At 50.9% G+C, this 60,948-nt stretch overlaps 2 protein-coding genes across 2 annotated transcripts in view; one reads left to right on the top strand and one right to left on the bottom strand.

The window, feature by feature from the left end:
• The first annotated feature begins 4,340 nt into the window (after positions 1–4,340).
• stard5 (StAR-related lipid transfer (START) domain containing 5) lies at positions 4,341–40,313 on the top strand. Its single transcript, XM_041175379.1, has 6 exons — positions 4,341–4,472; positions 21,740–21,789; positions 23,793–23,925; positions 27,076–27,193; positions 27,495–27,588; positions 38,580–40,313. Exons 1-6 carry the CDS (start codon positions 4,383–4,385, stop codon positions 38,725–38,727), a joined length of 633 nt encoding a protein of 210 aa, XP_041031313.1. The 5' UTR covers positions 4,341–4,382; the 3' UTR covers positions 38,728–40,313.
• Positions 40,314–44,075: 3,762 nt separating this feature from the next.
• il16 (interleukin 16) overlaps positions 44,076–60,948 on the bottom strand; it is a 117,147-nt gene continuing 100,274 nt past the window's right edge. The window contains exons 17-21 of the mRNA XM_041174638.1: positions 55,855–56,041; positions 52,933–53,034; positions 49,228–49,468; positions 48,107–48,238; positions 44,076–46,369 (exon numbers count right to left, since the gene is read on the bottom strand). Of these exons, the coding sequence (XP_041030572.1) occupies positions 46,164–46,369; positions 48,107–48,238; positions 49,228–49,468; positions 52,933–53,034; positions 55,855–56,041 (868 nt within the window). The 3' untranslated portion in view covers positions 44,076–46,163. The remainder of the gene's footprint in view (positions 46,370–48,106; positions 48,239–49,227; positions 49,469–52,932; positions 53,035–55,854; positions 56,042–60,948) is intronic.

Raw genomic sequence — 60,948 nt, 5'->3', positions numbered from 1 at the left:
ATAAGGCACTCAGATCTCAGCTGGAGTACTGTGTAGTTATGGGTAACACATTATAAGAAGGAGGTGAACACATTGGATAGAGTGCAGAAGAGGTTTACAAGCGTGGTTCCAGGAGTGAGAAACTTCAGTTAACAAGATAGATTGGAGACGTTGGGACTGTTCTCCTTGGAGAGAAGAGGAAATTTGATAGAGATGTTCAAAAGCATGAAGGGGCTGGACAGAGTAGATTGAGAGAATCTGTTCCCGCTCGTAAAATGATCAAGAATGAGAGGGTGATTTAAAGTGATTTGCAAAAGAAGCAAATGTGACATGAGAATAAACTTTTTCACACAAGTAGTTCGGGTCTGGAATGCACCTGGAGGCAGGTTCAATCATGGCATTCAAGAGGGCATTAGATGATTATTTGAATAGAAACAATGTGCAGGGGTACGGGGAAAAGGCAGGGCATTGGCACTTGGTCATGATGCTCATTTGGAGAGCCGGTGCAGACACAAAGGGCTGAATGGCCTCCTTCTGTGCCATTAAAATTCTGTGATTCTGTGAAAGGGACCTCAACAGAGGTCAGAATGTCTGCAACCAATGAGAAGGCTGACAGAAAACCAATGATGGCAGGAAGACAGAGGAAGATTCTTGTTCATCCCCCCAACCCTCCTTTCCCCTTTCCTAGTTCTCTGACTCTTTCTTCGAGGCAGTGAAGGCCAGAAAAGTCTTGTTTCCTGTAGACTGGGGGAAGAACGTCCTGAACCAAGTATATGTGGCTTGAGATAACAGAGATAGTGAGCAGGAGGTGAGTGGCCCCCTTCAGCTGCATTCAGTGCCGCAAGAGGTTTAATGGCGAATAGTGAATGGAAGAGTGAATGGTGTAACACTTCCTGGTGCCAAGTGTACATTCTGACTTCCCTAGCATTGTCCACACAGCATTCTTCCAAATAACACACCTTGCAGCTCCTCTATCTCGAGGCATCTCCTCACATCCCTCATCTCAGGAACAATTCACACTGCCCATTATTTTGTCATTTCAATCTCTTCACACATTCCACTTCTCACACTCAAAGCACTCATTTCAGGAGATAGTGCAGAACTTCCAGGGAAAGACAGGAGACAGAGGGTCGACTTGCAGTGATAGCCACATTGACCGCTGCAGGGGGCCAGGTATTAAAGATTAGCAGATTGCCACAGTCCATGGGCTTAGGTGGTGGAGAGATTGGGACTCTCACAGACCTGGTAACAGTATTAGATATCACAATGCCACTTGGCACATAGCACTCACTTGTGCTGAATTGATGTCACTACTAACTGAACTGTCATGATCAGCACAACGCAAAGTTTGAAACTTTTCCCTGTGTCAGCAAGAACTCATATCTTTCAACTGCCATAAATCCTTCAAGGGTGATGGAGGAGTTGGAACAAGAGGAGGCTGAGCACTCTGAGGATGCATTGTCACATGACTTGTGTACCTTTCACCAGTGCAGATACACACACTTTGGCAGATATTGCAGTAGAGGTAGCTAGCTTGCTATACAGTGAGCAGGATTGGAGACAGGGACAGAATTGGAGAGTTTCTGCCAGATGGTGCAGGATCCAAGTTTTGCTGGATGTAAATGCTGAGTCTCAGGGTATCTATGGAAATAGCACTTCTGGAGTAGCAGTGGAAAATGTGAGTGCTTCTGCTGTGTTGGTTGGCTGCTCCTGTTGTTCCTCACCAGAGGTCTAATGCTGTAGCTACATAGATTGCTCACATGCTACATGCTACTGTGAAGGCTGACAGCAGGGAAGCTCAGATCAAGGTGAGTAAAGCACAAGGCAGGTGAAATGACCTCCAGAATTAGACATGACCTGTGAAGCAACAAAATCAGTCAGTTAGAAGATGTGATGTGAACACAAGCCTTTCCCATCGGCAGGGCAGCAGGTATGCAGTTACACTATTTAAAGGCTTCCCAACCTGTCAGTTTCATTGATCAATGACTGCCTGCTGTGCTCTCATCTTGTTGACCTTGGTGAGTTCTACACAGTTCAAGAAACCCATGTGTTGACTATGAAGGTTAGAATCTGCCCACAATTTAAGTGATTGTTAAAATATTTAAATCACTGATCCGACAGGCTCCATAGAGATTTCTCCCTCACCTCAGAATGCACCCTGGTAAAAACTGGAAGTGGGCAGGATCATGTCAGATTGTCTGGCACTTTTTGGGCATTAACTCTGTCACCTGCACCTGAATCTGTCCTCTTCTTGGCAATCAAAATTCTGCCCAATGAAACACTCTGCAAATTGAGGAAATCAACCCTTTAAAGTTTAAGGCCAGTTTCCTGTGTCCTTGAGTAGAGTTGGGTGCCAGAGGTGCGCAGGCATTCCTTGAGGCCGACTGTGCCAGGCACAACTGGTGGGAAAATATCATGACATGTTCCCTCATTTGCAGAATATCACAACACATCTGCCTGTCTGTGGGTGGGCCGTAAGACAAATCCACAGAAACTTCTGATGGGGGCAAAAGGGGCAGGGGCATGCTGTCACTGGGTGCCATGCCAATTTTCACCTTTACTGCCCGCACCACCCCCCCAACCTCCCCAGGTAAATGGCACTGAGTCCAAACACTGAATGTCCACATTAAACAAATACGTAGGAGGTTGAACAAGGAACAGGAAGCTTACCAATGTTCTGTGAAGTTTTATTTGGTTAACTTGCAGCAATGCATCCATCAGCAACGCTGGGATCCCTAGATCTTGGCTTATGCCAACCTGCACTTTAACTCTCTGGATGTGAATGAGTATGATGTGTCGCTACAGGCAGGGAAAGGAAAGGACTTATGTACATATTACATAGAATTGCAGTGCAGAGAAAGGCTCAACTGGTCTACATCAGTGTTTACATTGTCGTCACTCTAAGAGGAAAGTTTCTCCTGAACTCCTTATTCAATTTATTACTGATTATCGTACAATTATGGCCAATAGTTTTGGTCTCCCCTACAAGTGCAATCATTTTCTCTGCATCTAACTTGTCAAATGCCTTCCTAGTATCAAATAACCATCAGATCACCTCTGTCTTTTTCTGGAGAAAAGCCCCTGTCTGTTCAGTCTTCTGTGATAGTTGTACACTCTCCGTGCTGCAACCATCTTTATAAATCTTTTTTGCACATGCCTCAGTGCTTCTACATCATTTTTGTAATATGGAGACTTCAATTTATATAATGTGATTTACAACCTCAGGTCCTATATGCATGACAGCCAATTTTTGAAATGTCTCTATTTCCTTGAGGAAAACACAGCAGCCAGTTTGTATCAGCAAGTTCCCACAAACAGCAATGAGAGAAATTACTAAATAATCCTTTCTTCAATTCTTTGAATAGTTCCGTGGGATTTTTAACATCCATTTGATTATGGCAAAGAAGAAATAAGATTAATGCCTTGTGTGGAAAACGAACACCTCAGAGATTGCAGTGCTCCCTCAGTACTGCACTGGGAGCATCAGGTTGGATTATGAGCTCAAGTTTATATAGTGGGATTTGCACCTAATAACCTGACTCAGAGATTAGTGTTCATAATTAAGCAAATCTATACATTCCTTAGCAGCCCAGTTTGAAAATCCTTAAGCCTGTGCCTGGTATCTGCCTATAATAAGCATCTGATTTAAGAAAAAGCATATAAACTCAGCCAGTGTATTGTTGATGAGGTGCCTTTTTTTTTGCAGAATGCTGTTCTCACCGACCAAAGCTGCTGGAGATAACCTCTGCCTGACTGAACAATACTATTTTTATTTTAAATGATGACAATCCTGAGAGTGCTGACAGTTTCCTTAATGAGAGGTGGAGCAGTAAGCTGACTGGCTGAAGACAAGTGGCACCATCAGTGCTGCCACTGGGATGTAACAATGAGTAAGCATTGATGCATTAAGTAGCTAGCGCTTTTGCAAGTGTGGAAACTGAAAGCTCTTGAATGAGATAAGTGTTTTTTTAGGAGAAGGGAGTGGCCCTGCATCAAGCCTGCCCTGTGCCTGTGTCTGCAATGCAAACATCCTGCAGCAAAAGGCTCAGGACGCGGGGTACCACTGATTGGCTGCCTCAGCTGTCCATCATAGCCGGCCGGTGTTCTGCCGCGCGGGCTAACGGGAGCTGTAGTCCACAAGGGCTTTAGCTCTGGCAGGGAAGAAGTAAGGCGGGGCGGGCGAGTGGACTACAACTCCCAGCCTGCAGCGGGGCGATGCCTCAGCCGGGATGGGAGAGAGAGCGGCGGGCGCGCAGCCTGCAGCCCGGTAGCCGGGCGGGGCGGGGAGGGGAGGCAGGCAGACCGGCTGACCTGTGAGTGCTCGAGGAGGGGCGGGGGAGGCGGGGGTTGGTCTTGTTGCCGGCTTCCGGGAACTGGCCGTCCCGGGGGGCGGGGGGGGCGGCATGAATTACAGAGCGGTGGCGGACGCGGTGGCGGAGAAACTGCTGAGTTACAGCAAGGATGAGAGCGGCTGGAGAGTCTGCAAGAAATCGGTGAGGGGGAGAGGGGGGGATGGAGGGGGAAGAGGGGGAAGAGGGGGGGTGTGTGGAGGGGGAAGAGGGGGGTGTGTGGAGGGGGAAGGGGGGAAGAGGGGGGGTATGTGGAGGGGGAAGAGGGGGGTATGTGGAGGGGGAAGAGGGGGGGTGTGGAGGGGGAAGGGGGGAAGAGGGGGGTGTGTGGAGGGGGAAGAGGGGGAAGAGGGGGGGTGTGGAGGGGGAAGGGGGGAAGAGGGGGGGTGTGTGTGGAGAGGGAAGGGGGGAAGAGGGGGGTGTGTGGAGAGGGAAGGGGGGAAGAGGGGGGGGGATGGAGGGGGAAGGGGGGAAGAGGGGGGGGGATGGAGGGGGAAGGGGGGAAGAGGGGGGGTGTGTGTGGAGAGGGAAGGGGGGAAGAGGGGGGTGTGTGGAGAGGGAAGGGGGGAAGAGGGGGGGTGTGTGGAGGGGGAAGAGGGTGGGTGTGTGGAGCGGGAAGGGGAGAAGAGGGGGGTGTGAGGAGAGGGAAAGGGGGGGAAGAGGGGGGTGTGTGGAGGGGAAGGGGGGAAGAGGGGGGGTGTGTGGAGGGGAAAGGGGGGAAGAGGGGGGGTGTGTGGAGGGGGGATGTGTGGAGGGGGGGTGTGTGAGGGGGGTGTGTGTGGAGGGGGGTGTGTGGAGGGGGGGTGTGTGTGGAGGGGGAAGAGGGGGGGTGTGTGTGGAGGGGGAAAGAGGGGGGGGTGTGTGGAGGGGGGTGTGTGGAGGGGGAAGAGGGGGGTGTGGAGGGGGAAGGGGGGGTGTGTGTGGAGGGGGAAGAGGGGGGGTGTGGAGGGGAAGGGGGAAGAGGGGGGGTGTGTGGAGGGGGAAGAGGGGGAAGAGGGGGGGTGTGGAGGGGGAAGAGGGGGAAGAGGGGGAGTGTGGAGGGGGAAGGGGGGAAGAGGGGGGGGGATGGAGGGGGAAGGGGGGAAGAGGGGGGGTGTGTGTGGAGAGGGAAGGGGGGAAGAGGGGGGTGTGTGGAGAGGGAAGGGGGGAAGAGGGGGGGTGTGTGGAGGGGGAAGAGGGGGGGTGTGTGGAGAGGGAAGGGGAGAAGAGGGGGGTGTGTGGAGAGGGAAGGGGGGAAGAGGGGGGTGTGTGGAGGGGAAAGGGGGGAAGAGGGGGGGGTGTGTGGAGGGGAAAGGGGGGAAGAGGGGGGGTGTGTGGAGGGGGGTGTGTGGAGGGGGGTGTGTGGAGGGGGGTGTGTGGAGGGGGGTGTGTGGAGGGGGGTGTGTGTGGAGGGGGGTGTGTGGAGGGGGGTGTGTGTGGAGGGGGAAGAGGGGGGGTGTGTGTGGAGGGGGAAGAGGGGGGGTGTGTGGAGGGGGTGTGTGGAGGGGGAAGAGGGGGGGTGTGGAGGGGGAAGGGGGGGGTGTGTGTGGAGGGGGAAGAGGGGGGGTGTGGAGGGGGAAGGGGGGAAAGAGGGGGGTGTGTGGAGGGGGAAGAGGGGGAAGAGGGGGGGTGTGGAGGGGGAAGAGGGGGAAGAGGGGGAGTGTGGAGGGGGAAGGGGGGAAGAGGGGGAGTGTGGAGGGGGAAGGGGGGAAGAGGGGGGGGGGATGGAGGGGGAAGGGGGGAAGAGGGGGGGTGTGTGTGGAGAGGGAAGGGGGGAAGAGGGGGGTGTGTGGAGAGGGAAGGGGGGAAGAGGGGGGGTGTGTGGAGGGGGAAGAGGGGGGTGTGTGGAGAGGGAAGGGGAGAAGAGGGGGGTGTGTGGAGAGGGAAGGGGGGAAGAGGGGGGGTGTGTGGAGGGGAAAGGGGGGAAGAGGGGGGGTGTGTGGAGGGGAAAGGGGGGGAAGAGGGGGGGTGTGTGGAGGGGGGTGTGTGGAGGGGGGTGTGTGGAGGGGGGTGTGTGGAGGGGGGTGTGTGGAGGGGGGTGTGTGTGGAGGGGGGTGTGTGTGGAGGGGGGTGTGTGTGGAGGGGGGTGTGTGTGGAGGGGGAAGAGGGGGGGTGTGTGTGGAGGGGGAAGAGGGGGGGTGTGTGGAGGGGGTGTGTGGAGGGGGAAGAGGGGGGGTGTGGAGGGGGAAGGGGGGGGGTGTGTGTGGAGGGGGAAGAGGGGGGGTGTGGAGGGGGGGAAGGGGGGAAGAGGGGGGTGTGTGGAGGGGGAAAGAGGGGGAAGAGGGGGGGTGTGGAGGGGGAAGAGGGGGAAGAGGGGGAGTGTGGAGGGGGAAGGGGGGAAGAGGGGGGGGGATGGAGGGGGAAGGGGGGAGAGGGGGGGTGTGTGTGGGAGGGAAGGGGGGAAGAGGGGGGTGTGTGGAGAGGGAAGGGGGGGAAGAGGGGGGGTGTGTGGAGGGGGAAGAGGGGGGGTGTGTGGAGAGGGAAGGGGAGAAGAGGGGGGTGTGTGGAGAGGGAAGGGGGGAAGAGGGGGGGTGTGTGGAGGGAAAGGGGGGAAGAGGGGGGGTGTGTGGAGGGAAAGGGGGGAAGAGGGGGGGTGTGTGGAGGGGGGTGTGTGGAGGGGGGTGTGTGGAGGGGGGTGTGTGGAGGGGGGTGTGTGGAGGGGGGTGTGTGTGGAGGGGGGTGTGTGGAGGGGGGTGTGTGTGGAGGGGGAAGAGGGGGGGTGTGTGTGGAGGGGGAAGAGGGGGGGTGTGTGGAGGGGGGTGTGTGGAGGGGGAAGAGGGGGGGTGTGGAGGGGGAAGGGGGGGGTGTGTGTGGAGGGGGAAGAGGGGGGGTGTGGAGGGGGAAGGGGGGAAGAGGGGGGTGTGTGGAGGGGGAAGAGGGGGAAGAGGGGGGTGTGGAGGGGGAAGAGGGGGAAGAGGGGAGTGTGGAGGGGGAAGGGGGAAGAGGGGGGGGGATGGAGGGGAAGGGGGGAAGAGGGGGGGTGTGTGTGTGGAGAGGGAAGGGGGAAGAGGGGGGTGTGTGGAGAGGGAAGGGGGGAAGAGGGGGGGTGTGTGGAGGGGAAGAGGGGGGGTGTGTGGAGAGGGAGGGAGAAGAGGGGGGTGTGTGGAGAGGGAAGGGGGGAAGAGGGGGGGTGTGTGGAGGGGAAAGGGGGGAAGAGGGGGGGTGTGTGGAGGGGAAAGGGGGGAAGAGGGGGGGTGTGTGGAGGGGGGTGTGTGGAGGGGGGTGTGTGGAGGGGGGTGTGTGGAGGGGGGTGTGTGGAGGGGGGTGTGTGTGGAGGGGGGTGTGTGGAGGGGGGTGTGTGTGGAGGGGGAAGAGGGGGGGTGTGTGTGGAGGGGGAAGAGGGGGGGTGTGTGGAGGGGGGTGTGTGGAGGGGGAAGAGGGGGGGTGTGGAGGGGGAAGGGGGGGGTGTGTGTGGAGGGGGAAGAGGGGGGGTGTGTGTGGAGGGGGAAGAGGGGGGGTGTGTGGAGGGGGAAGAGGGGGGGTGTGTGGAGGGGGAAGAGGGGGGTGTGTGGAGGGGGGTGTGTGGAGGCGGAAGAGGGGGGTGTGTGGAGGGGGGTGTGTGGAGGGGGGTGTGTGGAGGGGGAAGAGGGGGGGGTGTGGAGGGGGAAGAGGGGGGGGGGTGTGGAGGGGGAAGAGGGGGGGGGTGTGGAGGGGGAAGAGGGGGGGGGTGTGGAGGGGGAAGAGGGGGGGAGTGGAGGGGGAAGAGGGGGGGGTGTGGAGGGGGAAGAGGGGGGGTGTGGAGGGGGAAGAGGGGGGGGTGTGGAGGGGGAAGAGGGGGGGGTGTGGAGGGGGAAGAGGGGGGGCTGTGGAGGGGAAGAGGGGGGGCTGTGGAGGGGGAAGAGGGGGGGCTGTGGAGGGGGAAGAGGGGGGGCTGTGGAGGGGGAAGAGGGGGGGGTGTGGAGGGGGAAGAGGGGGGGTGTGGAGGGGGAAGAGGGGAAGAGGGGGGGTGTGTGTGGAGGGGGAAGAGGGGGGGTGTGTGTGGAGGGGGAAGAGGGGGGGGTGTGTGTGGAGGGGGAAGAGGGGGGGGTGTGGAGGGGGAAGGGGGGGGGGGTGTGGAGGGGGAAGGGGGGGGGTGTGGAGGGGGAAGAGGGGGGGTGTGGAGGGGGAAGAGGGGGGGTGTGGAGGGGGAAGAGGGGGGGTGTGGAGGGGGAAGAGGGGGGGGTGTGGAGGGGGAAGAGGGGGGGGTGTGGAGGGGGAAGAGGGGGGGGTGTGGAGGGGGAAGAGGGGGGGGTGTGGAGGGGGAAGAGGGGGGGTGTGGAGGGGGAAGAGGGGAAGAGGGGGGGTGTGTGGAGGGGGAAGGAGGGGAAAAGGGGGGGGTGTGTGTGGAGGGGGAAGAGGGGGGGTGTGTGTGGAGGGGGAAGAGGGGTGTGTGGAGGGGGAAGAGGGGGGGTGTGTGTGGAGGGGGAAGAGGGGGGGGTGTGTGTGGAGGGGAAGAGGGGGGGTGTGTGTGGAGGGGGAAGAGGGGGGGTGTGTGTGGAGGGGGAAGAGGGGGGGTGTGTGTGGAGGGGGAAGAGGGGGGGTGTGTGTGGAGGGGGAAGAGGGGGGGTGTGTGTGGAGGGGGAAGAGGGGGGGTGTGTGTGGAGGGGGAAGAGGGGGGGTGTGTGTGGAGGGGGAAGAGGGGGGGTGTGTGTGGAGGGGGAAGAGGGGGGGTGTGTGTGGAGGAGGAAGAGGGGGGGTGTGTGTGGAGGGGAAGAGGGGGGGGTGTGTGTGGAGGGGGGAAGAGGGGGGGTGTGTGTGGAGGGGGAAGAGGGGGGGTGTGTGTGGAGGGGGAAGAGGGGGGGTGTGTGTGGAGGGGGAAGAGGGGGGGTGTGTGTGGAGGGGGAAGAGGGGGGGTGTGTGTGGAGGGGGAAGAGGGGGGGTGTGTGTGGAGGGGGAAGAGGGGGGGTGTGTGTGGAGGAGGAAGAGGGGGGGTGTGTGTGGAGGGGGAAGAGGGGTGTGTGGAGGGGGAAGAGGGGGGGTGAGTGTGGAGGAGGAAGAGGGGGGGTGTGTGTGGAGGGGAAGAGGGGGGGTGTGGAGGGGGAAGGGGGGAAGAGGGGGTGTGTGTGGAGGGGGAAGAGGGGGGGTGTGTGTGGAGGAGGAAGAGGGGGGGTGTGTGTGGAGGGGGAAGAGGGGTGTGTGGAGGGGGAAGAGGGGGGGTGTGTGTGGAGGGGGAAGAGGGGGGGGTGTGTGTGGAGGGGGAAGAGGGGGGGTGTGTGTGGAGGGGGAAGAGGGGGGGTGTGTGTGGAGGAGGAAGAGGGGGGGTGTGTGTGGAGGGGGAAGAGGGGGGGTGTGTGTGGAGGAGGAAGAGGGGGGGTGTGTGTGGAGGGGGAAGAGGGGGGGTGTGTGTGGAGGAGGAAGAGGGGGGGTGTGTGTGGAGGGGGAAGAGGGGGGGTGTGTGTGGAGGGGGAAGAGGGGGGGGTGTGTGGAGGGGGAAGAGGGGGGGTGTGTGTGGAGGGGGAAGAGGGGGGGTGTGTGTGGAGGGGGAAGAGGGGGGGTGTGTGTGGAGGGGGAAGAGGGGGGGTGTGTGTGGAGGAGGAAGAGGGGGGGTGTGTGTGGAGGAGGAAGAGGGGGGGGTGTGTGGAGGGGGAAGAGGGGGGGTGTGTGTGGAGGGGGAAGGGGGGGGGTGTGTGTGGAGGGGGAAAGAGGGGGGGTGTGTGTGGAGGGGGAAGGGGGGGGTGTGTGTGGAGGGGGAAGGGGGGAAGAGGGGGGGTGTGTGGAGGGGGAAGAGGGGGGGTGTGGAGGGGGAAGGGGGGAAGAGGGGGGGTGTGTGGAGGGGGAAGAGGGGGGGTGTGGAGGGGGAAGGGGGGAAGAGGGGGGGTGTGTGGAGGGGGAAGAGGGGGGGTGTGTGGAGGGGGAAGAGGGGGGGGTGTGGAGGGGGAAGAGGGGAAGGGGGGGGTGAATGGAGGGGGAAGGGGGGAAGGGGGGGTGAATGGAGGGGGAAGGGGGGAAGAGGGGGGTGTGTGGAGGGGGAAGGGGGGAAGAGGGGGGTGTGTGGAGGGGGAAGGGGGGAAGAGGGGGGGTGTGTGGAGGGGGAAGGGGGGAAGAGGGGGGGTGTGTGGAGGGGGAAGGGGGGAAGAGGGGGGGTGTGTGGAGGGGGAAGGGGGGAAGAGGAGGGGTGTGGAGGTGGAAGAGGGGGGGTGTGTGGAGGTGGAAGAGGGGGGGTGTGTGTGGAGGGGGAAGAGGGGGGGTGTGTGTGGAGGGGGAAGAGGGGGGGTGTGTGTGGTGGGGGAAGAGGGGGGGTGTGTGAGGAGGGGGAAGAGGGGGGGTGTGTGTGGAGGGGGAAGAGGGGGGGGTGTGTGTGGAGGGGGAAGAGGGGGGGTGTGTGTGGAGGGGGAAGGGGGGGGGTGTGTGTGGAGGGGGAAGGGGGGAAGAGGGGTGTGTGTGGAGGGGGAAGAGGGGGGGGTGTGGAGGGGGAAGGGGGGGAAGAGGGGGGGTGTGGAGGGGGAAGGGGGGAAGAGGGGGGTGTGTGGAGGGGGAAGGGGGGAAGAGGGGGGGTGTGGAGGTGGAAGAGGGGAAGAGGGGGGGTGTGGAGGTGGAAGAGGGGAAGAGGGGGGGTGTGGAGGTGGAAGAGGGGAAGAGGGGGGGTGTGGAGGTGGAAGAGGGGAAGAGGGGGGGTGTGTGGAGGGGGAAGGGGGGAAGAGGGGGGGTGTGGAGGGGGAAGGGGGGAAGAGGGGGGGGGTGTGGAGGGGGAAGGGGGGAAGAGGGGGGGTGTGTGGAGGGGGGAAGGGGGGAAGAGGGGGGGTGTGTGGAGGGGGAAGGGGGGAAGAGGGGGGGTGTGGAGGTGGAAGAGGGGGGTGTGTGTGGAGGGGGAAGGGGGGAAGAGGGGGGGGTGTGGAGGTGGAAGAGGGGGGGTGTGTGGAGGGGGAAGGGGGGAAGAGGGGTGTGTGTGGAGGGGGAAGAGGGGGGGTGTGTGGAGGGGGAAGAGGGGGGGGTGTGGAGGGGGAAAGAGGGGGTGTGTGGAGGGGGAAGGGGGGAAGAGGGGGGGTGTGTGGAGGGGGAAGGGGGGAAGAGGGGGGGTGTGTGGAGGGGGAAGGGGGGAAGAGGGGGGGTGTGTGTGGAGGGGGAAGGGGGAAGAGGGGGGGTGTGTGGAGGGGGAAGGGGGGAAGAGGGGGGTGTGTGGAGGGGGAAGGGGGGAAGAGGGGGGTGTGTGGAGGGGGAAGGGGGAAGAGGGGGTGTGTGTGGAGGGGGAAGGGGGGAAGAGGGGGGTGTGTGGAGGGGGGAAGAGGGGGAAGAGCGGGGTGTGTGGAGGGGGGAAGAGGGGGAAGAGGGGGGCGTGTGGAGGGGGAAGAGGGGGGGGTGTGGAGGGGGAAGAGGGGGGGGGTGTGGAGGGGGAAGAGGGGGGGGTGTGTGGAGGGGGAAGAGGGGGGGTGTGTGGAGGGGGAAGAGGGGGGGTGTGTGGAGGGGGAAGAGGGGGGGTGTGTGGAGGGGGAAAGGGGGGGTGTGTGGAGGGGGAAAAGGGGGGTGTGTGGAGGGGGAAGGGGGGAAGAGGGGGAAGAGGGGGGTGTGTGGAGGGGGAAGAGGGGGGTGTGTGTGGAGGGGGAAGAGGGGGGGGTGTGGAGGGGGAAGAGGGGGGGGTGTGGAGGGGGAAGAGGGGGGGGGTGTGGAGGGGGAAGAGGGGGGGTGTGTGGAGGGGGAAGAGGGGGGGTGTGTGGAGGGGGAAGAGGGGGGGTGTGTGGATGGGGAAGAGGGGGGGTGTGTGGAGGGGGAAGAGGGGGGGGGTGTGTGGAGGGGGGTGTGTGGAGGGGGAAGAGGGGGGGTGTGGAGGGGGAAGAGGGGGGGGTGTGGAGGGGGAAGAGGGGGGGGTGTGGAGGGGGAAGGGGGGGGTGTGGAGGGGGAAGGGGGGGGGTGTGGAGGGGGAAGGGGGGGGTGTGGAGGGGGAAGAGGGGGGGGGTGTGGAGGGGGAAGAGGGGGGGGTGTGGAGGGTAAAAGGGGGGGTGTGGAGGGGGAAGAGGGGAAGAGGGGGGGTGTGTGGAGGGGGAAGGGGGGAAGAGGGGGGGGGGTGTGGAGGGGGAAGAGGGGGGGTGTGTGTGGAGGGGGAAGAGGGGGGGTGTGTGTGGAGGGGGAAGAGGGGGGGTGTGTGTGGAGGGGGAAGAGGGGGGGTGTGTGTGGAGGGGGAAGAGGGGGGGTGTGTGTGGAGGGGGAAGAGGGGGGGTGTGTGTGGAGGGGGAAGAGGGGGGGTGTGTGTGGAGGGGGAAGAGGGGGGGTGTGTGTGGAGGGGGAAGAGGGGGGGTGTGTGTGGAGGGGGAAGAGGGGGGGGTGTGTGTGGAGGGGGAAGAGGGGGGTGTGTGTGGAGGGGGAAGAGGGGGGGTGTGTGTGGAGGGGGAAGAGGGGGGGTGTGTGTGGAGGGGGAAGAGGGGGGGTGTGTGTGGAGGGGGAAGAGGGGGGGTGTGTGTGGAGGGGGAAGAGGGGGGGTGTGTGTGGAGGGGGAAGAGGGGGGGTGTGTGTGGAGGGGGAAGAGGGGGGTGAGTGTGGAGGGGAAGAGGGGGGGTGTGTGTGGAGGGGAAGAGGGGGGGTGTGTGTGGAGGAGGAAGAGGGGGGGGTGTGTGTGGAGGGGGAAGAGGGGGGGTGTGTGTGGAGGGGGAAGGGGGGGGGTGTGTGTGTGGAGGGGGAAGAGGGGGGGTGTGTGTGGAGGGGGAAGAGGGGGGGTGTGTGTGGAGGGGGAAGAGGGGGGGTGTGTGTGGAGGGGGAAGGGGGGGGGTGTGTGTGGAGGGGGAAGAGGGGGGGTGTGTGTGGAGGGGGAAGAGGGGGGGTGTGTGTGGAGGGGGAAGAGGGGGGGTGTGTGTGGAGGGGGAAGAGGGGGGGTGTGTGTGGAGGGGGAAGAGGGGGGGTGTGTGTGGAGGGGGAAGGGGGGGGGTGTGTGTGGAGGGGGAAGAGGGGGGGTGTGTGTGGAGGGGGAAGAGGGGGGGTGTGTGTGGAGGGGGAAGAGGGGGGGTGTGTGTGGAGGGGAAGAGGGGGGGTGTGTGTGGAGGGGGAAGAGGGGGGGTGTGTGTGGAGGGGGAAGAGGGGGGGTGTGTGTGGAGGGGGAAGAGGGGGGGTGTGTGGAGGGGGGTGTGTGGAGGGGGGGGTGTGGAGGGGGAAGAGGGGGGGGTGTGGAGGGGGAAGGGGGGGGTGTGGAGGGGGAAGAGGGGGGGGTTTGTGGAGGGGGAAGAGGGGGGGTGTGTGGAGGGGGGGTGTGTGGAGGGGGGGGTGGGGAGGGGGAAGAGGGGGGGGTGTGGAGGGGGAAGAGGGGGGGGTGTGGAGGGGGAAGAGGGGGGGGTGTGGAGGGGGAAGAGGGGGGGGTGTGTGGAGGGGGAAGGGGGGAAGAGGGGGGGGTGTGTGGAGGGGGAAGAGGGGGGGTGTGTGTGGAGGGGGAAGAGGGGGGGTGTGTGTGGAGGGGGAAGAGGGGGGGTGTGTGTGGAGGGGGAAGAGGGGGGGTGTGTGTGGAGGGGGAAGAGGGGGGGTGTGTGTGGAGGGGGAAGAGGGGGGGTGTGTGTGGAGGGGGAAGAGGGGGGGTGTGTGTGGAGGGGGAAGAGGGGGGGTGTGTGTGGAGGGGGAAGAGGGGGGGTGTGTGTGGAGGGGGAAGAGGGGGGGTGTGTGTGGAGGGGGAAGAGGGGGGGTGTGTGTGGAGGGGAAGAGGGGGGGTGTGTGTGGAGGGGAAGAGGGGGGGTGTGTGTGGAGGGGGAAGAGGGGGGGTGTGTGTGGAGGGGGAAGAGGGGGGGTGTGTGTGGAGGGGGAAGAGGGGGGGTGTGTGTGGAGGGGGAAGAGGGGGGGTGTGTGTGGAGGGGGAAGAGGGGGGGTGTGTGTGGAGGGGGAAGAGGGGGGGTGTGTGTGGAGGGGGAAGAGGGGGGGTGTGTGTGGAGGGGGAAGGGGGGGGGTGTGTGTGGAGGGGGAAGAGGGGGGGTGTGTGTGGAGGGGGAAGAGGGGGGGTGTGTGTGGAGGGGGAAGGGGGGGGGTGTGTGTGGAGGGGGAAGGGGGGGGGTGTGTGTGGAGGGGGAAGAGGGGGGGTGTGTGTGGAGGGGGAAGGGGGGGGGTGTGTGTGGAGGGGGAAGAGGGGGGGTGTGTGTGGAGGGGGAAGGGGGGGGTGTGTGTGGAGGGGGAAGGGGGGGGGTGTGTGTGGAGGGGGAAGAGGGGAATGGGGGTGAATAGAGGGGGAGACGGGATGGAGGGGGTGAATGAAGGGGGAATGGAGGTGTGAATGGATGGGGGTGGATGGAGGGGGAGGGGGGAGAGGGGAGGGATGGAATGGGGGGTGAAGCGGTGACGGAGGGGGCAGAAGGGGGGGGTGTGACGGAGGGGGCAGAAGGGGGGGGGGTGTGACGGAGGGGGCAGAAGGGGGGGGGGTGTGACGGAGGGGGCAGAAGGGGGGGGTGTGACGGAGGGGGCAGAAGGGGGGGGTGTGACGGAGGGGGCAGAAGGGGGGGGTGTGACGGAGGGGGCAGAAGGGGGGGGTGTGACGGAGGGGGCAGAAGGGGGGGGTGTGACGGAGGGGGCAGAAGGGGGGGGTTGTGACGGAGGGGGCAGAAGGGGGGGGTTGTGACGGAGGGGGCAGAAGGGGGGGGGTGTGACGGAGGGGGCAGAAGGGGGGGGGTGTGACGGAGGGGGCAGAAGGGGGGGGTGTGACGGAGGGGGCAGAAGGGGGGGGGGGGTGTGACGGAGGGGGCAGAAGGGGGGGGGGTTGTGACGGAGGGGGCAGAAGGGGGGGGGTTGTGAGGAGGGGGCAGAAGGGGGGGGCTGTGACGGAGGGGGCAGAAGGGGGGGGGGGCTGTGACGGAGGGGGCAGAAGGGGGGGGTGTGACGGAGGGGGCAGAAGGGGGGGGTGTGACGGAGGGGGCAGAAGGGGGGGGTGTGACGGAGGGTGAGAGGAGTGGGGAATTGAGGGGGGAATGGAGGGTGGGGGTGTGATGGAGGGATGGGGGGAATGGAGGGGCGAGGTGGAATGGAGGTGGGAATTGAGGGGGGGTTGGAGGCGGGAATGGTGGCGAGGAGTGATGGGGAGATGGAGGGGGCGGGGGGGGATGGAGGTGGGAATGGAGTGGGGAGAGGGGGAATGGGGGTGGATTGAGGGGTGAATGGAAGGGGGATGGGGGTGACCGGAGGTGGGGGGGAGGGGGTGACCGCAGGGGGAGAGGGGGGATTGAGGGGTGAATTGAGGGGGAGGGCGGGAATGGTGGGGGAGGGGGGAAATGGAGGGGTGGATGGAGGGGGAATGGGGAGGATGGATGCGGAGGGGGTAGTTGGTGGGGTGGAATGGAGGGGGAGGGGGGAATGGAGGGGGAGGGGCTGGGATGGAGGGGGAGGGGGTAGTTGGTGGGGTGGAATGGAGGGGGAGGGGGGAATGGAGGGGGAGGGGGGAATGGAGGGGGAGGGGTGTGGGATGGAGGGGGCGGGGGTAGTTGGTGGGGGTGAATGGGGGGGAGGGGGGAATGGAGGGGGAGGGGGGAATGGAGGGGGAGGGGTGTGGGATGGAGGGGGCGGGGGTAGTTGGTGGGGGGAATGGGGGGGAGGGCGGGAATGGTGGGGGGTGGTGAATAGAGGAAGAGGACAGGAATGGGGGGGATGAATGGAGGGGGTGAATGGAAGGAGAGGGTGGGAATGGAGGGAGTGAGTGGAGGGGGAGGGTGGGAATGGGGGGGTGAATGGAAGGAGAGGGCAGGAATGGAGGGAGTGAGTGGAGGGGGAGGAGGGGGGGAGTGGGAAGGGAGGGGAAGAAAGGGGGAAAGGAAGGGGGGGAGAAAGGGGGCAGGGAGGGGAGGGGGAGAAAGGGGTAAGGGAGGGGGGAGGAAGGGAAGGGAACGGAAGGTGGGGGTATGTAGCTGGGGGAGAAAGGGGGAAGTGAACGGGAGGGGGGCGGGAGGAAGGTGGGGGGGAAGAAAGGGGGGAATGGAGGGGGAGATGGAGAGGGGGGGAATGGAGGGGGGGTGATGGTGGGCAATGAAGGGGGGGAGTGGAGGGGTGTGAGAGGGGGGAGTGGAGGGGTGTGAGAGGGGGGAGTGTGATGGAGGGGGGTGACCAGGAATGGTGGGGATGGAGGGGGAATGGGGGGCTGAATGGAGGGGGAGGGGGGTAATGGGGGGTGAGTGGAGGGGGAGGGGGGGATGGAGGGGGAGGGGGGGAATGGGGGGTGAGTGGAGGGGGAGGGGGGGATGGAGGGGGAGGGGGGGAACGGGGGGGTGAATGGAGGGGGAGGGGGGAATGGGGGGATGAATGGAGGGGGAGGGGGGAATGGGGGGATGAATGGAGGGGGAGGGGGGAATGGGGGGATGAATGGAGGGGGAGGGGGGAATGGGGGGGTGAATGGAGGGGGAGGGGGAATGGACGGGGAGGGTGTGAATGGAGGGAGGGGAATGGGGGGTGTGAATGGAGGGGGAGGGGGGTAATGGGCGGTGTGAAGGGAGGGGGGAAATGGGGGGTGAATGGAGGGGGAGGGGGGAAATGGGGGGTGAATGGAGGGGGAGGGGGGAATGGGGGGGTTGAATGGAGGGGGAGGGGGAGAATGGGGGGGTGAATGGAGGGGGAGGGGGGAATGGGGGGGTTGAATGGAGGGGGAGGGGGAGAATGGGGGGGTGAATGGAGGGGGAGGGGGGGAATGGGGGGGTGAATGGAGGGGGAGGGGGGGAATGGGGGGGTTGAATGGAGGGGGAGGGGGAGAATGGGGGGGTGAATGGAGGGGGAGGGGGGGAATGGGGGGTGTGAATGGAGGGGGAGGGGGGGAATGGGGGGGGTTGAATGGAGGGGGAGGGGGGGAATGGGGGGGTTGAATGGAGGGGGAGGGGGAGAATGGGGGGGTGAATGGAGGGGGAGGGGGGGAATGGGGGGTTGAGTGGAGGGGGAGGGGGGGAATGGGGGGTGAGTGGAGGGGGAGGGGGGGATGGAGGGGGAGGGGGGGATGGAGGGGGAGGGGGAATGGGGGGGTGAATGGAGGGGGAGGGGGAATGGGGGGGTGAATGGAGGGGGAGGGGGAATGGGGGGGTGAATGGAGGGGGAGGGGGAATGGAGGGGGAGGGGGAATGGACGGGGAGGGTGTGAATGGAGGGAGGGGAATGGGGGGTGTGAATGGAGGGGGAGGGGGGTAATGGGCGGTGTGAAGGGAGGGGGGAAATGGGGGGTGAATGGAGGGGGAGGGGGGAATGGGGGGGTGAATGGACGGGGAGGGTGTGAATGGAGGGTGAGGGGGGAATGGGGGGTGTGAATGGAGGGTGAGGGGGGGGAATGGGGGGGGTGAATGGAGGGGGAGGGGGTGAATGGAGGGGGAGGGGGGAATGGGGGGGGTGAATGGACGGGGAGGGGGTGAATGGAGGGGGAGGGGGGAATGGGGGGGTGAATGGACGGGGAGGGTGTGAATGGAGGGTGAGGGGGGAATGGGGGGTGTGAATGGAGGGTGAGGGGGGGAATGGGGGGTGTGAATGGAGGGGGAGGGGGAGAATGGGGGGCTGAATGGAGGGGGAGGGGGGTAATGGGTGGTGTGAAGGGAGGGGGGAAATGGGGGGTGAATGGAGGGGGAGGGGGTGAATGGAGGGTGAGGGGGGGAATGGGGGGTGTGAATGGAGGGTGAGGGGGGGAATGGGGGGGTGAATGGAGGGTGAGGGGGGGAATGGGGGGTGTGAATGGAGGGGTGAGGGGGGGGAATGGGGGGGTTGAATGGAGGGTGAGGGGGGGGAATGGGGGGGTGTGAATGGAGGGGGAGGGGGAGAATGGGGGGGTGAATGGAGGGGGAGGGGGGGAATGGGGGGTGTGAATGGAGGGGGAGGGGGAGAATGGGGGGTGAATGGAGGGGGAGGGGGGGAATGGGGGGTGAGTGGAGGGGAGGGGGGGGGATGGAGGGGGAGGGGGGGAATGGGGGAGTGAATGGAGGGGGAGGGGGGAATGGGGGGGTGAATGGAGGGGGAGGGGGGAATGGGGGGGTGAATGGAGGGGGAGGGAGGGAATGGGGGGGTGAATGGAGGGGGAGGGGGGAATGTACGGGGCGGGTGTGAATGGAGGGAGGGGAATGGGGGGTGTGAATGGAGGGGGAGGGGGGGTAAAGGGCGGTGTGAAGGGAGGGGGGAAATGGGGGTTGAATGGAGGGGGAGGGGGGGAATGGGGGGGTGAATGGAGGGGGAGGGGGGGAATGGGGGGGTGAATGGAGGGGGAGGGGGGGAATGGGGGGTGAGTGGAGGGGTAGGGGGGGAATGGGGGGTGAGTGGAGGGGGAGGGGGGGATGGAGGGGGAGGGGGAATGGGGGGGTGAATGGAGGGGGAGGGGGAATGGGGGGGGTGAATGGAGGGGGAGGGGGAATGGGGAGGGTGAATGGAGGGGGAGGGGGAATGGGGGGGTGAATGGAGGGGGAGGGGGAATGGGGGGGTGAATGGAGGGGGAGGGGGAATGGGGGGGTGAATGTACGGGGAGGGGGTGAATGGAGGGGGAGGGGGGAATGGGGGGTGTGAAAGGAGGGTGAGGGGGGGAATGGGGGGTGTGAATGGAGGGGAGGGGGGGAATGGGGGGGGGTGAATGGAGGGGGAGGGGGTGAATGGAGGGGGAGGGGGGAATGGGGGGGTGAATGGACGGGGAGGGTGTGAATGGAGGGTGAGGGGGAATGGGGGGTGTGAATGGAGGGGGAGGGGGGGAATGGGGGGGGTGAGTGGAGGGGGAGGGGGGAATGGGGGGGGTGAGTGGAGGGGGAGGGGGGAGAATGGGGGGTGTGAATGGAGGGTGAGGGAGGGAATGGGGGGTGTGAATGGAGGGTGAGGGGGGAATGGGGGGTGTGAATGGAGGGGGAGGGGGGGAATGGGGGGGTGAATGGAGGGGGAGGGGGTGAATGGAGGGGGAGGGGGGAATGGGGGGGGGTGAATGGACGGGGAGGGTGTGAATGGAGGGTGAGGGGGGAATGGGGGGTGTGAATGGAGGGGGAGGGGGGAATGGGGGGGGTGAGTGGAGGGGGAGGGGGGAATGGGGGGGGTGAGTGGAGGGGGAGGGGGTGAATGGAGGGGGAGGGGGGAATGGGGGGGGTGAGTGGAGGGGGAGGGGGGAATGGGGGGGGTGAATGGAGGGGGAGGGGGTGAATGGAGGGGGAGGGGGGGAATGGGGGGGGGGAACGGGGGGGGTGAATGGAGGGGGAGGGGGCAACGGGGGGTGAATGGAGGGGGAGGGGGCAACGGGGGGGTGAATGGAGGGGGAGGGGGCAACGGGGGGGTGAATGGAGGGGGTGGGGGGAATGGGGGGGTGAATGGGGGGGAGGGGGAGGGGGTGAATGAGGGGGAGGGGGTGAATGGCGGGGAGGGGGAGGGGGTGAATGGCGGGGAGGGGGAGGGGGTGAATGGCGGGGAGGGGGAGGGGGTTGAATGGCGGGGAGGGGGAGGGGGTTTGAATGGCGGGGAGGGGGAGGGGGTTGAATGGCGGGGAGGGGGGAGGGGGTTGAATGGCGTGGAGGGGGAGGGGGTTGAATGGCGGGGAGGGGGAGGGGGTTGAATGGCGGGGAGGGGGAGGGGGTTGAATGGCGGGGAGGGGGAGGGGGTTGAATGGCGGGGAGGGGGAGGGGGTTTGAATGGCGGGGAGGGGGAGGGGGTTGAATGGCGGGGAGGGGGAGGGGGTTGAATGGCGGGGAGGGGGAGGGGGTGAATGGCGGGGGAGGGGGAGGGGGTTGAATGGCGGGGAGGGGGAGGGGGTTGAATGGCGGGGAGGGGGAGGGGGTTTGAATGGCGGGGAGGGGGAGGGGGTTGAATGGCGGGGAGGGGGAGGGGGTTGAATGGCGGGGAGGGGGAGGGGGTTGAATGGCGGGGAGGGGGAGGGGGTTGAATGGCGGGGAGGGGGAGGGGGTGAATGGCGGGGAGGGGGAGGGGGTGAATGAGGGGGAGGGGGTGAATGGAGGGGGAGGGGGGAATGGAGGGGGAGGGGGGAATGGGGGGGAGGGGGAGGGGGTGAATGAGGGGGAGGGGGTGAATGAGGGGGAGGGGGTGAATGGAGGGGGAGGGGGTGAATGGAGGGAAGAGGGGGTGAATGGAGGGGGAGGGGGTGAATGGAGGGGGAGGGGGTGAATGGCGGGGGAGGGGGTGAATGGCGGGGGAGGGGGAGGGGGTGAATGGCGGGGAGGGGGAGGGGGTGAATGGCGGGGAGGGGGAGGGGTGAATGGCGGGGAGGGGGAGGGGGTGAATGGAGGGGGAGGGGGGAATGGGGGGGTGAATGGAGGGGGGAATGGGGAATGGGGGGGGTGAATGGAGGGGGAGGGGGGGAATGGGGGGGTGAATGGAGGGGGAGGGGGGGAATGGAGGGGGGAGGGGGGAATGGGGGAGGGGGGCGATGGAGGGGGAATGGGGGGGAGAGGGGTGGATGGATGGGGAGGGGCTAGTTGTTGGGGGGGAGAGGGGTGGATGGAGGGCATAGTTGGTGGGGGGATGGAATGGAGGGGAGGGTGGGAATGGGGGGGAATGGAGGGGGAGGTGGAGTATGGGGGGGGTGAATGGAGGGGGAGTGGGGTATGGGGGGGTGAATGGAGGGGGGTGTTGAATGGGGGGGGAGGTGGGAAATGGAGGGGGAGAGAAAGGGGGAAGGGATGGGGGGGTAGTGGGAAGGGAGGGGGAGAAAGGGGGTGAGGGGAAGGGACAGTTGGAGGGGGGGAAGGGATGGCGGTGAAGGGAGGGCAGCGTGTTGGGAGGGGAGAGAGTGGGGGGGTTGCGCATTGGGAGTGGAGAGAGTGGGGGGGGGTGTGCGTTGGGAGTGGAGAGAGTGGGGGGGGGTGTGCGTTGGGAGTGGAGAGAGTGGGGGGGGGGTGTGCGTTGGGAGTGGAGAGAGTGGGGGGGGGGTGTGCGTTGGGAGTGGAGAGAGTGGGGGTGTGCGTTGGGAGTGGAGAGAGTGGAGGGAGGGCGTGTTGGGAGTGGAGAGAGTGGGGGGGGGTGTGCGTTGGGAGTGGAGAGAGTGGGGGGGGGGTGTGCGTTGGGAGTGGAGAGAGTGGAGGGAGGGCGCGTTGGGAGGGGAGAGAGTGGGGGGGCCGCGTTGGGAGGGGAGAGAGTGGGGGGGCCGCGTTGGGAGGGGAGAGAGTGGGGGTGCGTGACTAGAGCGGGGGAGTGGTGTGTATTAGAGGGAAGGACAGGCCTTTGCTGCCTTCATCCTAAACCTAAGCGACAAGCCCCATTTACTCATTGTTCCTGTTCTCGCTGACCTATGTTGGCTCTCAGGTTACAGGGGAATTCGCTTATTATCTATTTAGCTACTCCGCAAAATCTGGAACTTTATTTTTCCTAGCCTATGGTAACATTTTACCGTATCATTTTGGGCATGTTGGTCACAGAATATCTATAACATTTTTTTAACAATACTTCTCTCAGTATTGTGCAATGAATAAAATATTGTACCATTGATGGCACAATAATTGGGCCCCTTAAACACTACTGAAGGTATTCGTGAATCATTTGTTGCCTTGACATTCTCACTCTTTGATGCTTGAAGGGACTGCAAAATATAAAGTTTAATCACTTAAACCTGTTTTTCCTCTTTATTGGTAGAACGAAGTTTGTGTCTCCTGGAGGCCATCATCAGAATATTCCGGAAACTTGTGAGTTTGGAGATGAGCGTACGTTTATTGTTTGTTTAAGGAACAATCCTCTATGAGAACAGTTCTGACAAAGTAGGCTGTGAGGTAGCTTGCACTATTTACCCATCTGGGAGTTTCATGAAAAACATTAATGTAATCTCCCAATGGTCAGAAGGGACATTAATACATGAAGAATCTCCCATTGTGCACTAATCCCAGGAATAAGCTTTCCACGCAAAGGGCAGTGGAAATCTGAAATTTTTTCCCTAAAAGAGTCAGTTGGCGCATTCAAGATGGAGATCAATAGGTTTGTGTTGGGTGAGGACACCAAGGGAAATAGAGAAAAGGTGGAAAATTTGAGTTGAGGTATGGGTCAGCCGTGATGTAATTGACTTGGGGAATGGGCTTAAACAATTGAATAGTTTCCTCCTGCTCCTATGATCACAATACTTTGGTCTGTTGAGCTGAATGATAGGCTTATTTGCACACTGAATGTTTACCTGTATTTTGGTTTTTTGCATACAGCACCTGATCAGTCATGGTATTTTTCTCTCCCTGTGGCCTGTGTAGAAGGCCAACATTCTTGTCAATTATAAATTGATTATAAATGTAGATGGGAGTTCCTGCATGGGTATGGATTGAAAATCCTTACCCTCATCTCCAGGGGTAAACAGCATCGAAAGTGCTCAGAAAAGGTGAAAGTCAGATGCCTGGTTAGAGCTGTTCTAATTGCACATTTTCATCTGTTCGCTCACACTGGCTGTATACAGAGGGGCAGGATTGAAAGTGATCTAAGCCTGAGTGGAAACCTACCAAGAATAAGATTGAGAATAAGAATAAGAATCAGATTGGTCATGCCTATCGACATTACAGCAGCAATTGTACAGTGCATTTAATATAGAAAAACACCTGTAGACGTAATCATGGAACTGGGTATTGAGCCAAAGGACCAAAGCTTGCTCAGATTGGTGGAATTTATGGAGAACAAGGAGGTGTAGGGGCGGAGGGATTTGAGGAGGTGTAGGGGCGGAGGGATTTGAGGAGGTGTAGGGGCGGAGGGATTTGAGGAGGTGTAGGGGCGGAGGGATTGAGAGGTGTAGGGCGGAGGGATTTGAGGAGGGTGCTAGGGGCGCGAGGGATTTGAGGAGGTGTAGGGGCGGAGGGATTTCGAGGCGGTGTAGGGGCGGAGGGATTTGCGGAGCTTGTCGTGGGCGGAGGGATTTGAGGAAGGTGTAGGGGCGGAGCGGATGCGGAGGTAGGGGCGGAGGGATTTGAGGAGGTGTAGGGGGGGCTGCGGGAGCGGGCGGAGGGATTTGAGGAGGTGTAGGGCGAGGGGGAGGTGTAGGGGCGGAGGGATTTGAGGAGGTGTAGGGGCGGAGGGATTTGAGGAGGTGTAGGGGCGGAGGGATTTGAGGAGGTGTAGGGGCGGAGGGATTTGAGGAGTTTGAGGAGGTGTAGGGGCGGAGGGATTTGAGGAGGTGTAGGGGCGGAGGGATTTGAGGAGGTGTAGGGGCGGAGGGATTTGAGGAGGTGTAGGGGCGGAGGGATTTGAGGAGGTGTAGGGGCGGAGGGATTTGAGGAGGTGTAGGGGCGGAGGGATTTGAGGAGGTGTAGGGGCGGAGGGATTTGAGGAGGTGTAGGGGCGGAGGGATTTGAGGAGGTGTAGGGGCGGAGGGATTTGAGGAGGTGTAGGGGCGGAGGGATTTGAGGAGGTGTAGGGGCGGAGGGATTTGAGGAGGTGTAGGGGCGGAGGGATTTGAGGAGGTGCTCTTTTCAATGTGATATGCAGAAGAATGAGGTTAACATGGGTTGGGTGCAGATTAAAGGTTCCTGTGCTCAGTGCCAAAGAGGTGTCTTGTCCACAACTGCAGGAAAATCCCCTCTGCCCCTTCCGTTCCCGCTGCAGGTTTAACAGTTTAGCAAAAAGGTTGCATTACCTGCCAGTTATAAAGTGACCATTAGTTATCAGTATAGTTAATTACTGCTCTGATACTTTCCCTTTTTTCTTGTGGTCTCTGATTCAGGTACAAAGGTGAAGGGATAATCAAAGCCACACCACAGGATGTCTGGGAGTGTCTAAAACCTGTGCCCGATGGGCTAAGAGTGAAGTGGGACAAAAATGTGAAAGTATTTGAGCTGATTGCAGCCGTCGATGCTGTAAGTTTGGTGATTTACTTTTGCAAAAAAGAATTTGGTTTTTAAATGATTTTTAGGTGCTTATTTAATTTGTAATGCCCAAAAAGTGTAATCATGAGAGATTTACTTATATATTAAAAGGCTTGAATGTAGTGTTTATTATATCAGATTTTAGCACAGCCATGCAGGTAGTCCGTGCCAGTTTGACCTCACCTCTGGCAAGATGGCCCGAAGTGGGATCCCTAACGTGAGTTTTTTTTTCAATTTAGTTCTTGGTCCTGCCTCCAAGCCCATCTTCTGAGAGACCAGAAAAATTCAGCCCCATGGTCCTACCGGCCTCCTTCATAGAATTTTGCACCACAGAGGGAGGCCATTCAGCCCATCTTTGAAAGAGCTATCCAATTAATCCCACTCCCACCCTTTCCCCATACCCTTACTTTTTTTTTCTCATTCAAGTTTATATCCAATTCTGAAACATGATATTGACTCTGCTTGTAACACCCTTTCAGGCAAAGCATTCAAGATCATAACTCGCTGTGTACATTTTTTTTCTCTTCCGCTCAGCTCCAGTTCTTTTGCAATTACCTGTGTGCTCTGGCCACTGGCTGTTGTGCCAGTGTAAAACGTTTTGCCTTATTTCCTCTATCAAATCCCTTCATGAATTTAAATGCCTCCATTAAATCTCCCCTTAACCTTCTCTGCTCTGAGGAAAACAACCTAGCTTCTACTGTCTCTCCACATAACTGAAGTCTTTCATCCCTGGTATCATTCTAGTAAGTACCCCCTGCATCCTTTCAAGGTCATGACATCCTTCCTAAAGCATAGTGCCCAGAATTCTCCAGCTAAGGCCTTGTGATTTATAAAAGTTTAGCATAATTACTTGCTTTTGTGCTCTGCCAATATTTATAAAGCCAAGGACCCTGTATGTTTTTTTAACTGACTTATCAACTTGACCTTCTGTCATCAAAGATTTGTGTTTGCACACCCCTAGGCCTGTGCTCCTGCAGCTCTTCAACCTTCCTTCCAAGTGCATCACTTCATACTTACCTGCATTAAATTTCATCTGCCAGGTGACAGCCCATATCACCCTGAAGTCTGCTACTTCACTGTTTATTGCTCTCCTGAATTTTGTCGTCAGCAGAGTTTGAAATTATCCCCTGTATACCCTAAGCCCTGGCCGTTAATCTTTACCTGTCTGCCTCTGTAATAAATATTGGCATGGTGTTTCAGCACAATTCACCCAAAATCAGGAAGATTGAGCAATTTGAAGCACAGATTACATCTAGGTTTCTGCAATCTTTAGTGCCTTGGCTTGCTGCAATGTTCCAGTGAAGCTCAACGCAAACTGGAGGAACAGCACCTCATCTTCCGACTAGGCACTTTACAGCCTTCCGGACTTAACATTGAGTTCAACAACTTCAGATCATGAACTCTCTCCTCCGTCCCCGCCCCCCCCTCTCGCCTCCGTCCCCGCCCCCCCCTCTCTCCTCCGTCCCCGCCCCCCCTCTCTCCTCCGTCCCCGCCCCCCTCTCTCGCCTCCGTCCCCGCCCCCCCCTCTCGCCTCCGTCCCCGCCCCCCCCCCTCTCGCCTCCGTCCCCGCCCCCCCCCTCTCTCCTCCGTCCCCGCCCCTCTCTCTCCTCCGTCCCCGCCCCCCTCTCTCCTCCGTCCCCGCCCCCCCCTCTCTCCTCCGTCCCCGCCCCCCCCTCTCTCCTCCGTCCCCGCCCCTCTCTCTCCTCCGTCCCCGCCCCCCCCCTCTCTCCTCCGTCCCCGCCCCCCCCTCTCGCCTCCGTCCCCGCCCCCCCCTCTCGCCTCCGTCCCCGCCCCCCCCTCTCGCCTCCGTCCCCGCCCCCCCCTCTCGCCTCCGTCCCCGCCCCCCCCTCTCGCCTCCGTCCCCGCCCCCCCCCTCTCGCCTCCGTCCCCGCCCCCCCCCTCTCGCCTCCGTCCCCGCCCCCCCCTCTCGCCTCCGTCCCCGCCCCCCCCTCTCGCCTCCGTCCCCGCCCCCCCCTCTCGCCTCCGTCCCCGCCCCCCCTCTCGCCTCCGTCCCCGCCCCCCCTCTCGCCTCCGTCCCCGCCCCCCCTCTCGCCTCCGTCCCCGCCCCCCCTCTCGCCTCCGTCCCCGCCCCCCTCTCGCCTCCGTCCCCGCCCCCCCTCTCGCCTCCGTCCCCGCCCCCCCTCTCGCCTCCGTCCCCGCCCCCCTCTCTCTCCTCCGTCCCCGCCCCTCTCTCTCCTCCGTCCCCGCCCCTCTCTCGCCTCCGTCCCCACCCCCCCTCTCTCCTCCGTCCCCGCCCCCCCCCTCTCTCCTCCGTCCCCGCCCCCCCCCCTCGCCTCCGTCCCCGCCCCCCCCCTCTCGCCTCCGTCCCCGCCCCCCCCTCTCGCCTCCGTCCCCGCCCCCCCCTCTCGCCTCCGTCCCCGCCCCTCCTCTCGCCTCCGTCCCCGCCCCCCCCTCTCGCCTCCGTCCCCGCCCCCCCCCCTCTCGCCTCCGTCCCCGCCCCCCCCTCTCGCCTCCGTCCCCGCCCCCCCCTCTCGCCTCCGTCCCCGCCCCCCCCTCTCGCCTCCGTCCCCGCCCCCCCCCTCTCGCCTCCGTCCCCGCCCCCCCTCTCGCCTCCGTCCCCGCCCCCCCTCTCGCCTCCGTCCTCATTGCTTTCTACTCTTAATGTCACCATTAGCACCTCCTTTAGCCAGTATCACTACCATCAACACCCATTCAACCTTTTGCTAATGACATATTTTACCATCTCTCCTTTGCCTCCACCTATCACTGGCATTCTGTCCAGCTTCATCTGTCCCACCCTCCTTATACAGTATATATTTTCACTTCTACTTCTCTTTAGTTCTGAAGAAGGGTCACCTGGACTCAAAACGTTAGCCCTTTCTCTCTGCAGATGCTGTCAGACCTGGTGAGTTTTTCCAGCAATTTTTGTCTTTGTTACAGATTTCCAGCATCCACAGTATTTTGTTTTTATATTGTATTGTACTTTGCATCATACTGTCCCAAAAAAAAATTGGCAGATAAAGACAAATGTTTCAAGAAACATGATCCCCTGTTTGAAAATTCAGCTGGAAATATGCAAAAAGCATTTGTCATTTTCACTTACTGCAGTTGCAAAGCAAAAATGGATAATGAATGAAATGCTGGATTTGTGTTAAGATTGTTTGTACTCTCTCCCTCTAGACTGTGTCTGTCTGCAGGACTGTTACACCGTCAGCAGCTGTGGGCATAATCTCTCCAAGGGATTTTGTGGATGTAATTTTAATCAAACAATATGAAGATGGGATGATATCCTCAAATGGTAACTAGCGCGCACACACACTCACAAACACACACACTCTGCTGTAATGACAATGTAGGCTAGAATTGAATGCAGAAATGTGAAAAACTTGCCTTTAATTCTATATTAAATACACTAAGTGTAAGGTTGAATTTGTGAAATGATGTGGTTCGTGCATAGTGTGATTATTTTGTGAGGCTGTACAGTTAAACAATGAAATCAGAATGTAAGCTCTCCATTGCACCATTTTTATGTTCCCATGTGGTTTGAGTATTCTGTTATCATTATTTGAAGTGACTACATTATCCTGTTTTCTTCACAGCTACTAATGTGGAACACCCTGACTGTCCCCCTAAACCTCACTATGTGAGAGGATTCAACCATCCCTGTGGATGTTTCTGTGCTCCCATTCCAGGGTAAGAGTTCTTTTAACATACCTCGATCTTCTTTTGCAACTGGCTATTGCACAGTGGTAGTCATGGCTCACTTTGGCCTGAGTCAGAAGGTTGTGAATTCAAATCCTACTCCAGAGACTTTCAGCACAAAAATCCAGGCTGATGCTCCAATGCAGCAGTAAAGGAGTGCTGCACTCAGATCCCATCTTTTGGATGACACATTAAATCAAAGCTAGTCTGCCCTCTTGGTGGGTGTAACTATTTCAAAGAAGAACAGGAAAGTTAGCCCCGTTTTCCTATCCAGTACTTATACTTTAATTAACACTTATCTGATCAGTGTCACATTGCTGTTTGTGGGAGCCTCTTGAGTGCATATTGGCTGCCAAATTTCCTACATTACAACAAGGACATTGAAAAGTACTTCCTTTGCTATAAAGTGCTTGGGAATGTCCTGAGGCCACACTAATTGTGAATATATACAAGCCTTTCTTCTTATCTGAGAAACTGGTTTATTTCTCAACTAATCAGTCTTTAATTTTTTTTTTTGCATTATAACTCCACATCAGTTATGAGTGACCACAGTCCAGTTAATTATAAATCCAACACATGACACTCATGCAAACATGTTTGAATTTATCTTTAGTCATTTCATTGAATTCAGGGATATTATAATGTTGATGAGTGTTGGTTATTCATGAATGTGATCGATGCCAATCACATGACCCCACATGCCAGCACACTTGCCTTGGAACAATAAGTAGCCACCTAAATGCCTTCTCAACCAACCAAAATGCTGGACTGACGTATGAAACTGTTCCATGAGAAGACTATTCAAGATAAACTTGGTTTCAACTACTACAACTACAAATACTTGCTTTCATGGCTACAGCCAGCACAAACAGCCCAGATATTAGCATAATAAGCAGAGGGAAAGCTGTGGACCTCTTTGCCACAGCTTAGCTTATTGACATTCGTTATCATTACTTGTCATGACAACTGAGTAACCTAACATCGCATTTGAGGGATGAAGAGTTGGAGATCGTGTGCACTAGTCACAAATAGGCCTAATGAGGTAGAAGTGGCAGATTCCTTTCCCTGTTGTGTGGCACATTTGATATGACATTCGTCCATAACAGTTGGAAAGCACTGTTTTGGAGAGGTTTGATTTAGTCTACAAGTGACTTGAGATAGGTAGTGTAGTTTTGCTAAAACTACAAGGCATCATAGTAAGTACATGGTGTTCAGGACATAGACTATTCTGTGCCTAGCTCTCTTGGAACCTCTCGGTCATCTGACCCCGAATGTCACTGTTACATCATTAATAACATTGTGGTCCCATTATCGTAACTATTAACCCGTTGCTCTACATGCACCCCCCCACCAAGTATAATCTCAAAACTGTTAAATCCTTTTGTTAAACTATTTACACTCCTGCCACCTATTCCCATAACGTCACAGGTTGACCCTGCCAGGTGCTATGACAACTCTCCCTGATTTCCCCTTGAGTGTCCTCGGTTGTGTTTGCTGGGGTAACCCTATTCCTGAACCTGAGTAGCATTTTTGGGAGTTTTTTCGGTTGGGGCTGAGTTGTCAGTGTCGTCAAGATGAAACTGGAAGGATTGGCTCTTTGTAGCATCTAGGGGAATCAGGGCCTTTATGTTTTGTCTTAAAATACTGAGGGGTGTGTTGACAAGGTATGACCATGGCTGCTGGCTTTGGTATATGACTGCACCTTGCGTCCTCTCTCATCCAGACCTTTTGCCCTGGTACTAATGTGGGCTTTGTTCAAGTCTTATGTCAGTAGTTATACCAAGCAAACTGCCTCCCTTTGCGTATCTGCTCATGGAACCTTCCTTGGCCATGGTCATGTAAAGTGACATTGAGTCTGAATTGATATTGGAGTGAAGGAAGTTGGGTTTTCAGCCTTCAATCCATTACTAATTTGGTTGGCGAAAAGCCATTTGTTGATGGCATGGGTCTGTAGTTATACAAGACTAGCTCTAGGTCATTGTTCTTTTTCATCAATACTTTGATGGCTTTTGACCCCGTGTTGTGCTTCACCATTCACCTGTGGATGGTGTGGCAAACTGGTAACCTAGTGGAATCCATATTCTGCCACAAATAAACAGAAATGGTCGTTCACAAACTGTGGATCATTGTCTGACATTACCTCATCTGGAATGCCATGGGTAGAGTGTCTCAGAGCTTTTACTACCACTCCTATGGTTGTGGTATGGAGTCTGCTGGTTTCCAACCAGCAAAAATAATAGTGACTACCAGAAGATAGACTATTCCTCCAAAGTCAGAGATCCATGCCAAGCCTTTGCCAGGAGGGGTTGGCGAATGTAACAAAGGTTCAGGCTCTTAATGGCACCAGTATGGCACATGGAAATGAATGTTGATAGATTTTTGAAAATCCAGGCCACCATACTGGTGGTTGTGCCTGTGCTCTACATTTGGTAATACTTAAGTGACTAGTGTGGAGCTTTTGGAGCATGTCTTCTCTCATCACTGTTGGGATTACATTAGCAGGAACACTGTATCCTTGGTGGCAATTTAGCAATCCCATTGGAGTTCAGAAGAGCAACCAGAAGTTTATGGTCCGTCTCAATCTTAAACTGCAAGCTCATCAAGTAATCGGAAAACCTTTCACAAGCCCAGGTCGCAGCTAGCACCTCCCTTTTCAGTTGTATACCGCTGTTCCATTTTTGTGAATGACCGAGAAACATAGCAAACTGGTTTTCTCCTGCCATCCTCCTGATCTGCAGTAGATCTGCTGCAAATCCCCATCACTGATGGGTCAGCTGCTAATGTTGTGGCAGTTTCATAATGTGCAAGAGACTAGCAACTCCTTGGTTTTCAGAAAGGCATTATCCTGTCCACTCCCCAAACCACTGTTAACCTTTCCTCAGCAGGTCTCCTAGAGGCTCATTAATGGTGGACAGTTGTGGGATAAATTTCCCCACCTGGTTGGCCATGCCTAAAAATTGCTGGATGTCTGCAGCACTCTTGGACTGCAGAAACTCTTTAATGGCCTCGGTCTTTTGGGGATCTGTTAGCCCCTTTTTGGTGGATGATTTGACCTAAAAATCTAATGGTGAGCTTCCCAAATTAACACATCGTTCAAGGTGACGCCTGCTTGTTGAAGCACTTTTGAAACCTCTTGGACTCTATGGTTATGTTCTTTAGTAGCAGCATGGATAAGTAAATTATCCATGTGGCTATGCCTTCAAGGATGTTGGATGTAGTGCATTGAAAGATTTCTGGTGCAGATGATACACTGAAAGGAAGACAATTGAAACAAAAGCAACCAAAGGAAGTAATAAATGTAGTTAACAACCTTGATTCTTAGTCAAGGGGAATCTGCCAAAACCCACTGGGCATCCAGCTTCGTAAAAAGGAGACCTTTGGACAGCTTTATTTATAGTTGTTGGTCAACACAGAGCCTGATTTTGCGCTAGATTTAGGGACTGTTAACTAAACCTGAGCACCATTTCGTAGCAGGAGAAATAACTCCTTGTTGCAGCATAAGAACATAATAAGACCATAAGAACTAAGGGCAGGTGTAAGCAATTCAGCCCCTCGAGCCTGTCCCGCCATTCAAAGCGATCATGCCTGATCTCATTTTGGCCTCAGCTCCAATTTCCCGCCCTCTCCCCATTACCTTTCAACCCGTTACTAATTAAAAATCTGTCTATCTCCTCCTTAAATTTATTCAGCGTCCTGGCATCCACTGCACTCTGAGGTAGTGGAAGCATCTTGTCGATTTGCTCTTTGACTTCAATCAGGTATTATAGCCACCTCGGGGTAAATAAACAGCTGGGTTTGGCATCTGGGAGTAGGGTGATATAATACTCGCTTTTGAGCTTTCATCGACCCCAGAGTAACCTAGGAAATTAATTCTTTAAAAATGTCTCTGCTGTTCCGTTGTTACCTCTTCAGCCGTTTGTACAAGATCAAGGCCTGAACATGCTGCCCTGCTTAGCAGCTTCTCACACCCCGCTTCCTGTAAGGACTCTCAGTTCCTCCATTCTCTCAGTTCCTTCGCCTCCGTCGCATCTGTTCTGATGATGCCACTTTCCAAAACAGTTCCTCTGACATGTCCTCCTTCTTCCTTAACCGAGGTTTTCCACCCACTGTGGTTGACAGGGCCCTCGTGTAATCGGCCCATCTCCCGCACATCCGCCCTCACATCTTCCTCTCCCTCTCAGAACTGTGATAGGGTTCCCCTTGTCCTCACTCATCACCCCACCAGCCTCCGCATTCAAAGGATCATCCTCCGCCAATTCCAGCATGATGCCACCACCAAACGCATCTTCCCTTCACCCCCCCCGGCGGCATTCTGTAGGGATCGTTCCCTCCATGACACCTTGGTCCACTCCTCCATCACCCCCTCACCTCAACCCCCTGCCACGGCACCTTCCCATGCAACAGCAAAAGGTGCAACACCTGCCCCTTTACTTCCTCCCTTCTCAACGTCCAAGGGCTCAAACACTCCTTTCAAATGAAGCAGCGCTTCACTTGCACTTCCCTCAATTTAGTCTACTGCATTCGCTGCTCCCAACGTTGTAGAGACCAAACGCGGACTGGGTGATCGCTTTACGGAACACCTTCGGTCTGTCTGCAAGCATGACCCAGACCTCCCTGTCGCTTGCCATTTCAACACACCACCCTGCTCTCATGCCCACATGTCCGTCCTTGGCCTGCTGCAATGTTCCAGTGAAGCTCAACGCAAACTGGAGGAACAGCACCTCATCTTCCCACTAGGCACCTTACAGCCTTCTGGACTGAATATTGAGTTCAACAACTTCAGATCATGAACTCTCTCTCCATCCTCACTCCCCCTTTTATTATATATTTTTATATTGATATTTTTCTTTTCCCACCTATTTCTATTATTATTTTTAAATTTATTTCCATCCATTGTTTTATCTCCACCTTTTAGCCTATTTCGATCCCCCCACCCCACTCCCACTCGGGCCATCTGCCATTTGCTTATATAAATATAAAAACGAAAAACTGCGAATGCTGGAAATCCAAACCAGAAACAGAAGTGCCTGGGGGAACTCGGCGGGTCTGGCAGCGTCGGCGGAGAGGAGTAAAGTTGACGTTTCGAGTCCTCATAACCCTTCAAGAGCGAGGCGTCGGCTTTGCTCTTCTCTGCCGATGCTGCCAGACCTGCTGAGTTTTTCCAGGTATTTGTTTTTTTGCCATTTGCTTATCCTGCTTTCTACCCTTAATGTCACCATTAGCACATCCTTTAGCTAATATCACCGCCGTTAACACCCCTTTGCCTTTTTCTTTCTGACACCTTTGGCTATCTCTCCTTTGCCTCCACCTATCGCTGACCCTCTATCCAACTCCACCTGTTCCACCTCATTTAATCAGCTTATATTTCACCACATTTCTATTTCTCTTTAGTCCTGATGAATAGTCATATGGACTCGAAAAATTAACTCTGTGTTCCTCTCCACAGATGCTGTCAGACCTGCTGAGTTTTTCTAGCAATTTTCATTTTTGTTTCAGATTTCCAGCATCTGCAGTATTTTGCTTTTATCCAGCTTAAATTCTGTTCTGTAACCTTTTGACAGCCAGCATTACAGACCAGAACTGCTTATTGGGGTCTTTTATTTCCCTCAGGAACTCTTGATCCTTAATTTCCCCATTTTCCACTGGCTCTGTTTCAGAGAATTGAAAAGCTGGCTCTTTCTCTGTTTCTCTTAATTATGCTTCAAATCTGTGGAATTGTTTAAAATGTCCGGTCCTGCCACAGCGAAAGTATACGGCTCCCCTTCCTGGGTAAGTTCTACTACAGTGCTGTGTTTTAGCGCTTCGTCTGGGACATTTTAAAATAGGTGGAAAGGTTCTTCCTTGCCCTTTGGCAGTTTTGGCATGCTTTTACACAGGCTTTTCGGTGGTTGGGGCTTCTGACTTTGGACCTACATACAGGATCAACCCCTCCCGAGCCTCGATGTCACCCCAAATTGCACCCCGAGTCTGCTGTCGCAATTCCACCTGCAGCTCTAAAATCGAATCACCTGTGGATTGTGAAAGACCCAACAGCGTGTCATTGAGCCCGGTGGCTGCGAGTAAGCCCACGTTTGGAAGCTCTGTAACCGCAAGTACTAGGGAATTGATATAAATTGTTGATAGAGGAATCAATGGCTGTGCCCAGCCTTTGGCTCCCCGATCGAACCTTGCACCTTCTATAACTAAGTTCTTTTTAGAGCTGAAAGACTTACCGAAGGCCCCCATAACCGCACCGTATCATGCTGAGGTCCCTTTGACGCCTTGCTGCTGCAGGACCTCCTCAACTATGGTTCCCCCCGCGTATAAAGGCGTAGAGACCTAATATTTCTGAGGTTTTCCTCAGAAAACCCGGAGCCGTTCAGTATCTTTTGAACGGTTTCTTCCAGAGCTTCCATGGTTGCCCTTGCTGAGGATCCTCGGTGTTGGAAAGGCTGTGGAAGGGGTAATGGCTCTTCGGCAGTTACCGACATTGAGCACCTGATCCCTTGCTCCAGAACTTTTCCGTTTTGATCTTCAGTGCCGTGAACTTGATCTGTTCCAGATCTTCACTCGTTTCTTAAACCGTGGCCTCTGGAGAGGTTTGACTTGGTCTACAAGTGAATTGAGATAGCCGGTATAATTTTGCTTAAGCTATTTATTTACAATATTTACAAGGCGTCATAGTAAGCACATAATATCAGGTCACAGACTATTCTGCACCTACTTCTCTTGGAGCTCCTTGGTCATCTGACCCCTGATGTCACCGTTACATCATTAATATCATCATGGTCTCATTAACATAACCATTAATCCATTACTCTATAGCAGTCATTACGCTTTATTAACTCCATGTATAATTAGTGCCAATTTCTCAATGCCTATATGCGAGCATAGCTTTTGACTGCACCCAAGACCATATCTGTGGGTCCCTGCAGATAGTGTCCACACAAAAAAATTTGCACCAACTGAATGGCAGCGAACTACTGTACCAGAAAGTATACAACTGTTCAATGGAATAATACTGCGCGTGTACACTAGGGAGAGAGATGCTTACAGCTCCACAATTTGGTGAATCAACGAGCATGGAAGATGCAGGGTTTCCACCATTTTGAGGGTGTATTGGAAAAGGCCCTGAAAGATCTTGCACACCCAAGGCCCAATTTCTTTTTCCCCAGAAATATACTTTATACATAAAATTTGCAAAAGTACATTCCATAGCTTTTAAAATTACATTCCCCAAAAATGCAATAAAATTCTTTTTTTATTCCCAATACAGCAGGTTCCACTCTGAGGTGCCTCAGTACAATTGCAATTAGGTGTGATATTTACAACCTGCGTTCCATGTCAAACATACAGCCCGAGGAGTTCTACCCAGTTTCCAGTCCCCTGTATACTGTAATACTTTAATACTGTAAGACTTTGATTGTGGTCTTTTCCTATTGAACCTTTGTGGCATCTGCCCCAAGCTTTAGTGCATGGCTCAGCACACAGTCCTGGACCTTGGAATGTACCTGCCTGTAACATTCGGCCATGGACAACTCTTTACACTGGAAGACGAGCAAATTTCAGGCAGATCAAAGAGCATCTTTCAGCAGCAAGTGATGTTTGTCTCGGAGTTCGTCTCTGGCAATAGCTTGTAGAGCATAGCGCCTGTGTCATGGAACTGCTCAGGATGGACTGCGACAAAAATCACTGCATCTCTTTCCAAACCTTCATTGCTAGGCGCATGCCAGAAGGAGGTGGACAACAGCCTCTTCTCCACTATGGCTGTTTCGAGGGCAATGTATGGCTGCACTGAGACACTGGGTGTGCATGCAGGATCTGACAGGGAGGGTCCTTCTCACTACCAACCAAGCCAAGTCTGCCTGACTCCAGATTTGATTGGAAAGTTCTCTGATTCCCACCCATTGTTTGAAACTGCACTGTTGATGTTTGTGTAGAGCACTTGGATCTAATTGCAGATTCTCTTTCCCAAACCTCATTGGAGCGCATATCCATCATGTATGTGTGTGATATTCTATGAAAGACCTTTTCCTGATCCAGGCTATTGAGGTAGGTTTCCACCTCCTGCCCTACACATAGCTGCATGCTACTCAGAGATACGATCACCAATGAGAAGTCTTCCTGCTGGATACAGTTCAGGTCTGGTCAGGGTTTTTCTTATTTATTCGTGCATAGGATGTAAGTGTCACTGGCTAGGTCAGCATTTATTGCCCATCCTAATTGCCCTTGAGAAGGTGGTGGTGAGCTGCCTCTTGGACTGCCACAGTCCATGTAACGTAGGCATACCCGGTGCTGTTAGGGAGAGAGATCATTACTTTTAGGCTTTGTAGCAGTTTGATGCAACTAAGTGGCTTGCTAGGTCATTTTAGAGTCAACCACATTGCTGTGGACCTGAAGTCACATGTAGACTAGACCAGGCAAGGATAGCAGATTTCCTTCCCTAAACGATATTACTGAACCTGATGGACCTTCATGGTCACTATACTGACGCTAGTTTTAATTCCAGATTTTTATGAATTGAATTTAAATTCCACCAGCTCCCATGATGTGATTTGAACCTTTGTCCCTCGAGCATTAGCCTGTATCTCTGGATTACTAGTTCAGTAACATTACCACTACACCACCACCAGGTGGGTCACCAACTCCTGAGCAGACTTGACCCAATTCGCAGTGACTTTGGACAGAATTTTGTAGTCTGCATTCAGCAGTGAACTGGGCCACCAATTTCTAATTTTCCCCCTTTCCCCCTTCTGTTTGTAGATGAATGTTTGTGGAATCATGGATTCTACCATGCTGCTGGCAGGAAGCATACTCTTGTACACTTCTAGCAGGTCTAGACCGATTCAGTCCTACGGAGCCAAATACAACTTGGCCGATAACTTCTGGGAGTTTTATTCATGTCAAAGGACCTAACAGCCTTTGTGAGCTTCTTCAGAATTAGAGGTTTGTCCAGACTTTCCCACTTACTGTCATGGAAGACCTCACTGATAGAGGAACAGGAAGGACTGTAAAGCCATGCTGTTGGCATCACGTCAAACTGCCTGGTATAAAACGATTTTGCTAATCTTCAATATGTCAAACTGCGATGATGATACTGAGCCATCATCGTCCCTCTGGCTGCTGACCACAGAGATCTCCCTTTGTACCTTTTTGAAAGAAAAAACCTTAAGAAAAAAATCTTATCCTGTTCCCTGGAGTGGACTTTGGATCAGAAGATGACCTTGAAGGCCTCCAAGGCTAGAGCAAGGCCTGCTGACTCCAACTCTTGCAGATCCCCCTTGACATTGATCCCCATCAACTACACAAGCAGATTCTACAAGCTTTTCTGGTGTCGAGACATTTCCCCCAGTCTCTCTCTCACCTGCTGCATACCTTTGAGGATGAAGAACCTCTTGATCTTCACCTTGATTGCTTCCCATCATTGTTTTGGGGGCACGGGTTTCACGGTTTTCCAACCTTTATAATCCACTTTGAGTTCCTAAATCTCTTCTGGGGTCAACAGTTTCAAATTCAACTTCCATATTTCCCTGCCAACCTCTGGTCTCCCTGTAGGGCAGTAGATGGCAGTGGTTGGAGAAAATCACCAACTTGATGATGTTGGCTCTGACTGAGAATGCGTGGGACACAAACAGGAAGTTTATCCTGGAACAGACAAACCTGTCTGTCCTCAATCATATGTATCTCCCTGCACTTCCCTTTCCAGGGTTGCCAAAGACTTCACACAGCTTGGCGTCTTTACTGTTCCCGGATGTGGCATCCAGTTGTTGTCAGCCCTGTTGGATCATCCAGCCACATCAATGATGCAACTGAAGTCACCACCTAGAATGACCAGCCTGGATGTTGCCAACAGCAGTGGGAGCTGCAGAAGAACGACCAGCCCCTTGGTCTTTAAAGCCAAGGAGTGCACGTTAATTAACCGGAGTGTTTTTAACATTACGTCTGCTACAAGGAGATGACCTCCTGCCACCACCTCAACTTCGGTGATGATGGGTTGCTTCCCCGCAGAGAAACACCCAGGTCAAAGGGACGGCAATCATTTCCTCCTGACCAGATCGATGGCCCATGGGGCCACCATCTTGACCACAGTCTGTAGCTGCTGAGGTGCAGTATCCCGCACCCCTGCAGAAACAACAGGTCAGGTAAAACAAGGCCCAAATTACAGTGGTACACCATGGGAAAGCAATGTAACACGGACAGTTTGTAGTACTTGCTCAGAGAAATCAGTAACTACTTTTAAAACGACATTTCTGCCTTTGTTTCCATTGTTACATATGTGTTCCACCAAGCATATGCATAATGGGGATAACAAATTATCTAAGCTTGGCAGATTTTATTCCGTAATTATGTTTGTACACATGTCAACTTCCCTTCTGGTGCAAATTTTTCTAATCAGTATACATGAGCTGAGTGCTTCTTATTTTTGTGTTGATGTTTCTCTTAATTGTGATGGGTGACAGATTAACCACAGCATCTTTTTGAAGTTAAATAAATGATGGCAGTCATAATGCGATTAAAGTGCCATTTTGCTGAATTTGCCAACTATTTGGCATCTTTATACCAGCCCCAAAGTTATGGACCAGTACATGCAAGCAGCTTTGAAACTGCCACAAATGCAATTGATTGGATCCAACTAATGATAATGTTCTGAATTTCTATTCTTGAGAAATATTTGCCATCTTTCAAACCATGTTGGAAATTGCAAACGTGTCCAAACAGGAGGAGCACTCTCCGTGTAAGATTGCTGTTCTGGATGTTATTGAATCATCAGCAAAATATGATATTGAAAATTTGCTCTGACATCAGTACAGTTGAAGAGTTAACATTTAGCGCTCACAATTTATTCACCTTGAGTAAAGGAGGTTGTAAGAAAGACAGAAAACTTGGGAGATTAGATTGCATGGAGCTTTCCTTGGGAAGAAAGTTAAGTGTCAGAGCAAGGCTTTATGGTGGGTGCCAGCAAACGAATTCAGATTAATTTACATGTTTATCTTTTTTTTTAGAGAGCCACAGAAGACTCGCTTGACCACATTCTTTCAGACTGACCTTGGTGGGTACCTCCCACAATCAGTGTTGGACTCTTTCTTTCCCTCTAGTATGGCTGAATTTTACAGCAATCTGGCAAAAGCCGCGAAGACTTTTAAAGCTTGATGAACCTCCCTCCATCTTCTCATTACCCCTTTGCCTACAAACCCCTGGTTTAGTTTTGCTGCATTCAACATTGTTACTTATTTTTCGATTTGAGAGTATTTTTGAACTTAATTTTCCACTTTTTAAAACTGAAAACATTTCTACAATTTAGAAATATTGATCAGTGGAAAGGAAATAGGAAAATTTTGAATTGTAAAGTGAGGACCAAGAAGGATTGAGCTTACATGTATTGGCATTGATAAATTTAAACAAAAACGGGTTGTTTAAAGTAGAAGTATTTAAATATTTTCCATTAATTGGATACCTAATTGAAAATTTCTTGTACTAAGATTTAATATACCTTTTTAGTCCTAAGCTAAAATTAATAACTTGCCCAACAATGAATAATATTTGTATTTTTCTAATTGTTCAGAGCACAAAGGGATTTTCAGCAAATAATGCCCCTTATTTAAATTAAGATCAGTATCTTGGAAGATTGTAAAATGGGAGGGATGGGTGAGAGCAAAGTATATGGCCATTGGAGTACAACATATCCTTCAAAACTTCCTGCCGTTACAAGAACATTTGCACAGTTTGATTTGCAACTTTCTTAGGCATTATCCTGGAGTAGAACTTGAACTATGTACAGAGTCACAGAGCAAGCAGTATCCGCTGTGTAAAGCTCATTAATTAGTAACTGGTGTTGAAAGGTAGAGAGTGGGGCCTAACTTCTGCACACGTTCGTAAATACTGGCATTAGTCCATCCAAAACATAATAATACTCTTATTTGGAACCTTGCTGCGATAACTTATAGTATTTGATCGCCAATCACCAATATTGGACACCTACCGAGATGGTTTTCTTCAGGAAGGCTCCACAGAGGACGATGCTATAAGCACATTATGGAACACATTCATCTCCAAGCAACATGCTTTCCAGTAATTTGCTACCTTGCATGTAAATGGTAAAAACAATCTAGTTATATTTGTAGAGAAATATTCCATGCAAGAAAATGCCCACTTGTGCAAATGTATTAAAAGTCTTGCATCTCTCCAAGTGCTAAGTCCTAGTGTTGTATATATTATTGTTTATTTTAATTCTTTGCCTTTAAGTTATTAACCCCAACCCTTTAAACTGTTTAAGGAATGGGGATCTGTTTGTAAAATATGCCAAGTATATGCACTTTGGTTGAATTTTAAGTTCTACCTTTTAATGGAAAGGGAAATTTAACTTGCACCAGAGTTTAGAATGGGCTTTAGTTTTGCGTACACAGGCCAGTGATATGATGCTCACACAGCTCCTTGTTAACTGTGTACTGTATGTTAATATGTTTATGTAAAAGCATCTATCGACTTTTAATATAAATGTTTTTTGGGGTCTAAGAAATTTTAGTATATAATTGTGATTTGAGATTGATTTTTGTTTTTACTTGCACTTTTATAATGGGTTATGATGTTGGATTTTGTATTATTGGTAAATTGCTTTATTTATTTGAAGGAATCTCCTTTCATAGCTTCACAAATTGAAGAAACTTGTCCATGTGCTGTAAGTTAGTGTGTGCTTGGCAATTCATGCTGGAAAGATGCATTAAAAATTCCCCTCTCAATGTTTTCAAACCTGACTGTTGATTACAACCATTGAAAAATCCTACAGTATCAAAATGCTTTTTGGACAAGTTAAAAGTCTTGAAACAAATGCATTTGGTGTCCAGTCTACCATTTTGAAATCTATAGAATGTTGAGGAAGGAATTGCTTAAACAAATTTTAACTTTGGGTACTCCTTCAGTGTGACAGGAACTGTGTGATGGTGAGCTGTATTTGTTGCCTGACCTGAAATCTGGCCTTCCTTATAACAGCAATCAATATCATAAATTGTTTTTTTTTTAAAAGTTCAAATGCACTTTTACTTCTGCCATCACTAAAACATTGTTTACAAGAAAATTAAAACCACTTTCCAAACAACTTTTGGCCTTTGTGTTTGGTATGGAGAATGAGGATAAAGTTCAAGATTAATGTAAATAATTAAAAGGAGGTAATGGAGAAAATAATGAGACTGAAGATAGACGAATCTAGAACTGATGGTTTCTACCCCAGGCTGTTAGATGAAGTAAATAAGGAAGTTGTCGATGTTTTAGTCCTGATCTTCCAAATCTCTCTATTCAGGAATTGTTCCCTTTGATTGGAAAATTGCCAGCATAATTCTAGTGGTTGAGAATGGTATGGGAAATAAACCAGGAAGATAGAAGCTGATTGCCTGTTGCGTTGAGGTTACTAGAATTTGTTATTATGGACAGAGTGACTAAGCACTTGAACTAATCAGGTACAGCCACATCCAGCATGGACTTATAAACGGTGAGTCAGGTCCAATGAATGCAATTGATTTTCCAAGATTTATTTATTTATTCATGCTCTGTGGGCATCGCTGGCAAGGCCACATTTATTGCTAATTGCCCTTGAGAAGGTGGTAATGAGCTGCTATCTCTAACCTTTGCAGTCTGTGTGGCGAAGGTACTCCCACAGTGGCATAAAGAAATTCCAAGATCTTGACCCTCAAGTTTTGAGGTAGTAATGAATGTGATAGATAAAGGAATGTATGAATATAATTTATAAATATTTTCAGAAGCAAGACTGTTAATAAATAGAGCACACAGAATTGGAATCAACTTCTTGGAATGGGTAGGAAATTGGTTAGGAGGTGGGAGATAAAAAGTATGTACTCCAATTGGCAGGATGTGACCAGTGGTGGTGCTACCTTCACCCATCCATCCACCCCTGAACTTTTCACTATAAATGTCATGGGAGAAGGACTATCCTGTATCTAAATTTGCTGAAGGCGCCTAGAGTAGATGGGAGCAAAAAGTTGCAAGGGAACAGTGAAAGAGTGGGCAAAGCTATTAAATGGAGTTCAGTGATGGTAATTGTGAAGTCATCCATGTTAGAGCTAAAAGTATTTTCAAATGATGTGAGCTAGGACCTGGGGAGTGCGAGTGGTGCAGCTGGCACTCAGGTTCGAGTCCCACTCCAGGTCTTGTTGGCCACGGTGTATCGATGCCAGTCCCCAGCCTGGATAGAGAGGATTAACAGCAGGAAGCACATCCTGCTATAAAATACCTGCCAAATCCATAAGTAATGGCTGATGTGAAGGGTGATCAACCAGCATTTTGATGACCCCATATATCATGGAAAAAGCCAAAAGAGGAAGAGAGGGGGAAGCTACAAACTGGAGATTTAGGTTTTCAAGTACAGAAATCACTAAAACCTAATAGACAATTTCAAAAATATTTAAAACAGCAAATGGAATCTTGACCTTTGCCTCAAAGGGGTGGAAGAACTATACAGAGCTCTGGTTAGATGCCCCTCTCTAGAGTACTGCGTTCAGTTCTGGGCACGGCTCCACAGGCATATTGGCCTTGGAGGGGATGCAGTGCAGACCCACCAGAATGATACTGAAGTTAAAGAGAATTAAATCATAAGCATGGATTGCATTTGTGGGTGGGGTGGGTGGGGGGGGGGGGGGGTGGTGGGGTCTAGGCTTGTTTTCCCTTGAGTATAGAAGATTAAAAGAAGATCTAATTGAAGTGTTGAAGATGATTTAAAGAATTGGACAGGGTAAATAGAAGCTATTTCCTCTAGTGGGAGAGTCCACAACAAATGGTTGTGTCCAGAGCCAGGCCAATCATGGTGATGTCAGGAAGCACTTCACACAAAGGGTAGTGGAAATCCGGAACATTCTCACAAAGCACTTGTGATTAGGTCACTTGAAAATCTCAAAACTGAAATAAATTTATGTTAGGTTAGGGTATTAAGAGTTACAGATATTGAGGGTTACAGATCAACAAGGGTAAATGGAGTTTAGGTTGTGGCTGATCTGTAACTCAAATAGTGCTCAAACAAACTTGGGGCTGAATGGCCTACTGTCCCTATGTCCCTCCCTTGTTTTACATAGTGAGGAAACATATCGAGGTGGAGGAGGAACTAAGAATAATTCAACAACTGTTAAACCATCAGCTTCCCCTTTGTGTATTTCCTTTCTAATTTCTAGTTTACAAGTTTAATGACCTTTTGGATCTTTTGCAGGTTCCATTGTTTGAACAGTTTGTAGGATTATTTGTTTTCTGTAATGGTTTTTATTATTTTGGCGCACACATCAGCAGGTAATGAGGCTATGTTTGAACAGTGTCACACTCCATGTTGCTCTTCAATCATGCAGTGTAGAATTTTATTTTGGGAAAGAGCAAGAGAAAATCACAGCCCGATGAAGTACTTTGCTGCTGTAGCTTCTGTTCTATACTTGCCTCCTGTAAACCTCTTCAAAGAATTGTTAGCAAAACATCAACCTTATTTTTATCCGTTCATGCAATGCGTGGTCGCTGGCTAGGCCAGCATCTATTGCCCATCCCTAATTGCCTTTGAGGAGATGGTGGTAAACTGCCTTCTTGAACTGCCGCAGTCCACGTGGTGTTTGTGCACCCACAGTGCTGTTAGGGAAGGAGTTCCAGGATTCAGCGACAGTGAAGGAACGGCGATATATTTACAAGTCAGGATGCTGACTGGCTTGGAGGGGAATTTCCCATGTGTCAGTTGCCCTTGTCCTTCTAGATGGTAGTGGTTGAGAGTGTGGAGGCAGCTTTATGTGTTTTTACCTTTTAAACTGGTACCATTTTTCGGTTTTCCTCTAAGAATGTTTTTAGGATTTATCTTATTTTTTTTGTCATCCAAGTCCAAGGCGCACACAAAACAATTGCCACTCTTAGCTGCCAAACCAATTTTCTGAGAAATCCACAAAAACAAGAGTTTCTGTTGCCTAAAATTCACACCACGTCCATAGAGTAGAGGCTTAAGCTACAAATATGGTAACAGTACTGTCGGCGTTTAAGAAAGAATTTGCATTTATCACGAGTCAGCTTTGGCTCAGCTTTGGTAGCACCCTAGCTTCTGAGTCAGAAAATCCAAGTCCCAGAGAATTGAGAAAAGAATCAGACTGTCATTCTAGTGCAGTACTGAGGTAGTGACTGCCGTCTTTTGGATCAGGCATTAAACCAAGGCCCCACCCCCTCAGGTGAAAGTAAAAGATCCCGTGATGCTACTTGGAAGTAGGGCAGAGGAGCTCTCCCTTTGCCAATATATCTCCTGAGATTTATCCCTCAACCGATACCTAAAGATGTTTATTTGGTCATTATTGCTTTGCGGTCTTTGTGCAATTGACTGCACTCATTACACATTGAAAGTGCTTAATTGGTTGTAAAGTGCTTTGGGATATCCTGAAGTTGTGAAAACCACTGTGTAACTGCAAGTCTTTTTGTTTCTGTTTTATTTCATTACCATTCTCCATACTCCAATAAGTGTTGGGGTTGAACCCAGACTGCCATCACATGCCGGAGTCTTTATTTTGTGTAATTGGTACAAATTCTCAACAGAAACCAAAACAGTGAACCACTTTTGAAACCACAGTCCTGCTGAAGGCATTGCCTATTGTACTGTGCTGTTCATGATTACACATAAACTGGGGAAACAATTAAAGTACAGAGCAAACCATTTAATCAACAGTGTTAACCAGTCTGAATCTTAATGCATCAAAGCTCTATAAGTAGTGAGGTACAAAGCAATGGAATACTCAGCAGGTCGATCTGTATCAGTAAAGGAAAAGGACAGGTTAACATTTGAGGTTTTTCAGGTTCTTTGAAACTGTAACATTTTTATTTTTAGAGTTGCTGACTGATCTCTGTACTTCCAGCATTTTCTCATTTACTTCAGAATTCCAGTATTTCCATTTTTTCCTGTTCCTATATAATGAGATTGTCACAGTACCCTGAAATAGGATGGAGATTCTTGTTAAGCTGTAAGGTACTCTATGAATTATTCAGCTATCTTAGGGCTTGTTCCAATTCCCAGTTTTCACTCATGATGTTGTGATTAACCTCCGTTCAGAAATTAATTATGTAGGCAAGCTACAAATGAGCAATCGGCTTGCATTTATAAAGCTGCTTTACTGCTGAAGGCATTATCAAACAAATTGGATTCTGACTGAAAGGAAGAGGCATGTGGAGGAAGTCAAGGTGGTGTGTTTTGAAGGAGGGATGTGGAGAAACAGGGAGGTTTAAGGGGAAAATCTAGGTCAGGGGCCTATTGGAGGCAATGGTGTAATGACTGATGGGGTTGTGGGGAATGTTATACAGGAACAAAGTTGGAGCAATAGAGAATTTTGGGGTAAGGGCTGTAGGGCTGGTGGAGGGTGCAGGGACAGAAAGGGTTGAAACCATGAGGGATTTAAAAATGATGAACATTTGAGTTTGAGGCAATGGAGTCAAATAATAAAGGATTATAGAGGGCAAAGGGTATGGGATATGGTAGAGACAGCAGAGTTTTGGATGAGTTCGTTTTATGGAGGACAGGATATGGGAGGGCAGTCGGGAGAGTTTCAGGCGGACAGAGGCCAGGATGACCAATCCTTAAGAAATAGAATAAGGGAAACATTGACCATGGGACCCGATGGGGGGAGGGGGTGTTTGTGACCATAAGAATGGGGGTGGGGGGAGGCTTCAGGTGAGCATAACCCCCTGATGCACATGCTCACAAAAAAAAGACAAATGCAAGAGGAGACTCTAAGGCTTAGTCTCCCACAAACTGTCTTAGAAATACAGAACAAAAGACTTAAGGGACATGTGACAAACAGACAAAATAAGGAACAATCCCATAAAATGCAGGACATTTGGTCATCCTGGCAGAGGCAGGTGATGGTACGGCAGTGGAAGTAGATAGTCTGTGATGAAGACAATGCCGGTTTGGAACCTCCGCTTTGGTGTTGAGGTTGTAGACAGTATGAAACAGTGGGCAGGGTGTTTATTGAATTTTAGACATTTTGCTTTTTTTCTTCCCACAAGTGCCTTGATGACCCTCTCACTAATTTAACTTCACATTCTTAATTGAACATTTAATCAGTGCCCTTCCTTTATCTACTGGGTGTTCTCTGCACAGCCCTGCAGATGGAGCAAACAGAACAATGAAGTTTGTGTACCTGTGAGAATAACTACAGTTATTGGATAATTAGCAATTCATGAAGCTTTTATTGTGCTCATGCATTTATAATTAATGGACACTGAAACTGTTAATTAAAAATTTGCAGAAGTGGAATGAATTGAGTCATATGTGCCAGATTGAAATCTTGCCCAGCACTCCCTGATAGATATGGAGAACAGCGAGTGTGCAAGAGCTAAGAGCAAGCCTGGATCTGGCACAACATGAAGCTTGCTCACTACCGATGAATAAAATTGCTTAATAGATATCAACCTCAATCTGTTCACAGAACGAGCCAGTTTAAAAGGTTTAACAACTTCCATCTGTCACAGTGCATCCCTTTGGACATTTGTACATAATTCAGTTAAACCAGAATGTGGACTATGTGGAAGAGATGTCATTACAGTAAGTTTACATGGTTCTTAGTTGGTTATTAAGGGCTTTATTCAGCAGCTTGTGACACCTCTGTGGCTTTGACTGTACTAGAAATGGGACCTTTCCTCCTAATTACTGCTGTGCTGGGGCCATCCGGCAGAGACTTGATCACGTTCCAAGCCTCAAACCGGCTGAGACCTTGCAGGATGGTGGAGTTTAGTTGCAGTAGCTCGTCTCCAGCCTGGATAATGTTGCTCTGTTCAAGTGCTCCTCCTGTGAGGTCCAGGGGGGAAAAGAAATGAAAGTTATCTTTGTTAGCTACAAAACAAGACTCTGAAAATGCAAGGCAAAAGTCTACAGTTTTAACAACATGCTTTGCATATAGTATTAAGGACAGTCAAGTACAGCTGTACACAGTAGAGGCTTGTGCACACACTCACTGAGCTCCTGGTCTCGTTTGTGTAATCAGGGGGACTAAAGGAAAGTCAAATGTGAGTAGGCATTGACGATCCAGGTACAGTACCCCCCAGGGAGCAGCCTGGGGAAGCTCCCTGTTGGGAGCTCACAGTCAAAGAATAGCCCCCTGTGTAGAATAGGTTTCCAGTTGTAAGTGATTACTATTGGCTATTTCAGGCAATTTCCCCTCGTTACAATTGTGGCTGTGCTTCAAGTTTGCTCAGTTAGATGTAAAGCTGTTTGGGGTGTCGTATGGTTGGGAAAGGTGCTACATAACTGTAATTCTTCCATCTTTCTATCCTTCCTCCATTTCAGCCATCAATCCAGCCATTCATCCTCCCATCATGCTTCTAATACATGTTCGGGGAAAGGGAGAATGTGTTAGCCTGAGCTCCATCCTACAGTCTCCTGGAACGTAGCTCCCGGCATGGACTGTGGCATTGATAAATTCATCCTAATAACACACGTTTGGCCTTAGTCATGTTAACAAAATGGCAGAAGGTGTGAAACATTTTTATTTGCGCTCAATTCCCTCAGCACATATCAGGGAAACAATGATGTTTAAAGGGCCATTGTATTCAGTGGCAGAAGTGGCCCAATCCTAACAGAGCTATGAACTCAATACTTTCAATAAAAGTTCTTTTGAAAATCTGACCACAGAGAAAGCAATCCACAAAACCACTGTAGAAGACATCCAAAGTGATGTGTCCTAAAATAGGGTAAATAGTCTGATCTCATGACCCCAACAGGTACGTTCACTTGTGAGGAGCATGCATCAGAAAATTGCACAAACACAGTCCACAATTTCCATCCACATGTTGTGCACACACCATTTGCTAATGGAAGCTTCTGTCTGCCACTTATAGCTTCAGGATTTATTAATGTAATGTAATGGACGGATGAGTACATAAAATAATATTTTTTAAAACCCTTTTAAAGTAGACTTTTTAATATTTATATGATGCATAATTTGATCTGTAATATGCAAACTTTAATAATTGTATACTGAATGTTACTAAGCTGTCTCATTAATTTACTTATTGATCAATGCAATGGAGTTGTGTGGAGGCTTAATGGATCAGCTGGTCTTTTCCTGCCCACTTGTAATTTTCATACCTTACAACTGTAGACAAACCTCACACATACAGTCATAGGAAAATGGCATTTCCTAGTGGATAAAAGACAACACCTCATCTTAGTGTCTCATAATCACATGATATAACCATAATGGAATTAGTTGTTGACAAATCGCAGCAATCAATCTCTGTCAATGAATCTACATCAGACCTGAGATGAAGAAACTCCCCTGACATGGAAAACTTTGGGAATAGAAGAATTTGGTTCTCAGTGAAGTGATTTTTCAGGCATAAGACTGATCAATTTTTGTAATCACCACCTCCCATTGTTTACTTGAATAAATGGGACACAACCAATTACTATGCCAGGAGCTGAAAGTCACCTGTTCCTCCCACACACATTACACTCATCACACATCATTTCTCAAATTGCTCATATATTTGCAAAAGCCACACCATAGCAGGTTATCCTACTTACCTTTAAAAATCCGGTTGATAATCAATGGTTTGTCTCCATGAATGGAGCCCTTTCCCCCTTCCAAACTGAAGCCCAAACCTCCTGCGTTTTTTTCCAGTTCCACAGTGAAAGTGTTCAATTTATCTTCTGTTGCTGTAAGTAATAACACAAATGGCCTGTCAGTAGGAGTACTAAGATATATTATTCAGATATATTAACGTTAGCTTTGATCAGGTACAAGACAGCAAGGGAGTAGATAGCTTCACAGCATCTCAGTATACAAAATGGTGAGCAGGAAAAGACCAGCTGATCCATTAAGCCTCCACATAACTCCATTGCATTGATCAATAAGTAAATTAACGAGACAGCTTAGTAACATTCAGTATACAATTATTAAAGTTTGCGTATTACAAATCAAATTATGTATCATATAAATATTAAAAAATCTACTTTAAAAGTGGTTTAAAAAATATTATTTTATGTACTCATCAGTCCATTACATCATCTCCAGCTCAGGGACCTCGGCCATGACGCAGCAAGAGCAGGTTGAATGCCTTGAGGTGGCTGATGTTGGAGTCCAGGTAATACCGCAACACCAGAATGTTGGGCTCAGACAATACACATCGCCATCAGCTTCATGATTCAGTGAAGCAGCCGCAGGGGGGAGCACATGGCCCAGAAAGAGAGAGAGAGACTGAGAGACGAGAAGGGAAAGGGAAAGGGCAGGGCCCGATGCCACCTGGACCTTGATGCTAGTGTGGAGCACAGTCTCAGAGGAGGGGGAGCTTGCAATCCCATTCACTGTTTCTGCGTCCCGCAATTGGAGGTGTGGCCCACAGTTTGGGAATTGCGTTCTGAATTGTTGTATAGCTTCTATCTACTTGTTTGACTTTTATTTAAACCATTAGGTTGGATCTAGGTGGACTGATGCATTTTGACCTTGTCCATCCTTGGCAGGGTTGGTCCTGTCTTATAGAAGCCTGCCAATCTTACAGTACAACTCATTGTGCCTCATTGTCCCAACAGTGTGCCAAACAAAAACTGAGTTTTATTGGTCCATGAAAGTTTGTAGAGATGCATTCAAGCCTGTTAAAAAAAAATAATAATTAAGTTATCGTAAGTTAAGTTAAGGAAATGCTGACCTGAACTTGTGGGACTCTCAGTTGATGAGCATTCGGTTGAAGTATTGGGTTTGCTTTCACCTTCTTTGGCCTTGTGTATCACAATCACTGATTGCTTTGGGAGTCGAGCCTGGCGCAAGATAGCCAGAGCCTCAGTATGAGTCACACCTTTCAGAGATTGTCCATTGATCGACAAAATCTCATCTCCTTTTTCAATTGTTCCTTCCTGAGCTGCCAGTCCATTCAGAAACACCCTGTGAACCTGTTGGTGCAGGAGAGATAAATAGAAAACAGTTCACGACAAATTTATTAGCTAGCTGGGAAAGTTTGCCTCTTTTAGTTGGCCACTCCACAAACAAATGCATGTCACGTTAGTACAATGCTCTGATTAGACTCCATCTGGAGGACTGCATTCAGTTCTGGGTAACGCACCTCAAAAATGATCTATTGGCCTAGGAGGGGGTGAAGTGCAGATTCAGCAGAATGATATTCGGGCTAGCAGTTCAATTATTAAATTCACACTACAGAAAAATTAAATAGCAATCCAACTGAGATGTTTAAGGTGATTAAAGGAGTTTGTAGGTGGATGAAAATTATTGCCTCTGTTGGGAGTCCAGAAGAATGAGGTATAGCCTCAAAATTGAGTTAAGCCAATTCAGTGGTCACAGAGTCACAGAGTCACAGAGGTCTACAGCACAGAAAAAGGCCCGTCGGCTCATCAAGTCTGCGCCGATCAAACAAGTACCTAACTATTCTAATCCCATTTCCCAGCACTAGGCCCATAGCCTTGTATGTCACGGCATCACAAGTGCACACCCAAATACTCCTTAAATGTTATGAGGGTTCCTGCCTCTCCCACCCTTTCAGACAGTGAGTTCCAGGTTCCCACCACCCTCTGGGTAAAAATATTTCTTCCTCACATCCCCTCTAAACCTTCCTGCCCCTTACCTTAAATCTATGCCCCTGATTATTGATCCCTCCACCAAGGGGAAAACTTCCTTCCTGTCTATTCTATCTATGCCCCTCATAATTTTATACATCTCAATTATGTCCCCGCTCAATCTCCTCTGCTCCAGGGAAAATAACTCCAGTCTATCCAGTCTCTCCTCATAACTAAAACCCTCCAGCCCGGGCAACATCCTGGTAAATCTCCTCTGCACTCTCTCTAGTGCAATCACATCTTTCCTAAAATGCAGATTCCAGAACTGCACACAATACTTCAGCTGTGTCCTTACCAACGTTTTATACAGTTACAGCATAACCTCCCTGCTCTTATATTCTATGCCTCAGCTATTAAAGGCAATTATCCCAAATGCCTTCTTAACCACCTTATCTACCTGTCCTGCTACCTTAAGGGACTGGTGGACATGCACACCAAGGTCCCTCTGATCCTCGGTACTTCCCAGGGTCCTACCATTCATTGTGTATTCCTGTGCCTTGTTTGTCCTGCCCAAGTGCATCACCTCACATTTATCCATTATCCAGATTAAATTCCATTTGCCACTGATCAGCCCATCTGACCAGCCTGTCTATATCCTCCTGTAATCTAAGGCTATCCTCCTCACTATTTACCACCCCACCAATTGCTTCCAATAGTTTCCATACCACTGAGGTTAGACTGACTAGCCTGTAGTTCCCTGATTTATTCCTCCCTCCCTTCTTGAATAACAGTACCACATTGACTGTCCTCCAGTCCTCTGGCACCTCTCCTGTGGCCAGAGAGGTGTTGAAAATTATTGCCAGTGCCCCTGCTATCTCCTCCCTTGCCTCACTCAACAGCCTGGGATACATTTCATCCGGGCCTGGAGATTTATCTACTTTTAAGCCTGCCAGAGCACTAAGAACCCCCTCTCTTTCTATGCTAATTTCTTTAATTACATCACAGTCCTTCTGCCTGATTTCCATACCCATATCGTCCCTCTCACTTGTGAACACCAACATAAAGTATTCATTTAGAACCCTACCTACGTCTTCCGGCGCCACACACAAATTATCACTATGGTCCTTAATGGGCCCTACTCTTTCCCTAGTTATCCACTTACTCTTAATGGATTTTCCTTTATTTTATCTGCCAATGTTTTTTCATGCCCCCTTTTTGATTTCCTAATTTCCTTTTTAAGTTCCCCCCTACACATTCCATACTCCTCTAGGTCTTCTGCTGTTTTGAGCCCTCGGTATTTGCCATAAGCCTCCCTTTTTTTCTCTTTATCCAATCCTGTATATTCCTTGACTTCCAGGATTCCCTGGATTTGTTGGTCCCACCCTTTGTTGGTCCCACCCTTTGTCTTTACTGGAATATGTTAGCCCTGTACGCTCCCTATTTTGTTCTTGAATGAGTCCCACTGCTCTGATGCAGTTATACCTAAGAGTAGTTGCTCCCAGTCCACTCTGGCCAAATCATATCTGATCTTATTAAAATCGGCCTTCCCCCAATTTAGAACTCTGACTTCTGGCCCATCCTTGACCTTTTCCATAACAACCTTGAATCTAACAGAGTTACGACCATTACCTGCAAAATGCTTCCCCACTGATACCTCTACCACTTGCCTGGCTTCATTCCCTAAAATTAAGTCCAGGACCACCCCCTCTCTTGTAGGACCTTCTACATACTGGCTTAAAAAGCTCTCCTGGATGCATTTTAAGAATTCCGCTGCCTCTAAACCTATCACACTATGACTAATCCAGTTAATATTGGGGAAGTTGAAATTCCCCACTATTACTACCCTATTTTTTGTATTGTCAGGAAGCACTCCTTCATAAAAAAGGTAGTGGAAATTTAGAACCACTTCTCACAAAAAGCTGTTGAGTCTGGAGTTAATTAAAAAAATAGAAGCTGGGATTAATAGGGAAAGGCATTAAGGGTTATGGAACCAAGATGGGAAAAGTTACATATCAATCATGATCTAATTGAATGGTGGAACAGAATCGAGCAGCTGAATAGCCTCCTCCTGTTGCTATGTTCCTTCCCAAAGCAACAAGGAAAAGTCTTATGGTCGTTACATCACAGTCAAAAAAATCATTAACCACATAGGGTTCAGGTAAGGGAGAGAGAGAGTACTTCCATCTTGAGGTACCCTCTCTCTAACTATTTAAACTTTTTAATTAAAAAAAAATGTCTTCAGCAACCAGGCCACCATTGTGGAGGGCAAACTCTCCATGGGGTGACCTGTGGCTCCAGCTGTGGCCAAGCAGTTAGGGAGGACCTCTAAGACTGCCCGGAGTGCTGGCCCCACAGTTTGTTGCCAGGAAGCCACCTCCAGACAACTGGTCTATTCCCGAAGCCTCAGGAGGGCACTTAGGCCTACTGGAACATTTCCAGTTTGCCTCTGGCAACAGGCCTTAAAAGGACATTAATTCACTTGGGAAATGTCCCGGTGGGCAGGATGGTGCCAGCTAAGCGGCATGCAGGCATCACAAGTTTTCATGTCCACCCACCTCCCTCCACGCTCATCCTTATCAGTAAGGTGGGTGGGGGAGAGTCAAATCTTGCCCCTAATAAGAGGAGTCTGACCTGCATCCAACAAATGGCCAATGCACCCAAAAGGGAGCCTTCCGCCATTTTGGATTAATTGAACACCAACACTATCCTAGGATCTCACTGTCTGGGAGTACGCTACTGGATATATTTTTCCAAGTATGAACCAGATGAATGCCAGTCAAATCGCAGGAAATGTTTTCACTTCACATTGAACGTTCCGTAGGGCTTTCTTCCCTGTTGGTACTCACGGTTGTCACTTTGTTTTCCAGGTCTATCCCTCCACCGATGCTGAATCCAAGTCCAGACCCTTCCTCTTTGTGCAGGACCACAACGTGAATGTCTTCAAATTGCTGTGAAGTGGTAATGATTATAGTAAAGATTTACTATCTATATATATATATATATATATATATATATATGTGTATATATATACTCTCTATATCTACCAACAGAAAGTTCTCAGTGCCATTCTATAAGCCTCGGTAGGTAACATTCTCACCTCTGAGGCAGCAGATTGTGCGTTCAAGTCCCAGTCCACAGATTTGAATCTAGGCTTCCTAGTGCAATAGTGAGGGAATTCTAACTATTGGAGATGCCAATATATGGATAAGATGTTAAACTGAGGTCCCAGCTGCCTTCTCAAGGGTATGTAAAAGACCCAACAAAACTACTTCGCAGAAGCACAGGAGAGCAATGGTTTAATGGTGTGGCTTGTTAGATCCACTTAAGGGAACAATTAAGACCATGTTGGTGCATTACTGGAATCCCATATAGGCCCAGACTGGGTAAGGCCGGCATTTCATGATGGACTTGAGTGAACCAGTTGGACCTTTACAATAATCTAGCAGTTACATGGTCACTTTTACTGATGCCACCTTTGTATCTCCAGATCTCTGTAACATTTTTAAACTTGTTGGCATTGCTTGAAGTCAAGTGCCCTTCTTTGAATGTCATGGGATCTTTAACATCTAATTGAACTATCAGAGCAATCAATCAATGGCATGGCTTAAAGTTGCAAAAAAAAGAAAGATTGTAGCTCCAATAATGCAATATTTTTTTCAACTCTATGCTGGAGTATTAATGTGGATTACAAAACACCCTCCACAGAGCATCTGTAAGATGTAGATAGGTGTCTACTCACCTTAATGAGCAATGCTGATATAACAAAGAATTAGAAAGAATTTACAGCACAGAAACAGGCCATTCATCCAAATAGTCTGAATATACTCCACACGAGCCTCCTCCCATCCTGTTTCATTTCACCCAGTTAACACATCCTTCTATTCCTTTCCCTTCATGTGTTTACCTGGCTTCCTTTTAAATGCATACATACTGTTCATCTCAAATACTCCCATGTGGTAGCAAGATCCACATTCTTAGTGCACGCTGAGTAAAGAAGTGTTTCCTGAATTCCCTTTTGGATTTATTAATGACTATCTTACATTTACGACCCCTAGTTTTGAACTCACCCAAGTGGAGGCTTGTATTGGCCAATTGTGATCTAACCAATCAAACCCTTTCAAAATTTAAAAAATCTTCATCAGGTCACCCCCAGCCTCCTCTTTGCTGCACAAAGAAGCCCAGTCAAGTCTTTCTTGATAGCAATAACCTCTCAATGTTGCTATCATCCTTGTAAATCTTTCTTGTACCTTTAACAGTGCCTCTATATCCTTTCCATTATATGGAAACCAAAATTGTTCACAGTACTCCAAGAGTGATCTAACCAAGGTGCTACACAAATTTAGAATTACCTCTTTGCTTTTCAATTCAATTCCTCGTGAAATGATTCTCACAGCTGGGTTTGCATTTTTTATTGACCTGCATCGCTACTTTTATTGATTTGTAAATCTGAATCTCCAGATCCCTCTGTTCCAAACCCTACTTAAACTCTCATTCCTAAGGACTAGTTGGCCTCCTTAATTCTCCTACCAAAATACATCATCTTGCACTTCACAGAGTCACAGAATGGTTACAGCAAATGAGACCATTCAGCCTGTCATGACTGCACCTGCTCTCTGAATGAGCAACTCACCAGGACAAAGCAGCCCACTTGATTGGCACCACATGCATCAACATTCACTCCCTCCTCCACCGACTCACAGTAGCAGCAGTGTGTACCATCTACAAGATGCACTGCAGGAATTCACCAAAGCTCCTTAGACAGCACCTTCCAAACCCATGACCTAGAAGGACAAGGGCAGCAGATAGAAGGGAACACTATGGCCTGGAGGTTCCCCTCCAAGCCACACACCATCCTGACTTGGAAATATATCGCCATTCCTTCACTGTTGCTGGGTCAAAATCCTGGAACTTCCTCCCTAACAGCACTGTGGGTGTACCTACACTACATGGACTGCAGCGGTTCAAGAAGGCAGCTCACCACCACCTTCTCAAGGACAACCAAGAATGTGAAATAAACGCTGGCCCAGCCAGCAAAGCCCACATCCCATGAATGAATAAAAAAAAGCTGTTGTTTGGTCAATACATAAAGTTAAATTTTAAAAAAACCATTAGCCTAAAAGTGTGAATAGCAGCTTCACATTGTAGATAAGAAGCTACAACTGAGGCCTTCTGGGTTTTCACTATAGGTGTAATTATGTGACATCGCAGTCAATGTGGACTCTTAGACATAATTTGGAGATAGGTTTATAATATTACAACGCTGCATCTGTGATCCGTGCTCCTATGTAGCAAGACTCATAGGCAAGTGAGAAATATCACAATTATACCCTTTATGTGGAAGATAAATAACTTATTTTAAGGTATGTAAATGTGCTTAAGCATCCTTTTGCAGACAGAGGGATTCAGGATATGGCAACATCTAGATAAAAATCACACCAATGAAACTCATCGTTCCAGGAGTATTCTTGCTACAAGGGCCACTGATTTGCATTGCACTCCAGTCATTGAGTCTCCAAATCAGACCATGAGTTTACAAATCTCACATCTTTGTTGCCAAGGGCTCTTTAATACGAACATAAGAAATAGGAACATCAAAAGGCATTACATCCCCTTGAGCCTGCTCTGCTATTCAATAAGGCTGATCTTCTGCCTCAATTTGATTTTCCCCTAATATTTATTTCATATTTGTTCTTAAAATGATAGAGCATGTCCTGTGAACAATGTAAGCTATTTGCCATGGAAATGTACTCATTCCTTTATGTTCGAACCTTTAAGGTTTCCTCATCCAGGCTGTTCACTTCCTCTATCAGTTTCTCCAGTTCTTCTGCAGGAATCAAGGACATGACCGACTGGGCGGAAACACAGGAGGATAATGATGAGGACTGTTCCTTTGTACCATCTTCCTTCCAATTTTCATCTGCCAGATTGATAGTGCAGGATCTTAATTCTGCAAGTCTAAAACAGGAGGCACACTCCAGCGTTAGTTAATTAATGCATGAAAACTACACAAGCTTTTACGTCAAACTCATAAAACCAGAATGCAATTTATCTTCACTTCAGCCAGGAGTGAGGATATTGTACACTCATCAGTGAAGCTATGAATGAGATACTATGGTGCCAGCCACAGGCTAAGTGACCTAGCCTGGTTAGGTAATAATCCAGAGATTATTACCTTTGAGGTCCTGCTTTTTAAATTAGCCCCTAGCTACTCATACTCTCTAAGTAGAACCTCTTTCCTAGTCCTACCTCTGTCATTGGTACCTTCGTGGACCTATTGAGTATTTCCAGCATTTTCTATTTTTATTTCTGATTTCCAGCATCTGCGGTATCTTGCTTTTCCACATTGCAACGTCTGACAAACAGTAATGAGATAGATGATTAGATAATCTGTTTTGATGCATTGTTTGAGGGATAAATATTGATCAGGACCTTGTTGGAACTCTCCTGCTTTTTTTTTTGAACAGTGCCATGGGATCTTTCACATTCGGCAGAGAGGGTAGACAAAGTCTCGATTCAACATCTCATCCAAAAGCTGGTATTTCAGACAGTGCAACACTCCTTCAGTACTGCACTCGTGTGTCAGCTGAGACTGTAAACTCAAGTTTCTAGAGTGTGACTTGAACCCACATCCTTTTGACTTGGAGTTGAAAAAGCTATGTCTGAGAGAAGGCTGGCTCTAAAATAAATTGCAGGGTTTTTTTCTGCATTCATGTCTGTAATTTATGTTCAGAGTATGTTTGTCCATTTCCTTGGACAATCTCTTCAAGTGCAACTTTTCCATTAAGGAGCAAAAATCATATTTCTGCCCATCGGTGCTCTTACCTAATTCACATCACAGGGACCCGTACAGAACTACGGGGGGAGATGGGGGAGTTGTGGTGATGAGCTAGCAATCCAAAGCCACAGGCTAATGCTCTGGGGGACATGGGTTCACATTGGTGAAATTTAAATTCAATTAATAAATCTGGAATTATAAAGCTAGTCTCAATATTGGTCACCATTGCAACATTGATTGATTGTTGTAAACACCCATCTGGTTCACTAATGCCCTTTTGGGAAGGAAACTTGCCATCTTTACCTGGCCTGGCCTCCAAATCCAGATCCACAGCAATGTCGTTGACTCTTAACTGCCCTCTGAAATGTTGAGTTCAAGGGCAATTAGGGAAGGGGCTTGAAATGCTGGCCTTGCCAGTGAGCCCACATCCCATGAAAGAATAAAGGAAAAATAAATCACAGGGCCCCATACAGAACTATCTCATTGACATTACAAGAATCCATTGATCACCAATACATTCACATTCACATTACAGCTTCTTATGGTAAGATTTTCCCTGCTCGGTGAAGAAAGGGTGAATAAAGCAATAATCTGATGGTGGAGCTGATTATACACTACATTTGAGTTTGTGTGTTGGAAGCCTGTGCACCATCTGTGTGCAAAATTCATTCAACCCGCAAGTTCCATTTAAATTAGGGGACCTCCCATCATGTGACCACAGGGCTCAAAAGATTTTCAGACATTCGTTCATAGTTACCATAGCTCAGAAACATAAATTACAGACACGAATGCAGAAAAAAGCCCTGCAATTTATTTTAGAGTCAGCCTTCTCTCAGACATAGCTTTTTCAACTCCAAGTCAGAAGGATGTGGGTTCAAGTCACACTCTAGAAACTTGAGTTCACCATCTCAGCTGACACTCAGGTGCAGTACTGAAGGAGTGTTGTGCTGTCTGAGATACCAGCTTTTGGATGAGATGTTGAATCGAGACTTTGTCTACCCTCTCTGCCGAATGTAAAAGATCCCATGGCACTATTCAAAAAAAGAGCAGGAGAGTTCCAACAAGGTCCTGATCAATATTTATCCCTCAAACAATGCATCAAAACAGATTATCTAATCATCTATCTCATTACTGTTTGTCAGACGTTGCAATGTGGAAAAGCAAAATACCGCAGATGCTGGAAATCAGAAATAAAAATAGAAAATGCTGGAAATACTCAATAGGTCCACGAAGGTACCAGTGACAGAGGTAGGACTAGGAAAGAGGTTCTACTTAGAGAGTATGAGTAGCTAGGGGCTAATTTAAAAAGCAGAACCTCAAAGGATTATTACCTGAGCCACGAGCAAATTGACGCAAGATAAATAAGATGAGAGAATGAAATGTGTGGCTCAAAGATTGGTGCAGGAGAAATAGATTTCAATTCATGGGACACTGGCACCAGTATGAGGGAAAGTGGAAGCTATAGCGTTGGGACTTTCTACATCTGAACCATGCTGGGACCAGTATTCTGGCAAGTCGTATAACTAAGGCGGTAGAGAGGGCTTTTTACTAAATAATGAGGGAACTGGATCCGGTGGGGGGGGCAAGATGTGATAAATTATAAGGAGAGGACAAGGCAAACAAGCAAGGTAACAATAAGAGAAATGATAATCAGAGCGTGGCAGGAAAAGTCAGAGTATACCAAGTGTGCCAATAAATGAGGCTAGAGGTTACAAAGATACTAAAAAGACAAAACTAAAGGCTCTGTATCTGAATGCATGTAGCATTCATAACAAAACAGATGAATTGTCAAGTCAAATAGAAATAAATAGTTAAGATCTGATAGCCATTAGAGAGACATGGCTGCAAGATGACAAAGGCTGGGACCTGAATATTCAAGGGTACATGACATTACAGAAAGACAGGGAGCTAGGAAAAGGTGGAGGGGTTGCTCTGTTAAATAGGGATGATATTAGTACATCACAAAGAGAGTGCCTTAGTTCTGGAGATCAAGAAGTAGAGTCAGTTTGGGTAGAGATAAGAAATAACAATGGTAAGAAGTCACTTGTGAGAGTAATTTATAGGCCCCCTAACAGTAATTTCACTATAGGATGGGGTATATAGGAAGAAATAATGACAGCTTATGAGAAAGGATTTTAATCTACATATAGATTGGACAAATCAGATTGGCAAAGTAGCCTGGAAGATGAGTTCATAGAGTGTTTTTGGAATAGTTTCTTAGAGCAGTAGGTTCCAGAGCCGGAGAGCAGGCTATACTAGATCTAGTAATGTGCAATGAGACAGGACTAATTAATGACCTCATAGTGAAGGCACCCCTAGGTAGCAGTGATCATAATATGATTGAATTTCACATTCAGTTTGAGGGAGAGAAGGTTAGTGCTTTAAACTCATTTAAAGGCAATTATGAGGGTATGAAGACAAAGCTGGCTAAATGAACTGGAAAATTAGGTTAAGGGATAGGTCAGTAGAGATGCAGTGGCAGACATTTAAGGAGATATGAAAGATACATTCCAGTGAGAAAGGAAGATTCCAGGGGAAGGTTGCTCCATCCCTAACTAAGGCTAATGGCTATCTAAGAGAGTTAAAGATTGTATCAAATTGAAAGAAAAAGCACACAATTCTGTGAAGATTAGTGGCAATCAGAAGATCGGACAGAATATAAAAACAGTATAGAATAACTAAAAAAATAGTGAGAGATAAATTAGAGTTTGAGAGAAAGCTAGCTAGAAATATAAAAACAGATAGTAAGAGTTTCTACAGGTATTTAAGAAGGATAAGAGTAACTAAAATGAGTGTTGGTCCTTGAGAGAGTGAGCCTGGGAAAATAAGGAAACGGCAGATGAATTGAACAGATAGTCTGTGTTTGTCTTCACTGTAGAAGACGCAAATGACATCCCAGAAATAAATGTAAATCAAGAGGTGAAAGGGAGGGAGGAGCTTAAAACAATTACAATTACCAGGGAAAGGGTACTGAGAAAATTATTAGAATTAAAGGCTGGTAAGCTCCCAGGTCATGATCAACTTCATCCTAAGGTCTTAATAGTGACTGCTGAGACAGTAGATGCATTAGTTTTAATTTTCCAAAATTCTGTAGATTTTGGTAAGGCCCCATCAGATTGGAAAATTGTGAATGTAACACTACTACTCAAGAAAGGAGGGAGACAGATAGCAGGAAACTGCAGGCCGGTTGGCTTAATATCTGTCATAGGGAAATAAGGAGGTTATGGCAGGGCACTTACAAAATCTCAGTGCAATCAGGCAGAGTCAGCATGGTTTTGTGAAAGGAAATTGTGTTTGACTAACTTATTAGAGTTCTCTGAGGCAGTAACTAGCAAAATGTATAAAGAGGAACGTGGGGATGTGCTATACTTAGATTTCCAAAAGGCACTCGGTTACTACACAAAATAAGAGCTCATATTTGCACGGAAAGAGATTGGTTCGCCAACAGGAAACAGAGAGCAGGTGTAAATGGGTCATTTTCCAGTTTGTAAGGTGTAATGAGTGGAGTGCCACACGGATCAGTGCTGGGGCCTCAACTATTCACAATCTATATCAATGACTTGGATGAAGGGGCCAAATGTATTGTTGTTAAATTTGCTGATGATGCAAAGATAGTTAGGAAAGTAAATTGTGAAGAGGACCTTCCTTTTTGTTCTTCCTTTCCTCTCCCCCTCTTCACTTACTCAAAACTATTACATTTCCAAGTTTCCTCAGTTCTGATGAAAGGTCATCGGCCTGAAATGTTAACTTTATTTCCATCCACAGATGCTGCCTGACTTGCTGGGTATTTCTAGAATTTTCTGTTTTATTTGTATTATGCAAATGTGCTGTCATATTTTCCAACATTACTACTGACACTACACTTTAAAAGTCTTATTTAGTCAATTTTTAGGGTATCCTGTGGATTTGAAAGACATTATATGAATAAATAATTTAATTCACTCATTCTTTTCTTTCCCTGAATTCAGCCACAAGTTTTCAGGATAATATGAACCTTCACAAGTTGGGAAAGACCATTTGGTTTAATAATCTCTATCCCTTTGACTGAACTCAAAACCCCACTTCTGTTTTTTCACCAAATCCTTTA

This window comes from Carcharodon carcharias, chromosome 26, assembly GCF_017639515.1.
Source record: "Carcharodon carcharias isolate sCarCar2 chromosome 26, sCarCar2.pri, whole genome shotgun sequence".
NCBI lineage: Eukaryota > Metazoa > Chordata > Chondrichthyes > Lamniformes > Lamnidae > Carcharodon > Carcharodon carcharias.
This window is presented reverse-complemented; position numbering and strand designations above follow the sequence as displayed.

Excerpts from the sequence above, each read along its gene's own strand:
- stard5 (XM_041175379.1), top strand. The coding sequence starts at position 4,383 with ATGAATTACAGAGCGGTGGCGGACGCGGTGGCGGAGAAACTGCTGAGT. Across the intron at positions 23,926-27,075 it reads TGATTGCAGCCGTCGATGCT|ACTGTGTCTGTCTGCAGGAC; the intron begins GTAAGTTTGGTG and ends CTCTCCCTCTAG. Across the intron at positions 27,194-27,494 it reads TGGGATGATATCCTCAAATG|CTACTAATGTGGAACACCCT; the intron begins GTAACTAGCGCG and ends TTTTCTTCACAG.